This window comes from Papaver somniferum, chromosome 9 (assembly GCF_003573695.1).
Source record: "Papaver somniferum cultivar HN1 chromosome 9, ASM357369v1, whole genome shotgun sequence".
Taxonomy (NCBI): Eukaryota; Viridiplantae; Streptophyta; class Magnoliopsida; order Ranunculales; family Papaveraceae; genus Papaver; species Papaver somniferum.
Window position 1 is genome coordinate 62,494,327 of NC_039366.1, and position 72,089 is coordinate 62,566,415.

The 72,089-nt window shown below is 35.9% G+C and overlaps 2 protein-coding genes and 1 pseudogene across 4 annotated transcripts; all 3 read left to right on the forward strand.

Moving 5' to 3' along the window:
- The first annotated feature begins 4,753 nt into the window (after window positions 1-4,753).
- On the forward strand, window positions 4,754-7,382 carry LOC113309574 (S-adenosylmethionine synthase 3-like). The gene is made up of 2 exons (XM_026558014.1): window positions 4,754-4,902; window positions 5,803-7,382. The coding sequence occupies exon 2, from the start codon at window positions 5,803-5,805 to the stop codon at window positions 6,967-6,969; it is 1,167 nt and encodes a 388-aa protein (XP_026413799.1). The 5' UTR covers window positions 4,754-4,902; the 3' UTR covers window positions 6,970-7,382.
- A 1,208-nt stretch (window positions 7,383-8,590) lies between these two features.
- LOC113309186 lies at window positions 8,591-15,329 on the forward strand. Of its 3 annotated transcripts, none has more exons than XM_026557597.1 (5): window positions 8,591-8,796; window positions 11,412-11,522; window positions 11,626-11,817; window positions 12,324-12,464; window positions 12,606-15,329. In XM_026557597.1, exon 5 carries the CDS (start codon window positions 14,104-14,106, stop codon window positions 15,037-15,039), a length of 936 nt encoding a protein of 311 aa, XP_026413382.1. In that variant the 5' UTR covers window positions 8,591-8,796; window positions 11,412-11,522; window positions 11,626-11,817; window positions 12,324-12,464; window positions 12,606-14,103; the 3' UTR covers window positions 15,040-15,329. The 3 variants fall into 3 exon arrangements, with proteins under 3 accessions (XP_026413382.1, XP_026413384.1, XP_026413383.1); XM_026557599.1 differs by having other exon boundaries at window positions 12,611-15,329; XM_026557598.1 differs by having other exon boundaries at window positions 12,332-12,464.
- Window positions 15,330-17,285: 1,956 nt separating this feature from the next.
- LOC113312018 lies at window positions 17,286-54,617 on the forward strand (annotated as a pseudogene).
- The last annotated feature ends 17,472 nt before the right edge of the window (window positions 54,618-72,089 follow it).

Genomic DNA, 72,089 nt, shown 5'->3' on the forward strand with positions numbered 1-72,089 from the left:
AAATTTGCATCTACTCATGCTCCTTTTAAAAAACAGAAAATGGGCTATATAGCCATAATTGTGTGTTTCCTGGGCCATATGGACTTGTAAGCTTTCAGTCTGGGTCAAATGTCCAAAAGAATATTTTGTGTGAAATGGATACAATTACCCTTCCACGTCCACCGATACCTTGACACGTTCTTCTTCTTTCTTCAAAAAAACTAAAAAACGCCTTCATCTTCTCAAAAATTCCGCCACCCTCTACCAGAAACATCTCGTTCTCCATCTCCGCCATCACCAACGTGGAAAAATCAAAATCTCTCTTCAAAAAGATTTCATCACCACCACCAGCACCACCATCAATTATCTCCAAAACCCTTCTTCAACTGCTCTCCACCGAATCCATTGATTTCTTCCATCAATTTCACTGGGAAGTTTCTCGATCCTGATTGTTTTTCATGATTTTATTACCAGAACTCATCAATTTCTCGATCCCATTCTCCACCATTTCCATAACCATCCACAGTCAACGTCTCTCACCATCAACAATAAGAATTTTGGGTCTTCTCAAATCGATTTTTGTATCTTCTCATACCCACCATCAACGTCTCTCACCATCTACAGTGAAAATCAACACTATCAGAAATCGGTTTCTCCATCTTCTGCTAACCCTAATTGAACAACTCTTTGTTTTCAATCGGATTTGGGGCTTATTCTGAATTATTAAATCTTTGTAATTTAGGGTTTTGGTTTTCAATTTCCTAACTTGGGTTTTCAACAGAGAAACTGTGTATTGAGGTTACTTTAGCTGGAAAGATTGCTTACATCTCTGAGGAGCTGTGTATTGGATGTGGTATCTGTGTCAAGGTACCACCTTTTTTGCCTTTTTTTTGTTGTTCTGTTTCTTCCTTTCTTATTCAGTTGTCTAATTGGTAAATCAGTGAAAAAAGAAACTGGGTTTGATTTAAATGAAGCTAGTAGCAAAGTGATTTTGTTTGTTAGTGATGTGAAAAACAAGGGTGGAGCTACGATTCATCGTTTTAGATTTGAATTCCTACCTGGGTTTGTTGATTGGAACAAGCTTGACCATTGTAAGGTATAACACTTTTCTTCAATTCATATCATTTTGTACACTTTGCTGTCATTTTGGATGCAAAAATGAACATTTTTTTTTCTTGGAATTATTGTGCTTAGGATGTTAAGAATTGGGAACCAAAGAGAATTGGGGCATTGGTGTTGTATGTTTGTGTTGTAATCATTTCATTTCAAAGTGTGTATATGGCTTTTAAAGCTCCTCGGATAACTCAAATCAAGAAGGAGTTAACTGAGGCTTATATGGAGGCAGTAATCCCTGAGCCATCTCCAACTAATATCAAGAGGTCGGTGTAGAATTTCTCTTCAGTTCATGTCAATTGGGTCTTGAATATGATTCCATCCAGTTTTAAACTGAGATGAACTTAGTTTCATCCTGTTTTAATGTGTAAATTGATTGATTTTTTTCTTCTGGAAATGTGGATATACTCATTTTTCTTTTCCTTTTAGGTAAGAGTTCTTGTTCAATAACATGATAAAGCTGGTTTTATTTCTATGTAAACTAGAACGAAACTGGTTTCATTTTTTATAAATGTGAAGTGTATATGTCAATTTTCTTGTTAATGTATCGATCTGTAAACAAACTAATTTGCATTTTGTGAATTTGTTTACATAGTAATATAAAATATGATGCAATTGAGTTTCTGTTGAATATTTCTCATCTTAGTACACGTTCCGATGCATTTTCCGGTTCCAGCATCTGCTTCCACTGGATGATTCTGGTTTCATCATGTGTTGCCTTTGGATGAAACACGGTTTCATCTTGTGTTGCCCACTATTGACATGTCGTCGGAGCAGATTTGGTTTGATTGTTCTTGTTTTCATCTTGTGTTGCCTTTGGATGAAACATAAGCTAAGAGCAGTAACTTAATTTTCGTCTCATTGTTCTTGTTTGCCGTATAGATTATCGCTACTTCGAGTTTGATGGCAACCTTTTTACATGAAGAGGTAAAGAGACTGCAAAATCTTGTGTATAGCTAACAACAGAGATAGATGTAAAGAACCAAAGGATAGAATTTGGTTTCATCCTACTGTAAACAAGGATGAAACTAGGATGAAACTGGGTTTCATCCTATACTAAATTGGGTTGAATTTGGTTTCACCCATTTTAAACTAGGATGAAACTGGGTTTCATCCTATACTAAATTGGGTTGAATTTGGTTTCACCCATTTTAAACTAGGATGAAACTGGGTTTCATCCTATACTAAATTGGGTTGAATTTGGTTTCACCCATTTTAAACTAGGATGAAACCAGTTACATCATGTTTTAAATTTGGTTGAATTTGGTTTCATCGATATTTAGGCTGGTATGAAACCAGTTTCATCATGTTTTAAAATTTTTTGAATTTGTTTTCACCCATGTTTAAACTAGGATGAAACTAGTTACATCCTATTTTAAATTTAGTTAAATTTGGTTTCATCGATATTTAGGCTGGGATGAAACCAGTTTCATCATGTTTTATTGACTGACTTTCTATACTCTTATCTGCCTTAATACTTTATGGTTCGTTACAAGTCCTACTTTCTTAACGACAGTTTATGCGGATTATCCTACTACCACTAGGACAAGTGTTCATTGTCCTGACAGTACTGCCGCTACAAATGAGATTCACAATTTCAGTTTTTGTTGCATTCACTTACTGTAAAAATAACGCTTACCGCTTGCATATATATTTGTTAGTATATAATTTTGGTTTAGAGTTTAGACATACATATGTTACTGCTCTTAGCTTATGTTTGTCAGTGGTGGTTGCAGAGCTATTGCTGGTGTTGCTACCAGAGAAGCTACAACAATGGGGCAATGAGTTCTGGTGTGTGTGCTTTGACACTTGCAGAGAAAAGACCAAGCCTCTTAAAAGATTGTATCTACCTAATGTCATTGTTGTTGTTGTTGAGGTAAAGGTTCGTCAAACCCTAGCTATAACATTTAAAATCCAAAGTTTCGATTAAGCTTTTGAATTTAGAGGTATTTGACTCATTAAAAATTTGTTGTTATTGAAATTGATAAGGTTAAAATCGATGATAGGAGTTTCTGTCTTCAGTTAGGCTTATATTCCCCAACTAAATCCCACCCAAAGGAATCCAATAGATAACCTTCAGGGTTTTTTTATGTAAAGTTAATTTCTAGGTGTTTTTGATTTTCTCTTTTTCTTTAATATGCTCACCATTTTTCTTACAGACTATGCCTCTCGGAAATCTCTTATAGGGTCACTGATATATTCTTAACTTTTGCATATTTCTGTTGCAGGGAAATGAAGATGATCTTTGAAAAATCTGCACTTAAGCTGGGGATGTTCGCATTCCGTGTCCAACGTGATTCATATGTCCACTCCCAATTGATATGTGTTAGTATTTCTATATCTAATCTGTAGTGATCCCAGAGGCATTTGTGATTAGAGATGAAAATACTAACCCTATTTCAGTTAGAAAGACATAAACGAACAGGTGGTGTGCGGTGTTGTTCGCCGGTGATGCTCTTTTTTTCTTCCTTGCAGAGATTGATGTGGCTGAGTCATGCTCTTGAATCTCAGATTATGGTAGGTAGTTCCCATGTATGTGTGTTTTATCCTGACTAAGCATATATCAAATAAAAGAGGTGTACTCTGTTTTTTTGCTCTGTTTTTTTTCTTTTTCAATTTTTGTTCTTCCAGAGGAAGGAGTAGAAGAAACATAAGAAGTTGGAACTCTGTTTTTTTTTTTGTAGTACTCTGTTGTGGTGGTAGTACTCTGATTTTTGTACCACTCTGTTTTTTTTGTAGTACTCTGTTTTTGGTAGTAGTAGTACTCTGTTTTTTTTTTTCCAACCTTTACTAACCCAACGCTGTAAACATTTGTAGAAGATAGGGACATATTTGTCTCTTCAGGTTAATAAATAAAAAAGATTCTGGGTGAAATATCCATTTTGGCTAAATGAACAGTATTTTTCTGTTTTTTGGCTATATGAACAGTATCTAAACCTAAGAATATATTTCACCCAGGATTTGTTGCAATTGGTCTTTTTGACCAATTCTGTGTTTAAAAAACCTAGTTGACACCCAATTGACCCAAAGGTTCATATTTTTGTAGTGACGTATAATCTACATCTTCACCTGCAACCTAGACAATGGTCCAAGCAAGTGCGACGAACTCAACAGAACTTCTCCTCTCTATGTGTATCGGAGGTTTTGATGTCCTCGGAACGACAGCTCAACCGAACTTACTAGTTGGTACATCTCTACAAATAAAGTAAACACAAAAAATTGATACATGAACAGAACAGCTATACTTTTATGTGGACATTTACGACATCCAACACACATACCGACTACACCGATTTTCAATTTATTTCTTTTGATGCAAGATTACAACACCGATTTTATGCTAGCTTTTTCATGCTAGTGAAGTGACAACACTGAACTATATGGAGCCAACTGCAAGCATCGTAGTAGGTGGTGCAAATCATTTTATAATATCACACCATAACATGCAAAATACATACACCAACCGTTGGATTATTTATCACACACATCTCTAGAGAATCTCTTTGTTCAAGTAGGGCCCACACTTTTTTAAATAGGATATTCTGTTAGCCTCCACTGAATACACTACACACCTTACCGGGACTATAGCTGTATTCAACCAATGGTACTCTGCCATGTGTTCGATGAGCCGTATTTTACTGTTTTTATTACGGTTAAAGATACCGACAAAAGGGAACGAGTCCAAGATTAGATTTGCCCCTGTTTTATCCCTATTTAATAACAAACCATTTCCTTTGAATCATTCATCCATTTGTTTTCCAGATCTTCTCTCCCACTCTCAGATTTCTCTACCAATTATTTCCCGCAGAGGTAATCTTTTTCTTCTCTTCTTTTTTTATCAGAATTCAGATCTTAATTTAGTTTTCTGCCAATTTCATTTCTCATTGATTCAATTTACAGTATTTTGATGTCATTCAAATTTAACGTAAGATTTGATCTCTTTTAAGTGTTTCGATAGTTAACAAATAGGTTTTTCATTTCGATCTCTGTCCATCTGAGTGAGATCGATTTTCGTATCTACTGTATCGCATTGATTTGCCATCTGTTAATGTACAAGCAGAGATAAATTAGCTTATATTTCCGAAATGTATAGTTTCGGAAGATATGAGTTTCATTTCGATCTATGTTTCATGTGTACTTTTTTGTTTCACCATCTTCGGTGTAAATGTTTAGCAGATCTATACTGTTTGCAATGTGTACTGTACTTCTTAATTTTTGTCAGTTATATCGTATGTTTGTCCGTATCGTCAGATCCGATCTAATGTGGTAATGCGGGTTAGTGTCAGATCCGATATGTCTAATCCTGTATAATGTAATTGTCTAATCCTGTATAATGTAATTGTCTAATCCTGTATATTGTCTACAATATGGCTTACACATCCATTGAAAACAGTTAAAATTAGTTCTCAGTCACTGTCAGATTCATGACCTACTTATAGTGCAATTAGTATATGTCGGCGGTGTTCGTCAATTTAGGACGATGATGATTGAATTGGTGCATGGTTTAATCACAGATCCGGAGTAGTTTTTTCGCTGGATCTGTGTAACGAAAATGAATATCTAAGTTAGGTGATAAAGGGTGTAATGATTATGCGATTTGAAACTCATATCTTGTTTACATTTGATTTGGTAGGAGATGTGAGTAAACCTGTTGTATATGCTTGGATACTTTGACTGAATATCTTCTCAATTTCTGTTGTGATTTTGTAGATGGATACCTTCCTATTCACATCGGAATCTGTCAATGAAGGTCACCCAGACAAGCTCTGCGACCAAGTCTCAGATGCCATCCTTGATGCTTGTTTAGAGCAAGATCCCGAGAGCAAGGTTGCATGTGAGACCTGTACCAAGACAAACATGGTCATGGTCTTTGGTGAAATCACCACCAAGGCTAAGGTCGATTACGAGAAAATCGTAAGAGACACTTGCAGAGAAATCGGTTTCGTCTCAGCTGATGTCGGACTTGATTGTGACAGATGCAATGTCCTTGTTAACATCGAGCAACAAAGTCCCGACATTGCTCAGGGTGTCCACGGTCACCTTACAAAGAAGCCTGAGGAGATTGGAGCTGGTGATCAAGGTCACATGTTCGGATATGCCACTGACGAGACTCCTGAATTGATGCCCCTAACTCACGTCCTTGCCACCAAGCTCGGAGCCAAGCTCACTGAGGTGAGAAGGAATGGAACGTGTGCATGGTTGAGACCCGATGGAAAGACCCAAGTGACTGTTGAGTACAAGAATGACAACGGAGCTATGATCCCTATCAGGGTGCACACCGTTCTTATCTCTACCCAGCACGACGAAACCGTCACAAACGAGGAGATTGCCAAGGACTTGAAGGAACATGTTATCAAACCTGTTATCCCAGCAAAGTACCTTGACGATAACACCATCTTTCACTTGAACCCATCAGGTCGTTTTGTGATTGGTGGACCTCATGGAGATGCAGGACTCACTGGAAGGAAGATCATTATCGATACCTACGGTGGTTGGGGTGCCCATGGTGGAGGTGCATTCTCCGGCAAGGATCCAACAAAGGTGGACAGAAGTGGTGCTTACATTGTCAGGCAGGCTGCCAAGAGTATAGTGGCAGCAGGGTTAGCCAGACGTTGCATTGTTCAAGTGTCATATGCTATCGGTGTGCCTGAGCCACTATCCATCTTCGTGGACTCTTACAAAACAGGAACTATCCCTGACAAGGATATACTAGCTTTGGTAAAGGAGAACTTCGACTTCAGGCCAGGAATGATGTCAATCAACCTTGACCTCAAGAGAGGAGGAAACTACAGGTTCCAAAAGACTGCAGCTTACGGGCATTTTGGCCGTGATGATCCCGATTTCACATGGGAGATTGTCAAGCCCCTTAAGGCTTAAGTTTCTGGTCGCAGCCTTACTACTTCGCAAAGGGTGGCTTGGTTTGACTTTTGTTTTGTCATGCTAAGGTAATAGCCGCGTCTAAAATTTATGTGTAATCTGTATTATGGTCACAAACCATATATTTTTTCAAGGCTCCCATTAGAAAGCCGAGATACTGTAGCTAGAGCACCTTTGAGGTTCAAGTTGAGGGTAGAAGAAGTAGCGGATTATAGGGTGCCTAGCATTGAAGTTGTCTCAGTTTTCCGATCTTTATGTGTGTTTCTGTTTTCTTGTTTTTAGTAATTTCTTCCTCCATAGAGTTATCGGCGTGAGATTTATTTGTGTACCCATACAAACTTGTTTGATTTGGGGTTTCAATATATTTGGTGTTATTCATGAACTGGATATGCAATTTTAATTTCTTTCCTCCTGAAAGCAGTATCTTTTTTTTCTTCTTTTTTTCTGCATTTTTCCCTTACATTTTGCTGGGTTGCTGATAACTCTTGAACTCCGGTGTCTGCCACTGATTTCCTAGAAAAACACATTAACTATTGGTTCTAACCTAGTTGTATGGGACCCAAACTGAATGCGTAATTGCCTAATTGGTTAAAGGCTAGTATGGATTTGACGTAGGAGTCCGCAGCTGATTTCACAACTGATAACTGCTATGATATTTCATGATAAACGACTAGCGTCAATTTTGCATGATATTTCACCTATTAAATTCATTTGGGGAACTATGTTTCTTACGGCATATGAGATGTTGGAGTAAATTGAATTTTAAAAGTGCTTAAAACAAAAGTTGCTTTGTATAGAGGCGTTTTGGCTTCACACTGAAAATTCCAATTACCAGTTCAATGGTTAGAAAAAGAAAAACTCTGATTTCAGTTCAGACCTAATGCTGTTTGGTGCTGATGAAATCTTTAAAGGGGATAAATCCCCGGTTGTGTTTTCTATACAGTTGAACTCGGTGTTATAAGGTCGACATTGAAGCTTTATAGAGCTTCAATGGTTGCTTCATCAGTCTAGAGGCAGTAGGTTTTGAATTTTTTGATAAAGCTACATTTTTTTATTATCAGGAATTCTGATTTTGTTTGGTGTCAGTCTACAATTAGGACATTTGAAGAATTCAAAGCATTGGAGATACAAGAGTGGGTTTAGTTCTTTTGATTATAATCACAATGCTGGTTGATCTAAAAGAAAACGTTTGAAAGTTTAAGAAGAAGGTGCTGAAGCAATGACATAGCCTTCTCCAGCTGAATTCTAGTAATGATGGTTATTCTAATAATCTTTTGTGTTCTTGAACAGTCAAAATGAGTTCTTTTATTTCTTATCAGTAATTTTGAAGTTCATTTGGATTCTTAGTTTTAATGTAAAAAAGTTAAAATTTCGTCTAGCAATTCAGAAGAAGACTTGAATTCTTGTAACAATTTGGGATTTATACGATTGTTAAATAAATGGTAATTGCTGTTCAATTTGATGTTTGTTTCGTAATTATCATTTTTGGTAATAATTTTCATAATAACTTAGTTTTGGTAAATAAGTAAAACCAGTTATTTAGAATATAAAATGGAAAAAAAATATTTATGAGTAGAAAACCAATTATTAAGAAGCTTCATTATTAAAGTTTTTTTTTTGTTTTTTTTTTTTGTATTTACTGAGTGACAGCCAGCGAAAGAAAAGAGGGAACCCAGAAAACTGAAATCCGCTAGGACCGATCTTTCCATCTCTTCCTCTGATATCTCTCGAATCCCTAGAGATGATTTTCTTTTGATAAAATTATTAACTCAGCAGTCCATCTTCAAAACCTGGACTCAAAGTGGAAGGACTTAAAGTTAAAATCAGGTAATTTTTCCTGAGTTTTTAATTTTTCTTTTGGTAACTTAAATTAAGTTTGTTTCAGCAGTATGTAAGTTGGGTTGGAAGATTTTATATTTTTTATCTGTGAATGAAGGTTTATGTGAAAGTGCCCAACTGGTGTTTGTGTAATTGCTCAAGACTCAAGTGGTGTCATTTAGTGAAGCTGAAGCCAATGAATATTGGCATTTATTAGAATTTCAAAAATTAGTGAGGCTGCAACTAATTAGTTACCAAAATGAATGTAATTTGGCATAACTAAAATGAATGTGTTTTTGAGTCTTAGTCCAGGGAGACTGTGCCAAATGTGCTGGAACTGTAACATTATGCTATGCTATTGGTCTGTACCGTCTTGGTCGAAATGTCACAGTCATTTCAAATAATAAAGATGATGGAGTAACTTGGTCAAGTTATATATTTCTCTATAATTATTTTTAGCATGTACTTTTAAGAGCCATCTCGCTGTTCTATTGATTTTTACCATCTAGGTCGAAATGGCTTAGTTCGGATGATAAAGATGATGAAATAGATTCTAATTTCGTGTGTAGTGTTTGTTAGGTTTTGAAGATCTCATATTTATAATGTCGCTTGTCATCCTAGTCGAGATAGCTTAGGTTCCTCGGGTGAGCCATGTAAAGTGATGGGGGGAACAATGAAGCTCATCCCATTGGGAAGATCCACCTTACTAGTTATCCAGGGCTGTAAGTTTCAGTAGCATGTGAAGAGAAGTTGATGAGGAAGGGCAAAATGTTGAATCGTTAATAACTAACTTGTTTCTCCTAGGTCCTCATTTTGCATTAGTCATGCCTGAACATTAAGCAGTTATTTAAGTAATGACTTTTTTGTACTACTACGTGGAGGTTCCATAACAGTTTGATTTCATTGCCCTTTTTTCTTTTTTTGTTCTCTTGTTTGTATTCAGATTCTCAATGTTGTCATTCACTTGAAACTTGAATAGTCCTCAGTACTCACAGTTGCTTTTCCGATTTTCACATGTATGCAAAAAATAATGCAACTCTTGTTATTTCCCATGACTCCTACATTGGGAAGTCGATGAATTTATTTATATGGACTGTCTTTCCTAATTCTGCAAACTTTATTAGGTTTATATTCTTAGTTTGACTGTTCTGTAAATATTGAAGAGAAAGGAAGGCGTTCATCTTGGTAGTGAGTCAGGACTCAGGTATTTTCAACGATTTAGGTTGCGGTAGCAATTTTGATATCTGTGTGATAACCAAGGTATTTTCATTGATTCGAAGTTCTTGGGTTACACTATAAACACAAATATTTAATCATAACTTATACCAAACAAGGCCATAGGGTTGAGTTTTGATTAATTGTTTTTCTGTTAATGGGTATTCCATAAGGTGGATATTGACGAACGATTGATACTACATAACAGTGTAATATGAATTTCTAGTCTCGGCTGATAGAAATTGTTAAATGAGTGTGCTTAAGGTGGCCCATTGTCACTTGTCTTGTTTGTGATAGATTAACATGTGATAGTGGTGGGATTAGACGAGTTAAGAATGTGGATGTTGTTGATTATTTGTTTACTTGACCTCACGATTCAAGGTGGTGGTGTTTGGTATTCTTTGTTTAATTTTTTTGTTTTTGTTTTTCTATATGTATGTGTGGGTAGTCATTTTGTTGCGGTTTTAGATCCACATTGTAGGATATTGATAACATTGGACATTTATACATCCGTACCTGTTCCTTTTATCTAGGTGGCGGTCTTCATATTCTGGGTTAAAATATATGACACTGTATGTCATAAAACTCATGTTGGTCTTCCGTTGCATTCCTTATTCTCACAATTCTCGTACCTGACAATGCGAACTTGAACAGGTGAATCTCATGGTTAGAGATGTTCCACATGTTCTGGATCTTCTGTGGCCATGGGTATCATCTTCACATGATGATCATTCCAGCTTCAAGGAACCTAGTTTTTTTGTTTTGATAAACTTTGCCCGGTTGCTTTCCCCCCAAACTACGCTTCAAAACCGGACCTTCCATGGCCATATTATTGATTTGCATAGCTGCACGGTGTTTTGAGTGAAAGTTCAAAAACAGAAAGCATCTATTTAATTGTCTGGTTTAGATCTTTTGTATTCCTCCATAAACCTTGTCTTGTTTTCTAAAAGAACTGTATCTCTGTCTTTGAAACTTTAAGGTGGCTGTCTTTTTCTGTCTCAATCCTGTTTTCAGGCCTCATGGCGATCCTCACATGGTTCGCTTTGGTGCACATTTAGTTCTTGTTCTTAGATATCTGTTTGCTGGTGAAATGGGTTCTGGGTAATGATAGTAGCCAGTTTCTGTAGCCTTTTACAACAATTCTGCACTGTTGCTAATTTGCTAACGATTTGAACACCAAAATTCAATAATTAATGCGAGCCAATTTTGGAATAGAACTTCCTTTTGTTGCATATGGACTGCGGTTAGTATAATTTTTGAATTATTTAATAAAGGAAAAGCCTTTCTGGTGTCTTAAACCTTAGGCACATGGATAATATATATGAAATGCCTGCATATTTGGTCTGCTGGTGTCCTGTATGGATTCACAGGAACTAGTTTTCTTACTTGTTTCTTGTTGGCAAATACAGGTATGCCTGTAAACAGGGTCGATGTCAGATATTAAATCCTTCCTCTCAGCAGGGGAGTATTTTCTATTTTCTCCTGATAATATGAAGGAAGTTTGAAGAGATTATTGATAGGTGAGTTTATTTTGTTGCTATTTTTATTCTCTGGGCTTGAAAGAGCAAATTAGTTCATATTCAATACATTAGATCAATTCAGAATTTATATTTACTGCATCAGGGTTTTTTGAGATCTCGAGAAAGCAAACTTGGTAAATGCGATGATGACGCATCAGATGTTGCTGAGCAGCACAGGTTGCAGAGTCATCAGAAAGCCATGGCTATTCAATCGCCCTGTTTCATGCCCCCCACTAACCATCAGTAACGCTGAGGCTATTACAGGGAAACTCCTATTAAGGGCATTGATACATAGGTAAAGAATCTTACTCCTTGATGCCTGTCATTTGTGTATATGTGTATTGTATCTCCACTTACTAGCTCTATATCCAGCACTAATCCCGTTCATAGGTTGCAACTGAAAAGCTTCATTGAGGATGAATTATTTTATAAATGTTTTCACTACAAAGGAGCGTGTTGAATTTATTATACGCTTGTTCGCATTCCATATATAACAATGACTGTAACATGCCGTTTCGTTTTTTTTTGTCTTCGAGAATGCTAATTCTTTGGTACTTTTGTGGGAACATACTGTTCATGGAATTTGCTCTGATTTCCATGTGTTTGAGTTCCTAAGATGCTCATTGGAGTACACATGCTACTCAGCTTTCTTGCTGAACTTTTGAAACAGCCTACAGAGTACAGAGAATATTCATTTACTTGAGGACCATGTGCTTCTGAGAAGTTACTAGAGTTTGCTTTTCAAATTATCTTCAAATTTGACTCAGAGATACAAACAACCAATCAGTTTCTGTTGTTCAGTTGAACAGATTGCGTACAACTCCTGTTATGCAACATATAGGAATTGGCTTCAGTAGACTTGGAGAATGCTGAGATTCCTGCGAATAACCTTACCTTACTTCCGAAGAAAGAGATAGAGCAATTGCAGCGGCAAAAGCAATGGTATACTCATTATTAGCATTACTACTAAGCGAGATGAAGAGACTAGTCTCATTTTTATTTTCTTATGAGAAATTATGGAATTTCACATTAGTTTCTTAAGCTACACTTAATCATTGATTGTGTTTTATGTTTTCTGATTAGGAAAGGAACCATGATCGATTTCCTTTGAAGATCATGTAACTGAAACCGCCTCTTAACTAAAATATGATGCAAGATAGGAAATTACTACTAGTGGTCAACAAAAATGGAGTCCAGACAATACATGTTTTTTGCTGATGACATATCTTTATTCTGTAATGGTGAGAAAAGAAATGTGAGAAGACTGGCGGAGTGCTTAATGATTATCAAATATCTTTTGGCGAAGTGGTGAGTGTTGAAAAAAGCAAATGTTTTGTCGGCGGTACTTAAGCTAGGAAAACGCAAATTGCTGAAGAATGTCAAATGCATTTGGCTAGCTTCCCTGACAAATTCTTAGGGGTTATACTATTTCCTGGGAGTGTTAAATTATGTCATGTTTGGGGATGTGTGGAGATGCTTCAGAAGAAACTTGCAGGCTGGTAAGGTATAATCTACAATGTCTGTTTACAGAATCGCCCATAAGAGTTCTTAAGAAAAGTGAAAGAATGATAAGAAACTCTGTGGTTTGGTGAGTCGTGACCCATTACAGAAGAAGTTAGTGACATTGGAACGGGATCAAATTAGTGCTCCGTTTTAAGGAGGGTGGGGTTTGAGAAGATTAGAAGTTGTGAATTAAGCATTGCTGATGAAGATGCTTTGGAAAATACAATCAGGTACTGATGAATGGTAAAGTATTTCATGTCAAGAAGTGGAGAATGGATAACTCGCTACAAAAATCATCAATTTGGCCTGGTTTGAAGTGGTCGATGGAGGATGTGCAGAAAGGTACAAGATGGATTAAAGGTGAGTCTCTAAGATCACTTTTTCCAGATAATGCACATGTTATAGCATCAGGGTTTGAAAGTAGCTGATTTACTGAGAAATTTTTGTTTTGCTTTTTGGTTTCCACTCAACCTGATAAGAGTGATTTTGCGTCAAGGAATTAAGCATTTGCCAAAAACATTAGAAAAACAATCTCCAAATCAGCTCTGAGCTCTCTGTAAATTTTAATATGCTCGGTACTTCCCAATTGCACCAATTAGGCAAATAATTATAGGGACTTGCAAAGCTTCCAATCTTCAGATTCTTCACTCGTTCCCGAAATCAGCGTGAGCAAAAATTTAAAGATACATGGTTCGGCAATGCGTCCAAGCAAATGTATCTGTCACGATCACAAATATATGGTGCAGCATCTCACTCATTTCCCTCAACATAGTACCTTTACCTTTTACCTTACTTAGTAGCTCAGATACTTGAAGAACACTACTAATTAGTTGTAGATCACTCTCTTCTCATCTCTATACCGCAATTCAATTCGAAACTGCATCTATTTAAGACTTAAACCCACTCATCTCAACTACTGCCACTTCTAGTTCAACCTTAAGCATGAAGTAGTTCCTCATATGGCCATCCACCTCTTTTTAAGTTGTTGAAAAAGTAACTAAGAAGCTGCCTTGTAATTTCCTGTTGCCAACCCTAATCCACTACGTACAACTACAAATACTACTACTCTCACTCTCCTATGAACCTGTTTAAAATTGAATCAGTGAATTTCAGAACCAGTTCAACACGAAGAGTTTTTTTCTCCATAATCTTGACCTTCATACTCCCACTTTCAGTATTCCAACTTTTGTATGAAACTGATAATCTGTTCACTGATCAATCACCGAATATTCCACGCAGTATCATCTACCTTGGTTTCTTCTTTACCTTCTATCTCCTCTCTACCTCCGCTATTAGCTTCACCATAGCTTGTCTTTACGTCTCCAAACCCGTTTCTTTTCTTTCAGTTCTTCTCGCCATCCCTCGTATAGTTTTACGTGTTTTCATCACCTCCCTCTGCGCCATATTTCTCAAGACCGCAACCGACGTCGCCGGCTATTTCATTAGTGAATTTCTCATCCATACAGATAATACTATGCCCGCAGCTAAGGACGTTCTTCTTATGATTATCGAATCTAAGGAAGTTCTGTGGTGTCTTAAGGGTATCATCTTTTATTTCTTCTTCTTTATTGTCAATGGATATTTAACAGCATTATGGCATCTCGCAAGCGTAATTTCGGTTACTGAGCCGAATGTTTATGGTATATCAGCCTTGAAGAAGAGCAGAGAACTGCTGAGACAGAAAACTGGTACCACACTTGTTATTGTGTTCTGCTACTTCGCTTGTGTTTCGCTTATTGAACTTAATGTGTTTCTCATCATGGATTATCTTCCTATGAGTTGCTCGGTTCGGGTTCTGCTGATGTCGCTTTATCTAATCTTTTTGATGCATGGGAATTTCATTGGGCTATTTGTTCAGAACGCGTTGTATCATGGCTGTAAAAGCCATCACAACCAAGTCATTGATAAGAAGGTTTTGTATGATCATCTCCCTACCACTACTGAATTGGTTACAGAAAACGGCGTTGAAGACGACTTGGAATCTCAAGGATGGAAGTTAGTGGGAGCAGAATAGTCTGGGAATCCTTTATTACATGCAATTTGAACTTGTCCCATTAAAGTTCTCTAAGTTATATAATGAAAATAAGAATAATATGCTGTTTCTATATAACATCTTAGTTATCTTGGTTATAAGGAATATCTAGGTTTCTTAATCTTACTTGTCTTGGTTTTAGCACACAGATGTCTTGGCAGAAAGCAACGCTTTGCAAGGTTTTTCTAGGCCTTGTTCAGTTTCTTTGGGATTCAGTGGGATAGAGCAGATTAGAAAAACTTTGTAAAAAAAATAATTAACTGTCAAGTGGAATCATTACTAGTACATGAAAATATTTGAATTATTTTACAATTCTAACTCTTATCGCTGTTCTTATAATAATCTTTTGTCTAGTTGTTGACCAATATTGTTATCCTTGTTCTTCCTCTATTTTGCTTCCTTCACATTCCTCTTCAGGCGTTGAAGGACAGTGGGGGTATTTCTTTTTATAACTTTACGTTTTAGGAGAAATGGGATTGAAACAACATTACTTTTAGGAATGAGCATTAACTTTTACGAAAAACTTTTAAGAGTAGTTGGAGGTGATGGGAGCTGCTCTCAGCTCCAAAATCCCTACGTACTACCAGTTCTCCACATCCAGCATGGAAAAACATTGATAAGTGCATGCGAGATGCGACTCTCGAACTTGAAGTTAGAGATTCAAATGCTGCTCCTCACCTCAATGGTTTACACCTTTCAATAAATCAAAAACTATATATAGGAGCCCCTGCCAAGAAAGAAAAACCTTTTGGTTGTTTCAATCTGGCTGATCACTTAAATCACTTTCTTTACTATCAGATTAATTGCTAAACAAGCGCGCGACAAGATTTAATTTTGTTGCCATATGGTATTGCAATTATCCGACAACTATAAAACTGTAGTTGTTTGAATGTTTGGCAACTTCATAACAACCACCAAAATTAGTGGGTTTAATTAACTGCATTTAACTAGTCACATATTTGGCTACTACAACATCAGTTGCCAAAAGTACGCATAACAACTAGGTATTCATAATAGTTGCCTTTGCATTTCGAAACAACCCATACGGCAACTAAAGGTTGGCAACTACAACTAGTTGCCTTTCCCTTTGGCAACGAAATCTCATCTTGGGCAACTAAACTAGTGTGGTTGCCAATGCTCAGGTTTTTTGTAGTGGTATAATTAGTTGCTCCCATTTTCCCCTGGTTCTCTAATTTTGTTTATTCTCTTCTTGGTATCGACTTCTAAAGCCTTCAGAGAAACAAGAGTGTTGATGTGCGGGATTACCAGAATTACTTGAGAAGTTACCAAAGAAAACCGCATTGAAGATGACTTGGAAGCTCAAGGATTGAAGTCAGTGGGAACAGAATAGCCTGGGAATGCACTATTACAGAACTAGTTCCACCATAAGTTAAAGTTATATAATGAAAATAAGAATAATATGGTGTTGCTATCTAGGCATCTTAGTTTTCTTGGTTATAGGGCATATTTACGTTTCTTGGGACACATGTCTTGGCAGAAAGCAACATTTTGCAAGGCTTTTACAGGTCTGGTTCAGTTTCGTTGGAATTCAGTGAGATAGAGCAGATAAGAAAACTTCGTAAATTTTTTGACTGTGCTGTCAAGTGGAATCATTAGTACATAAAAGTATTTGAATTATTTTAAAAATTCTATTACTTCTATCAATATGTCCAATTGTTATCCTTGTTCCTCATTTCCTTTGCTTCCTTCATATTCCTCTTCAGGCGTTGAATGAGACTTTTTAATATTCATCTTTGGAAACTGGACTAAGGAGCCAAAATCCTTTCAGTTCAAGAAAGTTGGAACTTCAGGGAACAATAAAGGTAGACTTTTTCTCCTTCGATGCGCCAGAGTTTCTGTCAGTAGACTTAGTACAGTGGAGATGAGCAGAGTCACCCACAACTGATGTCACAGAAAGCTTCGGAATGAAATTTCTGGCACAGTGCACATTCTCGCATGGTCCCGTGGCACATGAAGAAATACGGCTTTATAACTAAAGATGGTAAACTTCAGATCTATGTTGTGTTAGGCGTCAGGCGAGGCGAGGTGAGGCGCCAAGCCCTTCGCCTAGCGCCTAAGGCGCCCGTGAAAAAAAAACACTGTACGCATCTTGGCGCCTAGGGCGCTTTAAAGAAATTTTATTAGAGATGTGAGTATACGTGTTGTTTATGGTTGATTACTTGACTAGTTGACTGAGTATATTCAAATGTCGTTGTGCTTTTACATATATGGATACTTTCCTATTCACATCCTAATCTGTCAATGAAGGTCACCCAGAACAAGCTCCGCGACCGAGTCTCAGATCCTTGACGCTTGCTTAGAGAAAGATCCCGAGAGCAAGGTTGCATGTGAGACCTGTACCAAGACAAACATGGTCATGGTCTTTGGTGAAATCACCACCAAGGCCAAGTCGAGTACGAGAAGATCTGTAAGAGACACTTGCATAGAAACGGTTTCGTGTCAGCTGATGTTGGATGCAATGCCTTGTTAACATCAAGCAACAAATTCCTGACAGTGCTCAGGGAGTCCATGACCACCTAAAAAGTAAATTCAGTTTTATTTTTTCCTTATTTAAGTTATTTATTTCTGTTTAATTAGTTGTAATTTTTCTAACCGAATGCCATTGGATCCGAACTGACTTGTCTAAGATTTCAGTGCTTTTCTTTTTCTTTTTGTAGATCTTGGGTTTTAAGTGCTGTAGTGTAGTGTAGCAGATGATGAAAATTGACACGTTTTATTCTTTTTTCATTTTAATGTCTTCTGATCGCGAAGACATGAGTTTGTGTTTTAGTAAAGTTATTTTAATCTAACGTATACAAATATATTTTGTTCGCCATGTAACAAAAATCTAAATTCGTACCAAACTCGGATTTGCATGAGTAAATAATCAGCAAATTTCATGACTGATCGATAACTGCTATTCACTTATCAGTTATCACTTACAAACGACTAGGGTCAATTTTGCATGATATTTCACCTATAAAGTTCATTATGTGAACTATGTATTTTATTTTGTTTTTGCAATGCTCACAAAAATGTTGATTTCTGCGATAAATCAAGTTAGCTACATATGAGATGTCCGAGTAAATTGAACTATAAGATATTTAAATTTAGATCAACTAATAATACTGGACTATATAATGACTAAAAGTTAAAATCTTTCAACAGTGCAAAGAATTTTCTTGAAGATCATAAATCTCCACTGACGACCAAAATGGAATATGAGATAAAATCATGTAAGTCTCTCATCCTATGGTGGAAATTATCTAATTAAGAAAGAATTGGAGAAAAAATTCGTAGTAACTGAAGCGCACATCACCAGAAGAAAAAAAACAATCACCTTTCAAGAAAACCGACACTTTTTCTTTCTTGTCCTGTATTTATGGCTCAATTATCAAGCATAGAGATTTCAGTATTAGACGCTTCTGATAATAGGGTTTCAACTAGGTTTTTGGTGATAATTCCAATTAATGAAGGTTCTAATATTCAATTTCATTCAACCTTTGTTTTGAATGGTACATTGGTCCTCAAGTGGCTGGAAAAAACACTCATTTCTTGGGTGTTCGACTTTTGTTCTTTTTTTAGCAGAGGAGACACTCAACGGTTGATTAAATATTTTAATGGGTTTTTATGCAAAAAAAAAAAAAAAAAGTGATTTTTTATTTTGTTCTTAGGCCGAGTCTAGTGGAGAGCGGGATATAAGTGACCAAATACTGTGGTCTAAACTCAAATCTTTATTCTCTCTCCTCGAAAGCAAGGGACGGTGGGGTGAATTTAGACAGGGGCGAGGAAAGATATTAAATAAAATATATCTTCAAAAATCTGATAAAGTGAATAAAATAATTTTGGGCAAGGATTTCTTTCCCTCCTTAACCACTACACTCAGACCATCCTCCTACCTAGTGTGGCGACACTATTAAACTCACCACTTTCCTCCTCCACTAGACTCGGCCTTAAAAGTAACATTACTAAAACACTGAAAGAATTGTTAGAAGACAGGGGATCACATCCATTATTGAGTTACAAGAAAGATCAAGCCTTGATTGAGAATCTAAGTTACAGGGGTGTATTGAATCAGGTGTTATATGAACAATTAAGATTCCCAAAATTTCCATGGTATTCAACTTTATGGATATTGGAATCCATAAAAATTCAAATCCAATTTAAAATTCAAATCCAATTTGTTTATACTTTTATGGATTGTTAAGGACCTCAAGACTTTCGCGGAATCTTGTGGATATTACAAGGAAAAATATTACATTATTTTCTTCAACAAATCTCAAACCAGATAAACAACAAGAGATATGATTAGGAAGACCCAAATTTGTATTCACACTTTCAAGATGAAACTTTCCTTGATCTCTCTACTAATAGAAATAAACTATGCCTATAGATAAGACGTGGGATTTAAAATTTTATATTCAAACTTTCAATGAAGTCAATGTTTTTTCTTTTTTTTTTCTCTGCCCTCATTAAGGATTTTTTTAGGCTTCTCTTAAATGTTGCTCATGGATTTATTAACCATAATTCATTAAAAATAAACGCTTAAGCTAACCAAACATACCTTTATAATCATTCCACATAGATACAAGATTATACAAAATTGTTATACATAGTCCAAAATAATAAGATAACCATTAAATCTCTAAATCAACAATAAAAAAGAATAAGTTAATTATCTAACTTTTATAATTAAATTTCTGTAAGATATTTGACATAATTGCTATGAAGTGATTATATAATGGATTTACACCACATTACTTTGTAACCACCACCACTAGTAGCAACAAATGCATGCCCTTTAACTCCATTATAAATGCTCGAGTATATCCCTATCAATAGAGAGCATTTCCTTTGTAATTGATACAACTAATGAGAATTCTCATTTTCTTTTCTCTCTACCTTCTTTGCCTCCTTTTAGATTCCGGAAAATGGGTCATTTGTCCAAATATTTTTAAAACATGGTTCTAATGGACGAGTAGAAATTATTACGGGTGAAATGGACAAAAAAAAGATAGCAAGGATGAAACTGGATTCATCCTGGCTTAAACTTAAAAAATAGCGAGGATGAAACTGGATGCATCCTGATGTAAATTAAAAATAAGAAAAGGTATTTGAAAATGGGTAGGATGAAACTGTTTACATCCTGGCTATTTTAATATTTTTGTCCATTTAAACAGTATCAAAACCTAAATGTCTTTTTCATCCAGGAATTGTTGATTTTGGTCTTTTTAACCAATTTTGTGTATAGATTCTAACAATAATTAATGTTTTCAAAAAATAATCAATACCTTAAACCAGTGTAATCCAAGGATGTTCCGAGGTGGATTTTATCTATCATCTTTTGTTTCGTGTACTTCGCTGTCAATGGATATTTAACAGCATTATGGCATCTCGCAAGCGTAATTTCGGTTACTGGGCCAAATGTTTATTGTATATCAGCCTTGAAGAAGAACAGAGAACTGCTGAGACAGAAAACTGGTACCGCACTTGTTATTGTATTCTGCTACTCCGTTTATGTTTCGATTATTGAACTTAATGTGTTTCTCATCATGATTTATCTTCCCATGAGTTGCGTGGTTCGTGTTCTGCTGATGTCGGTTTATCTATTCTTCTTGACGCATGGGAATTTCATTGCGCTATTTGTTCAGAATGCGTTGTATTATGGCTGTAAAAGCCATCACAACCAAGTCATTGATAAGAAGGTTTTGTATGATCATCTCCCTATCACTACTGAATTGGTTAAAGAAAACAGCGTTGAAGACGACTTGGAATCTCAAGGATGGAAGTTAGTGGGAGCAGAACAATCTGGCAGAATAGAGTGGATTATTACACGTAATTTGAACCCGTTCAACCATAAGTTCTCTAAGTTATACAGTGGAAATAAGATAATATATATATGTTTCTATTAGGCATCTTATTTATCTTGGTTATAGGGAAATGAAATATCTACGTTTTATTTGTCACAGAGGTCTTGGCACTTGGCAGAAAGCAACATTCTGCAAGGTTTTTAAGGTCTGTTCAAGTTTTGTCGGGATTGAGTGAGATAAAGCAGATTACAGAAACTTTGTAAAAACTTTAACTGAACTGTTAAGTGGAATCATTAGTACATGAAAATATTTGAATTATTTTACAATTGTATCACTTAAAATAATATTTCTTGTTGTCGACCAAATTTTATCATTGTTCCTCCTCTATTTTGCTTGCTTCATATTCCTCTTTAGACGTTGAGGAAGACTCTTTTATTGTTCATCATTCGAATCTGGACTAAAGAGCAAAAATCTCTTTAGTTCAAGAATATTGGAACTTCAGCGAACAATTAAGGCAGGCTTTTGCTCCTTCAATTGAATTTGCTGTCAGTACAGTGGATGTGAGCAGAATTTCTGGCTCCGGATCGTCTGTTGCTAAAAGCCTCTATTGCTCTATTGCGTCCACTTAATAGCTGACACGTGTCCCCTATTATAACTGCCGGTCTTTTACATTTTGAAAGTAATCTACTTGACAAATCTGAACAGATTTTCTAAGAGAAATATAAGGGAAGTTAGCATTCTTCCCTTGATCATCTCTTCCATCCATACTTCCACAGAATACTCCTTACCCAGCAGCATATATAGTCCAAACTCCGGCACTAGAACGCCCATGAGTTATTAGAACTAATCACACGCTAGCTTACTACTGTAATTGTTTTTCTGATGAAAAATTTGTCAATAAATTTTAAGGTGATGAATTAATTTACCGCATAGTGGATTCTAGGTTTTCTTATGCAATTATATATGCAACGCTCAGAAGTCTGATCAGAACTGATAATCACAAATATTATGATGTAGCTATGGGGGATGCATCTACGCTGTTACTGTTGCCATCTTTATCTTCCACGTGCTTTGATCTCTTAATGCATTGAAACCCCATTGAGTAACTTTGAGGCTTTTATTAAAGAATTTTTTTAAGGTTATTAGCAATGAAACTGAATTGGATTGACAAATTAATGAGTCGTCTCATCGTGATTGTAGCAATGCTCCATGAATAACAACGAAACGCAACTAATTAGTGTATTTTTTTTTTTTTTGAAGCATGAAACTAATTAGTGTCTGTAAAGAAGACGACGGACCAGATTAGGAAAATCGATTCTTCCCTTACTTTTCGCTAAGAAAATCTTTTCAAATTACTTAACTAGATTATTTCCAAAAATTGTAAAAGTGTGGCAGTTATAATAAGGTGCACGTGTAAGCTCTTGAGGGGATGGAACAGAGGAACTGATGTTTTTGGCAACAGGCGATCCGGAGCCGAGTTTTCTGGCGCAGTGCTTTTGCATGCAGCTAGTTCCATTCTCGCATGGTCCGACTCCCGTGACACATAAGAATACGGCTATATAACTAAAGATTGTAAACTTCAGATAGTAAAAGTGCAATGGTTAAAGAAGGTCGGAGATCATTTGCTTTTGTTACAATAGAAAATTATGCTTCATAAGAAACAATGATCAAAAAAAGACGGTCATTCTAAGGCTAGTAGTAATTTCAATTTTGGACGCAAAGATCATTTAGGTTAGGATGGCAATTTGCCCCACCCAAATCCATCCCCGTGGGGATCTGCCCCTATGGGTTAGGGTTTTATCCGTATAAACGAGGAACGGAGAGGTAGGGCTGTTCATGGTCGGTTTTGGTTCGGTTTCTAGCCAAACCAAAACCGAAACCAATATTATTGGTTTCTAAAAATCTAAACCAAACCAATCCATTAACCATTGGTTCGGTTTCCAAATGGCTCCAGTTGGTTTCGGTTTGTCCCAGTGGTTTTTGGTTAACCAATAATTATGTCAAACCAAAAAAAAATACACAAATTTACAGATAAAAAAATCGTAGTTGCCGATAGTATTGGTTTACACAAATATACAGACAAAAAAAAAATCAAGAATAGTTAAAGCTTACTCTAATTCTAGAGATCAAAAGAAGATATATAATATATCTTAATTTAGTTATTGACAAATAAAAAAGAAGGAAGACGGGAAGAAAAAAATCGAGTAGCAGCAGCTGTTGTTGGGGGTGGAGAAGGGAGGCGACTGAGAGAAGAAGAAAGAGAAAGAGGGAGAGTATCATAATGAAATATTAGATTTAGGGTTTCTATTTATCCTCTAAATCAATGGGTAGAATTTAATACTTTTAAATCGACGGTAGAAACTAAGTTTAAAAATTAATCGGTTCCCCAATGGTTTTTGGTTCGGTTTTCAGGTCAAACCAAAACCAAACCAGTAATGTCGGTTTTTCAACTTTTTTTGCCAAACCAATTCAAATCTAAATGGTTTGGTTCGGTTTCTTGCTTATTGGTCTGGTTTGGTCGGTTTCCAACGGTTAACCGACACCATGTTCATCCCTACGGAGAGGGGTACGGGGAATCCCCGGAAGTAATGATGCGGGGATGGGATTCAAGGTCCCCACCCCATACCCACCCCATACCATAATCCATTATATCTGATCGAGGAACATTTTTGGAAGATAACGAAGAAGATCATGATGAGATGGTTAACATGGAGGAAGATGGTTAATAATGAGGAACTAAGAAGTAAAAGGAACCATAATACTTAATTGTGGATCAATTGTTTCCTTTATTTTTCAGTTTTAGTTGATTATTATAAAACTTAAAATTTTAAAATGCACTGCTTAGGTTAGTATCATTGTTTGAACCATTATAATTATTTTTAAATCATTATTATTTACAAAATTTTAAATATTTATTGTAATGTTATGGTAACCCATGAGAAACTCATTCCCTACGGGGATTCTCCATACCCGTCCCCTCCCCGTTCTTATGGGGAACGGGTAGGGATGGTTTTTCGTTTTTTGAACGGGGTAGGGGATGGGATTCAAGGTCCCCGTCCCATTGCCATCCCTAATTTAGGCACTCCTCCACTTGATTTGTTTTCTCACCCGTTTTTCAGAGAAAACAAGTTTTTTCTGTTAGAGCACCCATATTCTGATAGGGGCTACCACTTTCCAGTAGCATCCTCGCACCTGTTATCAGTAGGGGTGTGCAACGGACGGACGGATGCAGATTAGGGATCACCCACATCCAAACCGTCAAAATTACGGATTTGGAAAATCCAACCGTGTCCGGCCCAATCACTCGCGGATTTGACATCAGCGGATCAACGAGTGATACGGATCGGATGCGGATTAACCGCGGATTTAGTCCAAAAAAAAATTACATTTTGTATAATGCCTTCAAAAGATTTCAGCTATACAACAACTTCAGGATGGTGATCGTATACTGTATACACCATCAAATGGTCTTAAATGTATGAAATGAAAACTGTATATAAAGTTGGATAATCAAGTTGAAGTTGATATTGTAAATTGATTATCTTGAATCCAACAACCATCTGAAGGTATAAAGATCAATATTTCCCACTATTTGTTGAACCTTAAGGTGATCGTAGTTAGCTAGAATAGAGCTGTCAAACGGGCCAAGTTAGGGTCAATCCGTCCCTAGCTTGCCAACCCGTACTAGGGTTAGGGTCAACCCTAGACCTAGTACTATTCACGAACAAGCTCAAAACCCCAACCCTAATCCTAGACGGGTCAACCTTGACGGGTTGGCGGGTCGGCTTGTTAATGTTATCAATTTAAAAATTAAATTTAAAATTTAGGATTGTTTAGGATTATTCATTTAGTAAAGGTCGAACCTAGGTCAATTTGGTGTTTAACTAGAAGCCCCACCACTGAGTTGTAAAGTGGACGTTTTTATTGCCACTTAATCAACGATATAGCCGGTTACGGCGCTTTAGTTTTCTTAGGCAGAGAACCCTAACATCAACTAAGCATTTTACTTTTTTTTTTTTTTTTATCATTTTATAAGTTTAAATTAATGTGAGTAAGACTAACTCACTGTTTAAATTATGTTAGTCTTTTTTATCAATTTACGACATCCTGAATAAATATGTGATTGATGAATCTAAGTTGTAATTTAATTTATTGATTGATTATTTAAAATCTAAAAATTGTTATATTTGTTTGGGTAGATCCAAAATTAGCTTTATTTATTGATTTAAAATTAACTAATTCTAATATATGTTTGCAAATCATGAATTTTAAAGAGTTGGTGGGATTGAGGGATATATTTATTAATTTTGACGGGTAACCCGCGGATTGGCCCTAGCCCGGCTTGTTTTCTAGTAGGGTTGTATATGCCAACCCTAACCCGGCCCGTTTAGACAACAAGCCAAGCCGGGCCGGGTTGAAACAAGCCGGATTAGGACCAACCCGCAAGCCGGGTTATAAATTGACAGCTCTAAGCTAGAAATATGATAGTCAATTAGAATAACATAACTTTACTTACTACTCACTGTACGTGTGCCTATCAACGGTAGGTAAATGGAATTCCCACTGTGTTCATTCATTCATGTCCGAATTGAAATGGAAACCTGAATTATTCAACCAAGTTATCATTTTCACATACATATTCTATTAATTTTCCTTACTATTCTACGGTGCGGATGAATCCGCGGATTTCAAAATCCAACCGCAACCAAACCGCTAAAAGTGCGGATTTGAGAATCCCATCCGTATCCGGCCCATAGATCTTAGGGATTGGATTTCACCCGCAATTTTACGGACGGATACGGATGAAATCCGCGGTTACTGATTTTTTGCTCACCCCTAGCTATCAGTACACACACCCAAAACGCTCCCAACTGTGTAGCCCATTACTTTCCAAGCCCATTTGACACCGTAATTCATACATACCCCAGTTATGCTTGTCAAAGGATTGCCAATGCTGCCGGAAATCTGCCGGCAGTTAACCTTTCCTAATCTCTTTAGAAACAGGAGATAAAGCGTGCCCATAAATAAGCTGTGGGATTGTATTCAAACTTTCAACAGAGTGAATCTCCTCTTTCTTTTCTCTGCTGCGCGCCGTAGTCTTTAAGACTAGGGATATTTTTTTTACACATTTTGTATACCTGTTTTGGGTGTCTTATAGTAATCGTCTGGATGGAGGATCTTCCTGAGGATATTAAGCTACGAATCTTTTCTCGCCTTCGTACCGCTGATTCCTTAAGGTGCAAACTTGTTTGCAAAGCTTGGGAAACTCTTTTATCGCGCGAAAAAGTGGGTCTTCTATTCTTGATAGCATCAGCATGGGAAAGAAACGCTCAACTTTTTTATGGAGATTACGATGAAATTCGCATGAATAGTACTAATGCCGGTTCTGATAATTTTTCCTACAAAAGACTTCCAAAGATGAACCATCCTCTCATGAATAAGCGAGAGTTCAGGAGACCCTTGGTTGGTTCTTGTAACGGTTTAGTTTGTTTCGCTGTGCCTCATCGCGGAGTTATGGATCCTGTTTACATATGTAACCCTGTCTCTGGAGAATACTTCAATCTTCCAAGAATAAAGAGCAAAAGCGGTCTCATTGTCAGCGGATTTGGTTACCATCATTCCACAAACAAGTACAAAGTTGTTAGAATCCATTACCCAAACAGATTTCTGTATAGCGACCCTCCATCCGTAGGATTGGTCGATATATATACCCTGGGGGATGATAGTACTGGGTGGAGAAGCATCGGAGAAACTAACTTTATAGTGCCTTATGAGGGTATTCTTATGAATGGATGCCTTCATTGGATGGATAGAATTGAACACAAGATTGTGACTTTTGATTTGGCAGATGAAAAGTTTCGTCTGCTCCCAACAGCGCCGCCGTGTTTCGATCATGATGAGCCGTCATTTTATCAACTCAAGATGTTGGGAGGGTACTTGTGCGTTTGTCATGAATGGCGATGTAAACGCATGGATATATGGTTATATAAAATCAACGAGCACAATAAGAATTGTGGTGCCAGCGAAGAAGTAGGATGTAAATTTTGGAGCTGGAGTCTGGAGTTTAGTATACCATGCCTAACGACCAGCCAATCTGATTTCTACGAGCCATTCCTTCTGACCAACAACAATGAAGTTCTGTTGTCGTACAAAGGAACAACTCTTTACCGTTACAACGGGAAGACTAACACTTTAAACAAAATTGCAAGTGTAGATGAGCGTTTGGTAAATTTTGATGTAATTCCACACACCAACAGTCTTGTTTCGCTGAAAGCTTTAGGAGTCGATTCCAAGAAAAGAATAAACAGAATGAGAGACCAAGGAAAAAAAATTGAGTCAGCCAGAGAAAGTGATTCAAGTCAGCCAGATTGACAGAACCAATGGGCACATTAGTTTTTGATTTAAGTAAACACCATCTTCCGAAGATTCTTGTGGGATGGAATCGTTTGCTGGCAGAGTCCTTTTGAGAAAACATGTTCTGAGCAGCATGCTTGTTTTCTGGACCTCTTGCTTTGTCCTCCCCAAGAAGACCATAGACGAGCTAAACACCATCTTCGGAAGATTCTTAATCGACCTTAGTTACAAGCAACCATCTGTCAAATGGACGAAAGTTTGTCATCCAACTTCTGAAGGAGGATTGGGGATTAGGTGTATCGCGACCACCAATACTGCAGCAAACCTCAGGCACCTATGGGATATAGTTAGTAACAAGGATACTCTCTGGGTTAGATGGGTTCAAGTCAATTTGATCAAATCTCAAGACCTTTGGCACATGAAAGCCCCAGCAGACGCTTCATGGTGCTGGAGACGCATTCTGGATCATAGACATAATGCCACCAAGTTTGTTCTTCATCTTATAGGTAACGGCGACAACACAAAGTTGAGTGTTGAGTGTTTTTCCCTCCCATTTACAACATGACTTTGAGCACCATATTGAAGCTAAAGTGAGCAGCTGTTTGGTCGAAGGGGTTTGGAATCTGTCCACAAACCTGAGGAATGCACTAGGCAACGCTGTTGTGGATATAGAAGGTGTTCAAACTGATCAGTTGATTCAAGACAGAGTGGTTTGGACAGCAGGTAACTCTGGGGAGTTTGTTCTCAAGGATACTTACAATGCCCTGAGACATAAGGAAAACCGAAAAAAAAAAGTGGCGTAAACTGATTTGGTTTCCAAACTGTATTCCTCGACATTGTTTCATTGCTTGGGTACTGCTACAACGTGGGTTGAAAACTAAATCTAAGCTTCTTTCTTGGGGTTTGGATGTCGATCCAGTGTGCATCTTATGTAACATATTGCTTGAGGATGACTACCACCTGTTCTTTGGCTGCCGCTACTCATCCTACATGTGAGTACCAATAATTCTATGAGCACGTGTCACGATATTTGTGATCGTGTGTCGAATAACGAAATAGCCCAGCGATACACGTGATCTTGAGAAGCAGTGGATCCCTTCTCAATCTGCTTTACCTTATCTCGAGGAAACATACCTCAACGGTGAAGATAAAGAGCTATATCCTAGCCTAATGAGGTGGCATCTTTCGCAGTGACAAAGACAGCTAACATATTTAATCAACATTAAATACAATAAAGCAAACTTGACGTGTATTCTCAAGAGTATGGATAAGGATGAGGTTGGCATTGTCTGACTGGCGAAGACTCGCGGTGAACAAAGGTACAATCTTTATTAATTAAGGGAGAGAAATTATCAAGGGCACATGAGTAAGCTGAGGTGGCCCGATCCAATTGGAGAAGACATGCGGCCAACGAAGGTACAACCTGTACGGAAGGCACATTATATCTCGGTGGGCTTACAATCAAAGATTTAATGATAATTGGTGAGTAAATATTGAAAAACGAGGGTGGTGCACATAAGATGTAAAAGATTATCCTGAATAATCAATTGATCGGGTGGTGGTGCAAATCTGGTATTCAAATATCTTTCCAAACATAAATTTTATTTTCATCACCTACTTCCCAACAATAATAATGTCTCACATTACCTAGACCTCCGCAGATTCCTCTTCGTACTTGTGGCCTTTTTTTTAATCATCACCATAATGTCATCAGCTAGTAAGGCATATTCATGGTCTCAGTTTTCTCTACTTAGCCCACCTATAACTTTTGGTTTTGCAATAATATCCCATTTAAACACACTAAACCCTCTTTTGGTTTTGCAATAGTATCCCATTTAAACACATTAAACCCTTTACCGTGATTTTTATTGTTACACCAACTTCTTTTGATTCCATCTATTTTATCTGTAATCACTTTTGGCATTGGGAAAACAAATAGACGGTGAGAAGCTAAAGAACCCAGCACATGTTGAGTGAGCATAGTTACCTTTCAGAAATACTAGATTGTTCGTGGACCTATCCATTAAAAGTTTCCATCTTGGTTCTCTGAATGAACAAAGGCACCCAAAGATGCTTATCTTGCAAAGCCATTCTCCTAATATCAAGGATGCCTACGATCTGGTTCTTAATAGTATCATCACTTTTTTGGGCTCATAGCAAGCCCAGATTTTTCACATTTTATGAATTGTGAGGTTTACTAAACAACCTAATGATTTTATCAAGATTTTTTTCATCAACAACAGTTGCTCTTGTAAGAAATAGACAATCGTCAGCAAAAAAAACAAGTGGTTAACCGATGAGCTATTTTTTGTGACTTTTATACCCTGATATCCTCATTACACTCAACATGAATTAACAATATAAAGAAAGATTTCATACAAATGAGGAGCATATAGGGTGACAAAGGGTTTCCCTGTCTAAGACCCTTTATAGGAAAAATCACCTCCCATGGATATCCATTAATCGAAATAGATGCAGAAACAGTTAAAATATGTCATATCCTTATTGGTAGCTACCATCTTAAATATGAGTGCGCTTATTATTAGTTAGTGATTGTATTCATGTGTATGGCATATGCCTTTGAGTTGTGCCCTAATTAGGAGAGAGTGTAATTTCCTTTCCCTTTATCGAATCTATTATTTGGTTTTCTCTTAGTGAGTGTTCTTTGTTCTGCAGAGTAGATCATGTAGTTTGGATTTGTTATCTCGCATTTATATTGTAGATCACTACAAGTGTTACCGGAACGGCCTTTCCTAGGGAAAATTATGATTGATGGTACATGTTTGAAGTAATTGGATGAGCTGACGAAGAATTAAGTATTATACTTAAGGAATTGCGCGATGAGATGAAAAATCTGAAATGAGTTAAGCAAATATAAAGTCTATGAAGAAAGAAATGAATAACCAGTTCAAAAAATTTCATGGGGATCAGAAAGCATATCTGAAAAGGAGAGGGTACCAAGTACACCACCAACTTTTTCGTTCGACAAACTGTTCTAGACAAAACCTAATACAATTGCAAGTAGACGAACTTAATGATTCTTGACAATATCTATATAGATTTTATATCTCTATCTCCTCACAATCCGAAAGTGAAGACAAAAAAGTCCTTGAACCTGATTGTTTAGAAGAGTACTTCGACGATATCAAAAATCAATATCAATGTAGTTGTATCCAATTAAATGAATCCGAATCCTGCCAAGTATGAAACTTGTTATCTATCTTTCAAGATACGAATTCTACAAGAACGAGTCTCGTAATCGATCACAATTAATATGGACTTATCTACTTGAATTGATTACGTACTACTCGTGATATTGCTATTATAAAGATAAAACAATATAATGCGGAAAAGTAAAACGCACAAGACACCAGAATTTTTGTTAACGAGGAAAATTGCACCTGCAGAAAAGCCACGAGACCTCGTCCAGATTTGAACATCGAGTTTTAGTTGAGACCAAATCATCCCTCCAAGAAATTCAGATGCAGTCGTGTTCCTTACGTCTCAAACCTTGCCAGGTTCTACGTAATTGATTCCGTTAGTTGACGTCCTTTTGCAACCTAAATGAAGACTTTTGATACCAAATATGCCTCTAATAAATAATCTTATTTGATTTCTCTTTAGATAAAATAGATCAAGGCTTGGAAATCTATTTGCAATAGACAAAGCTGTCAACACTTACACTTAGTTAGCTGAGAATCCTGGATTATTAACCACCTCTCAAGAACAACCTTAAACTGATCAATTAAGAAGAGTTTTCATATATCTATCTTGAGGAATCACAAAGTCTGAGCCGAAGAGAACTTTGTGGTTTCTATCTATCTCGTTCCTGAAAGAGATTACTAAAACTTAGATAACGAAATGAACAAGATCAGGATACACGAACTATCAAGGTAAAGATAGTCGGACCTGGCTTCAGGAATCCCTAATTGAAGTATTTAATTCATAAAATTAATTATGTTTCTCAGAGGAAACTTATGTTCATAAAGGACGACTCTAACAAACAACTAGGAAATAGAAGCGACAGTGATTGAATTTTGCAGTTGACCGTGTCTCTTATTATAGAATTTCAAGATTGAGTGTTGCTTAATTAGCTAAGATAACTTGAGATTTAATCAAACACTTTCTTTGTTTAGATAAAACTCTTGTTAGGAATTCATGTAAGCATGTGAGAAGTTTGTCTTGAAATTACATAGACTATACACTATGGTCCGGGTATCGAAACCGTGTATAATGACAGTTCTTGGTAAATATGCCTTTCGAACTTATAAGCAATATTGTATTCATATAAACACTTAAGACTTGAATCATGACCCACAACACAAATATATTTGGTGATCAATGATTTCTTAGAAGGTTTTTGAGAGTCATAGAAATGTTAAACATGTTCAATAAAATAGTCTATAAGTATCTGCTTGATTCGTACTAGGTAGGTATGTGAAATGGTACGCGTACCTATGATCAGTATGTGAATTCAAGGACCGACAATACTCTTAATAGTTATGCATAGTGCAACCATTCATGAATCCATAACCTTATTGGTACGCGTACTTACCTATATTCCAAAACCTCGGATATCTATGGTATGCGTACTAGGTACGTGTACCTACCCTGAGTCCAGATTTCTGTAAGTTCTTGAAACTCTTTTTTGATGTTTTGAAATATTCTTAAATGCCATAGATATAAAATATCATTGCTTGGGAAATTTTCCATTGATCCATGTGACACAAAAATAGTTCTTGAATGATAAATTGCTTTGAACTAAGGTTGCTAAGAATCTATGAACATCCATTGCTTGAATAATATTTCGAAATGTTTAACAAGACAACCTTGACTCGAAATTTCTTATTTTTAATATTAAATATACTAGAAGTCATATGACATAGTCTCATCTAGATAGAATGGTAATTCGTGTGAGTAAATAGAATGGTTCAGTCTTCATATACCTCTTTGTTGATGAAGTTCTCCAGATGGCTCGTTGATCTTCAACCTTGAATCTTTGAGGGTTATTCAATGATGTCTAATACTCAACTACCAAGTTCTAAACCTAGTTCGGGAATTGACTTTAGTAGACTAGAAATCAAGATATGGTTTTCATGCATCTAACATTAACAACAAGCTTAAGATAGCAAAACTTGTGAGTTCGACCGAGCCGTGCTCTAACAATATCAAACATCCACAGACGAAAGAATCAATATTCTGGTGAAAAATACTCAATTAATTTTAGCTAATTTAGTTTCCTCTTCTACACTAACTCTCAAAAAAATAAGGTTAGGGAGATTTATAGAGGAGAATGAAAACGCAGGGATACCAAATATACCCAACTTTTTCGTTCGGCAACACGTATAGAAAAAAATAAATACAATAGCAAGTAGACCAACTGAATTATCATTGGCATATAGAGTTTATATCTCAACCTCTACTCAACCAGTATGTGTATAGACACAGAGTCCGTGAACCTGATTGTTAAGCAAAGTACTTGGACGATCTCAAAAATCAATATCCCAGATCAATCTAGTCGTATCCAAATAATCCAATCGGAATTCTTCCAAGTGATTAAACTTATTATCTATCTTTTAATATACGAATTTTATAAGAAATAATTCTCGTAATCGATTACAATAAACGGACGTATCTACTTAGATTGAATACGTACAAACCTGTGTATATCCAGTTATAAAGATAAACAGTACAATGTGGAAAAGGATAAATATAAGACACCCGAAATTTTGTCAACGAGGAAACCGCTATAGCAGAAAAACCCCGGGACCTCGTCTCTATTTGAACACCAAACTGTATTAAGTCGCTACAGATATTAACCTACTATAAGACTTCGGACTGGAATGTAGTTGAGATCGAACCCACCCTCGAAGAGATTCAGTTACAGTCGCTCTCCTTACGTCTCTTGAACCTCGCAAGGCTCTACACAATTGATTACCTTAGTTGACGTCCTTTACATCCTAAGAGTTGCTTCCGCCGAAGTGAATACTTTTGATACCAATATGCCTATAACAAATAAGCTTATTTGATTTCCGTTTAGATCAAAGTTCGAGGTGAGGAAATATGTTTGCAACAGACAAAGATATCAAAGCTCGCAATTCGGAACACTTACACTCACTTAGATGAGAAGCCTGGATCTTTTTACCACCTCTTAAGAACAATATTCGAAAGATCAACTAATATTAATTTTCAGATATTTATCTCAAGGAATCACTAATTTTGAGACGAAGAGAACTTTAAGATTACTATCTATCTTTCTTGAAAGAGATTACGAAAACCTCGATAACAGAAAAGCAAGATCAAGATACACGAACTATCAAGATAAATATAGTCGTACCTAGCTTCACGAATCCCCAAAGTGAAGTATTTTATTTGTAGACCTAATTATGTTTTTCAGAGGAAACCCAGGTCAATAGAGGACGAATCTAGAATCAACTAGGAAACTGAGTGTCAGGGATCGATTAAATTTCCCAGTTGAAAGAGCATCTCTATTTATAGTTTTTCCAAGACCAGGGGTTGCTTCAAGCTAATATAATTTGATAATCTAACAAACTCTATTCTTGAAAAATACGATAGAAGAATATAGACTTTGGTTTGGTTCGGAAAGAACTAAAAATAATTTGATATTCATTTAAACACCTAAGAGTTTAATCATGATGCACTCACATAAGTGTTTACTAGTATCTTATAAATATAGATTTATCGCATATAATATAACCTGCAATATGCGACTAGCAATATTTGGATACCATATATATTTGACCGCTAGCTTCATTAGCCAGAGACCTACGCGGTAACTCTTATTCTATATAATTATAGGTTGTGATACTCAATTGTTAGATCATAGCTAGGTTGAACCCACCAAGCGTTGGTATGTCAAGTTTGGTTGTGGTATTTTAGTATCAAAACTCATCTAGAGTCGCTTGATTAAATACTGGAGATAACTTCGCTTAGGTTAGACTAGTAAGTCTAAGAATGTAAAGACATATAAGTATATTTACTTTGAAGACCTGAAGAAAGTGAAGAAGTAACGACTGCAACGACGACATCATCCTTCCTCTTGAGGTTAGTAATATTGACTTGATCTTGTTTCCATTCCTAACGTATCTTTCAAGTCGTTTTAGATTGAAAACATAACACGCGAAGATATATACATATGAAACTCTAGTGTTAGACTAGTATGATCTAACACTAGTCTGTTGTATTACGAAGTATAACGCTTATCTTTTGAACTTCGTAAATACGACATCGACATAATCTGTTGTATATAGTTACTTGATTATGTGCGCATTATATAGGTGCGATTTTATCCTAGAAAACTATGTATTGTTACATTAATTAAATGAAGTAGATGTATGGACTTGTTTCATAATCGAAAGGTAAATCATGACGTGTTGATCTGGTTCTTCATTGAATAATTTAATTGATCAATACAAGATGAACCAATCTTAACTTTGGTTGAGAGTTGTGGTATAACCGGTCATATCCTATAATGTATAGCTAGTTGTAATCGATCACAAGTTACTTTGGAAATCATGGTGTAACCGATGACAACTTATATTGGCATGCAAGTTGTAACCGGTCACAAGTTACTTTGGAATCCAAGGTATAACCGGTCACAAGATGAATTGGGAAGTTAATTGTAATCGGTCACAAGCTACCTTTGGGAAGCAAGGTGTAACCGGTCACAAGCTACTTTGTGGAGCAAGGTATAACCGATTACAACCTATCTTGGGAATCATGTTATATCCGGTCACAACATATTTTGGAGTGATGGTATAATCGGTTCCATGAGAAAAATCAAGTTTCCATGGTTCACATATTTCTTCATTATGTGTGTGAATTAGGGTTTGGGGTTTGCTAAGATGAGAAGCTTCTAGATGTCGATATTATTTGAACATGTACATAACTCAAATTCATTAATTTTTCAAATATATTTCTTGATACTCAAGGTGATCCCATACCGAAAAATTGAAAAAGCATTTAATTATGATTTTCATCATATATGTTTTAATTACCAGTAATTAAAGCATATCTTCTGAAAAAATATTATTAGTTAATGTGATAGACTAATAATAGAAGTTTTCCATGAGAGTTTTTGGAAATATGGTTTGGCATTTAAGTGGAAATAGGAAAACCGAAATTAGGTAGTTTAATGGGAATATCTTGAGAATATTTTCGGTTTTGGAATTTCCTTGTTGTCCAAAAAACCTTGGTCTATGAATAGTTGAGTTTGCATTTCTTGCAAACTATCCTAAGAGACAAGCAAACTTCATTCATGTAGTTTCTGGTGGAGCCGTCTATTCGGACAGGAAAGTACCCTAATTAGGCGAAATATCTTACGACTGCTCGTTTAAAGACTTCTTTGGATCAAGAATCTCTACGAGTACCGTTGGTGGGAAACTAGATAATTGCATTGTTATTTTAGTTTTTGATTATTGATATGATTTACTAAGTGTTGTTGTAACTTTGATTGCACCTAGTTTGATTATTCTTGAGAGCCTTATCTTCTGACATAAGGGTCACTCAAACTAGATCAAAGTATCGACGAGATCTTTATAATCATTTTCGGATCTAAAGACATCTTGTGATAATCCATTGTTAACAGACTCCGTTCTGTGTGTGATTGATCACAAGAGTATTCAAGTTGTGTTGTGCAGGTTTTGAAAGGCAATAGAAGATTTGAATACGAAGAAGAATTCTTATTAGTTTTCGTATCTTGTGGATTTAATGCACAAATATTGATCGGCTAGGATCCAACTAGAATCGTGTTTATCTTTGATATACTTGATTGACTAGTTGTGTGAGATCGGCATCACCTTATAGTTTCTCTTTGAGATCTTTATTAATTGATTGCAAATCTAGAATTTGATTATTTCGGTAATCAAAGTTTAGATTGATCTAACCAGACAAAGGATTTTATTAGTATAAATGGAAGAGCCTCTGTCAACAACTCACATATCTTTATAGGAAAGATTGATTAGAGTGGTTACCAAACAGATTCTTCCTTTGGTGTTTGGAATATGATCCAAAGGACTTGTTATTCATGTGCGTGACTCTCGAAGTAGAAGACACAGGGATACCGAGGAAACTAAGTAGCTAGGGGTAGTCTACTTGGTCTCAACTATACGAAGCTAATATTAGATTTTGTATAACGTCTTAATTCTGAGAGTATCCAAAACTGGACTAGGTCCCGGAGTTTTTCCGCATTCATGGTTTCCTCGTTAACAAAATATTTATGTGTCATTTACTTTGTTTTTCACATTATAATAGTTAGTATAATTAAGTAAATTACACACGTACGTTAACTCCATATCACTTAAAACCTATAGAGTTTCGGTTTAATACCGTACCTATTATCAAGTGAACACTTCGTTGTCGTATCGTCTCGATCTTGAATCTATAGTCAATCACAGAAGTGATCTCTTGTTGTTGTATTATCTCGATCTCGTATCCATAGACGGTGCACACTTCGAGTTGTTGTAAATGTCTCAACTCTGTCCATAGAAGATCACACTTGGTAAAGGACTTATAGGTTGATAAACGAAAGATTGTGGTTTATTTGGGTACACTTGTCTTTTCATCAACTAACATATGTGCCTTACACGGGAAGCCTTATTTTCATGCAAACCTTGCTTGTCATATGCAACATACCACATATATTGTAGCATAAATGACTTTGCATATATCACTTATCATATACACGATACTTTTATGACTTTTATCATATATAATTTATTATATGCGGCTGATGAATGTCTTACTTCATGTGGCTATCACGCACTGCATATGCTTAACCACTTCATTACTCATATAATTTCTTTTCTATTCCTTCATGATCATTCATGACCTCGCGTTGATGTCATGGACCATAGTGCTTATCACACTCAACACCAACAATGACATAACTTATTCACAAAGGAATATAAATACTGATTGATACATCTGAGCTCTCGCTGCTCATTTGAGTTTCTCATAGACTTGGCATAAGGTATAAATAAATACCTTATTTTAGTCTACCTATTATCTATAATTCTCACGAGTCCCATCAGACTCATCAGTCATGTCAAGTCAGACATGAAAAGTCAATTGATTAAGTAAGTCACACCAATTTAACAATAATAGTATTTGACTGTACTAAAATTACACGAGACACCAAATACGTCACAAATATGGAGATATTCACAAGGATATTGATATGGAGGTATACGACATGCAATGTAGAAAATCACTCATTACGAAAAAGTGACTGGAATATATGAACGACTGACATGTTGATGAATAGTGGGTGTGTAACCGTCATATCTTCCCTGACAAGAGGGATACGGTTTCTTTACATTCTTCATGATCTCAACTTCACTACTATTTCAGAACTTTCACTTTCTACGAGGTCATAGTGTACACTTATTACTATATAAATAAATTATTCAACTTATACAAATCATAACACCTCTTCAGAACAAGTTTAAGCCTGATTTTACTAAAGCCTTCTCGAGAAATATTCATATACAATAATACACATCAATCAAACCAATATAATCTTACACTCTGATCTCAACACTCTCGTTTCTTTCCTCCCTAAACCAATCTTTTATCCTATTTGTGACCGAAGTAATAGAAGAACGTTTGTTTCTTGTTTTAGGCCAGTCTTGTAAGAATTTGATCTTTCGTTCACACACAAGCATCAGCTTACCCCCACTTTTTACGGGTTTTTTTAACCCTAAAATAATATGTTAAACAAAATTACCAACAACATCCCACATGTTTCGATAAAACCTAGTGGATATCCATCCAAGGGCAGTACATGGTTGCATTTGAAAAAGAACCTTTTTAATTTCATCATCAGATGGATTTTGGATAAGAATAACATTCTCTGGATCATTGATACACAGACTAATATTATGCAAAAAAAAAAGTTTATCATGGTTACCAAGGTTTATAGTTATAGTAATCTTAGTGAATGCTCCTTAAGATTACTAGCTATACTATCCCTATCAGTGAGCCAGACTCCCATCATACTCTGATATAAAGTATATATCTGAGTTCTTCTCTTCCTGAATTTGACCTTGTATGAAAATACTCACAGTGATCTTATTATGAAGCTTTAAGATGTTCTTTTTGCTCTTTGCATATAGAAATCTTGTTGAAACTCATACCAATATTTGAGTTTATTTTCTAATTCTATAAAAGCATTCAAATTAGAGTCTCCAGAATTATTTTGTTGCAAATGAGCAAGTTGATCCTGCACCATCTTTATTTGAGTATGTATATTACCAAAAATATTCATATTCCGGAGATCTAAAACAGTTTTGACATCCTTCAAAGATTTAATCAATCTAAAAGCATGAGACCCCCTGTTGTCAGTGTTCCGGTTTGCAGTGATAATGTATTCCAAAAAACTATCAAGTAACCAACATTTGAATTGAATCTATAAGTCTTTTTGGTAGTATTTTCATCTCTAGAGCTGACCAGCAAAATGTGAACATGATTATTACTCAGTGCAACAAGATTGAAAAAGCGGGGGTCTAACAACCTCACCCAATATTTCGTTTATGCAATCTGTATGGACGAACTCCAATGTAATTTCAAGAGAATTAACTAGACAGTCAGACTCAATCAATGGTAATATATCCAAAAGGTGTATCTCTATTTCACAATGTAATCAGCAAATCAAACAGATAGAAATCCGCGAGCCTGATTATTATGTGAAACAACTTGAACGGTACCAAAGATCAATGTTCAAATGTCAATCAATTTATATCAACAACCAAAGGTTGGATTATCTAATCGATTGAATACGCACAACCTGTGATATTTCACACTGTATTAAGCCGCTACAGACACTAGCCTACTCCAAGTTAACTTCAGACTGGAATGTAGTTGAGACCTAACCAATCTCACACTGATCAAGGTACAATCGCGTTCCTTACGTTTCTGAATCCCAGCAGGACTATGCACACTTGATTCCCTTAGCTGATCTCACCCACAACTAAGAGTTGTTACGACCAAAAGTCGAAGACTTGATAAACCAATATGTCTCACACAGAAAAGTCATAGATAAATCTGTCTCCCACAGAAATACCTATGAGTTTTGTTCAGTCTTTTGATAAATCAAGGTGAATAGGAACCAATTGATACACGGTCTTATATTCCCGAAGAACAACCTAGTAATATCAATCACCTTACAATAATCTTAATCGTATGGTAACAAAACAAGATATTGTGGAATCACAAACGATGAGACGAAGATGTTTGTGACTACTTTTTATCTTTCCTATCGAAGATTAAAGCTCGAGAAAATCTTATAGAAGATAGTACTCAATACGATATAAAACAACAAGATCAGAACACGCAAATAGTTGGGTCTGGCTTCACAATCCCAATGAAGTCTTCAAGTCGTTAACCTACAGGGTTTTGGAAAAACCTAAGGTTAAAGGAGAATCGACTCTAGTCGCAACTAATATCACACAGGAGGTGTGGGGATTAGGTTTCCTAGTTGCTAGATTTCTCCCTTACATAGTCTTCAAATCAGGGTTTGCAATTAATGCTGCCTTGGTAACAAAGCATTCAATATTCATCGTCAGTTGAAAACCTGATTAGACTCAAGCTAATATCTTTCTACCGTTAGATCGAACTTAGCTTGTTACACACAAATGAAAAGTGACTTCATTTAGATATGAGTAACCATACCCAAACGTGTGCACCTTGTCGGCTCAATAATAGTTAACCGAAGTTAGCCATATGAACACTTTCATATCAACCTTATTCATCTTAACCATAACTAGTTCAAATGACTCAAATGAAACTAGTTCTAGAGTTGTTCAATTGTTTATATTCTCATTGAAGTATACAAGATACAATTGAAGCAAAATCGATTTTCATTCACTCGAATCAATTCATGAACATTATAGCCACGGTTTGCAAAAGATTGCATTCCTTAATATATAAATGTATTAGTTCATGAACAAAACGATTTTAGAACATAACCTACTCAAGTATGCAAACGGGTACGCATACCTAAGTGGCCGGACTAAGTTTGGGTTCGCCAGTATGCGAACGGGTACGCATACCTCCAAACTCAGTTGAATTTCCGGACATGAACTTTACGCCAGTACGCATACGGGTATGCATACTAAGTTCCCGGACTTTCATTAACCAACCAGTACGCATACGGGTATGCATACTATGGTTCCCGGACTTTGAATAACTTGCAAAAGTTTAGCATACAAGTACGCATACTGTGTTATGTCCAATCATGGTTAATTGTTCTAAACTCCCGTTTCAATGATTGAAACATTCTTAGAAGACGACAATAGCTATCTCACACAAACTATTAGCTTCAAAACAATTTTCAAGTGATTGAATGATCAATACGAAACATTCCGAGTCTACATCAAATGACTATCTCACACAAATCATGCAAGATGTTATCATGCGATTTTCACATGATCATCTTTTGACTTTCGTCAAGAATATAAGATGAATTTGGTTAAAGCGAAAGATTACCAACACATATTTCGAGAAATATGTAAGCGAGTTAAACTCAGCTCGAAATATCAAATGTGTATAATCGAAGTCTATATAGCTATACGAATTTTGTCTCAAATAGGAGATAAAGTAGATAGACTTTTGAGTGATAGATGAGTTCAAGTCTCCACATACCTTTCGTTGATGAAATTCCATAAGCTCCCCTTAGTAGTTCTTCGTCTTCAATCGATGAACGCCGTGAAGTCTAATGCTCAAATACACTTACTATCCTAATCCGAGACTTAGCTATAAGTACACTAGAAATCAAGACTTATAGTTTTGACAACTAAACTTGACAAACAAGCTTGAGATAGCAACGCTTGCGCATTTGACCGAGCAGTGCTCTAACAAAGATGATAAACCATGGCAATAGAGAAAAAATTGAACCACTCAACACAAGCCTTTCCAAAATAAGGCTTTCCACATTCGTTCTATTAGTCCAAGTTTAAGGATTCCTTGACAAATTAACATCACTAACCCCTGAACCATCTATATGAACATTACCACCAAGTTTATCACTCTGACTAGCTATAAAGTTTCGGTCATCTATAATCACCAACGAATATAGGAATCTTTCATCTAGGTCATGCAAGTAAGGCCATTGTGCACCATGATGCACACTAAAAGGGTTTTCTCTTTTCTAGCATTAAAACTGGCCAAACTAACCAATAATTCCTATTCCTACCAATAATCTCAAATTCAAACCCTTATTTGCATATCATCAGACACACCAACTGGAATAAGAAAAAAACATTAATTTGAAAAAACAAATTAGCACTTAGTTAGTGTAAGGGGAGATCGAACCCTTGACCTACCACATCACGGGATTAAAAGTCACGCGCCCTACCTCTACCACGGAGCTAAGTCGGCTCGTTTGTGTTTGTTCTTTATAAAAGAAAAAACTGTTAAGTTAACGTTAATTACAAAAATCAAAAAAACATCACCCGCCCTCAGCAAGAAAAACCCAGATAACTTTTTTTGTTCTTCATCATGACTACCTTGTCAGCAATAGAGATTAAAGCATCACAACCTTCACCTCGAAGGGTTTCCACCAATTTTTCCTTGAAGATTCCGATCAATGCCAAGTCCAAAGTAGAGTTTGAAGTTACTTTAGTTACTAATGGTAGCTTAGTAACCGATTGGCTGAAGAAAAGATCGTTTCTTGAAAGCTCAATAGTTGTTCATCCAGTTCCATTCTTAGCAGAAGAGAGAGTGAATGGAGGATTAAACATCTTGATTGGGTTTATGTTCGACAAGGATGCAATTTTGTATTCTGTTCTTGAAACGGAAATACCCAAATCACTAAAAGCTTTGTTGGAAGATCGGGCTTCACCAGAGTTATTGAATTTCAGGGGAGACGAGACAGCCCTTAGGAATTTGAGGGATGGACATAATCTGAGTTTATCGTTCTTCAAGGGGGACATGAAATTGAATAAGGAACTTCAGCAAGAATTTACTCAAATTCAAAATTTAATTACAGAAACTGAAGCGATGGTGAGAAGAGATGACGGGGTAATGGATGCCAATAAAGTTCAAATATTTGATTCAGAGCAGTTATGCATCATTAGAGGTACTTTGAAACTTTATAGATCTTCCATGGTTTCTTCTTCAGTTTAAGAGCATCAGGCTTTCCCATACTCCTCTTTTCCCTTCCCTTCTCCATTCTGAAAAAAAGAAAAAATCGTTTCTTGATTTGTTTTTATCGTTTTTGTCCTACTGATTTTTCCGGATCTACCACATGAACATCATCGCCAACTTCAAATCTTGATACATGAAATTTTTTAGTAATTCTACAATAGTATTCTAGGGTTTTCGTTTTCTTTTTTCCTTCCAGTTTTTCGAGCAAGATTTGTTCTTTCTTTTTCTTAGAAATTGTCTGCAACTTAGAATTCTTCGTTTCGTATTATTATTCAGAATTCTACAATTGCGAACTCAACTCTTCAGAATTCTTCAATTGCAAACTCAATTCTTCATTCTTCATTTTTTACATTTCTTCAATTGCACATTCGTCGTCGTACATTCTTTATCCTTTGTGAACTGGTGCTGCTATTGGATATGAGCTCCTGTGGTTAGTAGACAGTATTCTACTACTTTGAGAACTGCTGCTTGGTTGGGCCTTGAGAGGGAGATGGTATAGGAAGAACAGATTCAGCTCAAAAGGTGATAGTAGTCTACTGTTGTTTATGCTGATTTTGCAAGAATTTCTGCTGCTGCGCAGCTTGTTATCATGTTTTTCAGCTTCCATTAGAGATGAACCGAATAGAAAAATTGTAAAACTTCAACTGAGCAATGACGCAGAATCAATAATACGTAATAACATTAGACGTTTTCTTATACAATTTTATAGGTTCTACTATGGCTGTCTTTACACCAATCGCTCTGCTTTGTTTCCTTCATGCCCCTCTTCAAAGGTTGAATAAGACGCTTTCCTATTTTTTATTTTTTTTGCTGGCTTTTTCCTATATATCTGGTGCGCCAGAACTTGCTATCAGTACACACGAGCAGAGTCTATGGCAGCTGATGTCATAGAAAGCTTCAGAATGAAATCTCTGGCGCAGTGCTTGAACAGCAAGTTCTATTCTTTCATGGCCAGCTTCATATTAACTAAAGAAATAAATGAATAAGGGCGAGGAGAATTCTGGGATTTTAGTTAATGATGGCTGCCCTGTTAGGGAGAATTTTTTTCGAAATTTGAAAGTTAGCCAGCTGATAACGAAACAGGACATAAATGGTGTGAATGATTTCATATACCAAGGGTGAGTGTCCCTGATATATCAGTTATTTTCTTCAGTGTACTTGTTTATTTAGAAAGTAACTCTTAACCATCGTGTTGTTATTGTGTGGCATAACGGTGCTAAAGGCGACTGGTTAAGCTGTCAAGATTTTAAAAGATTACTCGACAACGATGGGATTTTAGTAGGGGTGTTCATGGTCGGTTTTGGTTCGGTTTCTAGCCAAACCAAAACCGAAACCAATACTATTGGTTTCTAAAAATCTAAACCAAACCAATCCATTAACCATTGGTTCGTTTCCAAATAGTTCCAGTTGGTTTCGGTTTGTCCCAGTGGTTTTTGGTTAATCAATAATAATGTCAAACCAAAAAAAAAATACACAAATTTACAGACAAAAAAATCGTAGTTGCCGATAGTATTGGTTTACACAAGTTTACAGACAAAAAAAATAAAATAAAAAAAATATCAAGAATAGTTAAAGCTTACTCTAATTCTAGAGATCAAAAGAAGATATATAATATATCTTAATTTAGTTATTGACAAAAAAGTCGAGAAGGAAGACGGAAAGAAAAAAGTCGAGTAGCAGCAGCTGTAGTTGGGGGTGGAGAAGGGAGGCGACTGAGAAAAGGAGAAAGAGAAAGAGGGAGAGTATCATAATGAAATATTAGATTTAGGGTTTCTATTTATCCTCTAAATCAATGGGTAGAATCTAATACTTGTAAATCGACGGCAGAAACTAAATTTAAAAATTAATCGGTTATCCAATGGTTTTTGATTCGGTTTTAGAGGTCAAACCAAACCAAAACCAACACTATCGGTTTTTTACTTTCTACACTGTAACCAATCCATTAGTAAATGGTTCGGTTTGGTTTCTTCCTAATTGGTCTGGTTTGGTCCGGTTCCAGCGGAAAACCGAAACCATGTTCGGCCCTAGATTTTAGGGATGGATGTATGTTAAGTTGAATTAAACTACAACATTGATATCAGATTTTTACTCTATGATGATAACAGTTTTAGTTTTTGTGGGGGTTCAACTTATTTCTTTTGGGTTTCCATACAACATATCAACATCATTATGCTGCGCCTCATGCGTGAATCAAATCTTGGCATCCGTGGCGGATGGAACACTATAGACACTCATTTTGAAGTATGTTACGTAAGATACTGAGATTATTTTTAATTGTTAGAGTAATACATTGTTTTAACTAACCTTTGATTTTGTTCCGCAGCCTTATGTGAATGGGAAGCCTTCGCCGAACACCGCTAAATCGAAAGAATATGAAAAAGGGATATTTCCACTTGGTGGGGCTAAACCGTGGCAAAGAGTCTCGATGTTGTATGGTGTGGTGCATATCGTCAAAAAAAACACTGGGTGGCGGTACATATCGACTTAAAACATCATAACATTCATATATATAATTCCATGAGACCGCCACGTAATTCTAAATCAGACGGAGTTTATCCTGAAATCACGCGTATAGCAGAGTATTTGGGGAACTACATTGATACGGACTGGTTTCCCAAGTTTGTTGAGGGTTTCCCTCAACAGCCCGACATGTAACTACTTTTTTCCTGACACCCGACTTCTATTTCATCCCAATTTATTTTGAGATGTTGGTTGTTTTGTAAGTTAAGTAAATAATGATATACATTTCTGAAGCCAACTCGGTTTCTGCATATATTAGAACCTCATGCGGGGTATATGCCTTGAAGTTCGTCGAGCATCTAATCAGGGGGATTGATTTGAAAGATATTGATAAAAGTCAAATTCTGCGATATCATCGGGAAATAGCTGTTCAAATCTACAAGAAACGGTTCCTTGAGGTAATATCCCAAGTGGTGAATTGACAGGATGTAAATATATATTCAAGTGTGGCCTCTATCATCCTAAGTAACCCATTTATCTGTTTGTTTGTGCAGCTCTGACCTGAAAGAGAGTATATGCATTTTGGATATGCAAGTATTATGTCGATGAACTCAACTCTGGTTTTGCTCATGTTGGTTTGCCATGTATTTTTTTTTGTTAAATACAACCACACCTTTTGTGGAAGAAGAAAATCGTTGTCGAAATTCTATTGATCGTGTTCTGGTCATTTAAAAATGCAAAAATTATGTTAAACAAAAATTCAAGATTGCTTGATTGGCTGCTTGGTTGGGATTTTAGTTTTTTTCTTGGGCTTCCTTCCCGTATTCCTTGGTTATCAAAATTCACCTAATTTGATATGATTCCTCAAATTCTTTCATAATTGTACAACCTAGCTTCGCAGGATTCGAAGTATCTAGCAATTAGTCGCATTTGCTACAAAGATAACGAAAACACCAATAAAGTTGCAGCAAATATGGAATGAGACCACGAAATAAAATAGGCAAGACTCTTAATCAAATGTTTGCTAACAGTGAAGGAACGATATATAACTAATACCCCACAATATGTTACCGCGATACAAAAAATCAAGCAAACTAAAGATCAAACTCCACTTAATTGGTATCATTGAATGCCATGGATCACTTCCATATATCCATTCCAATGGACCTAAATTTATCCAACAGTCTGCTTAGATGTTCCTGCCTATCCACTTTAGACTTCAGCGCAGTAATTTCTGATTTCAAAGCAATAAGCCGAGTTTTCGATGACTCCTTCTCTTTGTCTAATTCAGAAATGCGAGATTGAATGACTCCTAGTTGAACCATCTCATCAGCGTTTATGGCATCCAATTCGTTCTCCAATTCTCGATCTTCTTTAGCAAGTTCTACTAATGAATCAATTCTTTTTCTTAATTTCTTAACATCATACCCCATTTCTACCAGATTCACCAGTTGTCCTCTAATATTATCTTCATCTTCATGAGATAGAATTTCAACTAAATTCTGAATTTGTTGAGTTATTTTCACAAAAATTACATCGGATCCTTCCTCCATTTCTTCTTGTTATATTTTTGGTTGAATTAATATGATGATTTAGGAAGGATTTGATAATGGATAAGAGGAAAACTAGAATCTGTAAACAGGATTGTTCACATGAACAAAACTGACAGCATTTCCGAATGCTAACAAATTTGGCTATCTGAACAAACTTGTTCACAAACACATTTTCAGCACATTACTCAACACTTCTCTAACCCTTGGACAGTACTTGGAAAATGGGCTGAAATCAGGATTATAGTGAAGCACACAAAAACAAATCTAGAGCAAATCTTAGTAATTTATAGTGAAACAAATGCTTCAAAAGTGAGTGAAAGTTTGGTGATACAACCAAGAATGAGTGAATAAACAAATGCTTCAAAAAAAACAAAAATGAGTGAATCCGAATGAAAATGATACACTCAAACCTGTGCAGGAAATATCCGCAACTAGAAACCAGGGAATATCTACAACTATAAGGCTATTATTCTCTTTCCAAAGCACCGTGGATAACAGCTGCACGCTAAGAATGTTTTTAAATAAGAGTGTTCACATGTTTTGTCCCCAACAACATATTTTGATGTAGCCATTTTTCTTCACGTGAACAATCTTGTTTACAAATGCCAGTTTCCGCGTGTGTCATTCACATGCGTGACAGATGTTATTTGTCGCTAAACCACCAAACCAATCTATCAGACTGATTAGATGGTCAAAGATTTTCAACATGCTTCTTGCTTCTGAACCGTCTCAGCATTAGTTTCCATAATCACTCTATTTCCTTGGAAATTGGTGCTAATAAACCTTGTGATACTCTGTTTCCCTTTTTTTTGGTGACCCGATTAGAGATAGTAAACTCAATCTTTAAGCTTGTTATTTTGAACTTTAAATGGATATTGTAGTGATCTCTATTTCTAGATGGTTCATGGTTGTTGATTTTCAAATGTTTGTTTCTGATGAATTAGATTATTGAGTTAGGATCAATAGATAATTGTTTCGAAGATTTATATCGAGTAGGAGCGATATGGTAAGATTTTTGTTGTGGATATTTCCTGCACAGATTTTAGGGACCATAATAAGTTGTAGATATTTCCTGCACAACATATTATTCTTGTTGCGGATAGTAGCTGCACACTAGAAGAACACCGTGGATAATAGCTGCACACAAATGGAACATATTATTATGTCAGTTTGACTTATCTTGTTGATAAGCCTTGGACAAGCAAGATGACCTTTAGTTTGCTTGCTCTTCCAATATAACGATATAGATAAATTTTCCAGGACGCTGAATTTTAAAACATAGTTAACACTGATAAAGTTCATTGCCTTATAAGGCTTAACAACTTACATAACCAGAAGAGTTTTACTTTGTAAGGGTACTTGAAGACTAAAGCGCATGACAGTGTTTTGGTTCAAAATAAAAACATACATTCTAAAAATGAGAGTCGGAGATCATTCAGAAAGTTCTGATCTATGCTTTGGATGGGGCTGGCGCTGTTGTAGTTGGCTGATTGACAATCGCACCAACATTAGGTACCTGCAATCCAACTAACACTGCGGCTGCAAGCCTGCAATCCAACCCTCCCATCAGCTCTGTTCGAAAGAAATCCACTAAATGGGTTATAGGGAGATCTCTAGCCTTCAAAAGTAGGTATTCCAACTCTCACAGATGTTTGTTGTCATGAGAGTATAACGGGCTCTCTTGGCTTTCACCCTAGTCCAATGCCTTGGATGAAGTTCCTGCACATATGAAAAAACTGCCTTATCCTTTTTGACTTCTAACATAGCCCTCCGATAACAATCCATAGTGTACGCTTGCGCAGATCTCATAAATGCCTTAGCAGCGGCGAAGTTGTGGTACCACCTGATGATATTCCCTGCATTGTGAAAAAATGACAACTGAATATGCCCTCAATATTATACTAAACTACATCGGCAAAGATAAGTAGGAGCTGTCCCGCGCTACATAGCTCAAGGGTTAAACTTTAAAGGAGATGAGTTTCTAACAAATGTAGCACAACTATAAAGTGTTGTTGTTAGATACCTTTAATATGGTACGCGCAATATACATGGAATGCTTCAGGAAACCCTTCCGCAATCGCTGATTCGAAGCCTGCCGATCTGTCTGAACACACAACTAGATCCTTTCTCATCGAATACTCGTGACCAAGCGCATCGAATAACTTTTGCATGAACCATAAACATGAATCACCGTTCTCAGAATCAACGATGGCAAACGCAATAGGGTACATTTTTCCATTGGCATCATACCCAATTGCCGAAAGTAGAGTTCCTCTGCGTTCCCCACTTAGATGCATACCATACACAGCAAATGCGGGTCTACACCAAGACTTGAATCCTGGTAAAGATACGCCCAGCGCAAAAAGAATAATACAAAAAACCACCATTTGTATCGGGTTCAATTGTTGTTTGCGTTCCTGGGTTGTGTTCTACAAGCATGTTACTGTGACTGACCAGGTGCTGGTATGACTGTTCAGGAGAACCTCTAACCGCTTCAATTCCCCATTTACAACCAGTGAGACCCTGCTTGTCAGTGATGATGTTACCTAGTCCTCTCTTCATGTCTTCACACAGTTATTGCTTATCACCCTAAAATGAACAAATAAGAATCACCATGTCAGTTTGTTGCCAAGACCAGAGAGTTATGTATACAAAAAGAAATTGATAAGTGTGATGTATCCTAGAGTATTCTAGGTTGTAGTGCTAGTCAAAGACGGTTGTAATGAGTGACTGACAAAAGAAAACTCTAGACAAAACTAGAGAGTCCATTGTAGCCTATAAATAGGAATTTCTATCATCAGTTGTAATCTGAGCAAGAAAATTAATAACAATGATTTTATAGTTTAAGAGAGTCTTTCTTCACCAACACTACTAGAGAGACAGGAGCTCTGTATGAGCAACCCTAAACCATCTCATACATCTCCAGAAATTGTTCTATCAAAAATGAGTGTTCATCGAACACCAAAAATTCAACATAGTATCATCAAAATATTAAAATTCAACATAGTTACACAGTATGAGAGAAGTACCCTAGTATGTACAAACATGCTAGTTTGTTATTGATATGTACAGCCATATCAGATGTTTTCTTAAATTCCTCTTTAAAATCCGAACAACCAAAATCAAACAGTGGCATAACTTTGTAATCAAAATTCAAATCTAACACTAAGAAATTGCCTATTAAACCCATGAAATCAAAATCAAAATTTTTATCTAGTTTAACATTATCATCAAAGATGAAATTGAACGCAAAAAGAAAACATCAAAGATGCATAAACATATAAATACCCTAACAACCAAAATCAAACAGTGTCATAATTTCGTAATCAAAGTTTTAATCTGACAATAAGAAACTGCCTATTAAACCCTCTTTCAAACCTGTTTCATGAAATCAAAATCAAAATTTCTATCCAGTTTAACGTTATCATCAAAGATGAAATTGAACCCAAAAAGAAAACATAAAAGATGCTTAAACATATAAAACATCAAAACCCTATCCTAATTTTCAATCTATATCCAGACGTGGAAGTGAAAATGAGGAAAAAGATTAGAAATCAAATTTCTAGGGTTTACATCAAGATTTTAGGAAGACGGATTTTTCATACCTGAGATTACAGATCAGTGGAACTTATAATGAAATGAACTTATAGATGAGTTTAGACTTCGATTTCCTTGCGTTTTGGCTCTCTTGTTCATCCTTAGAAAAAAAACTCTGGTATTTCTATTGAAGACACTGTATGATGATTGAAACTGACAAGAGGACAAGATGAACGTGACCAGAAAAGGAAATAACAAGAACCAGAAAAAGAACATGAATAGGAACAGGAAGAAGAAGAAGATGAGTGTGGTGTATGTTCTGTGGAACAAGATAAATGAGCTCTTTGGAGAGCTGAAGTTGAAGAAATGGAAATGAAGAGTAAGAAGAGAAATAAAAGATTTGAGTAACAACATCTAGACTTCGAGGCCGATTAATGATTGTATAATTTTTTGATAATCACGTTTAGTAAACATATAATGAGATCCAAATATGCAGTGTCGGGACTCCACAAAAGTTGATGTCGGGACTCTGATAGCTATCCCTTATGCCTATCTTCCCGACATTTATACGGTGTCTGGATGTGCTATCCCAACACCCACGTAATCCACAGTCAAATAATAACCGGTAACTGTAAATAAAAAAAAAAAAAATCAGATGTTAGGTACGGACAGGGAAAAACACGTCATAAAATAAAAAGGTAAGAGCAGAAACATCCAAATATCAAAATACATTTAGTTTTGGTCACGTTCGCCAACAGAAGATAGATTTCACCCTATTATTGAAATCAAGCATAGTTTCCGTCAAACACCCGATTAAATCTCACGGGGACACCGAGACTTTTAGATGGTGTATAACAGTTTCCTCCATCATCTCAATTTGAATTATTCAATTTTTACTTGATTGATATTTCTTCTTTAAAACATGAGTTTTCACTATTTTGGATAGAATAGAATGAAACGCTTTTACCATTTTGGATCCATATGATACTTTCTCGTACAAAGGTGCCTGACTTTGATCAATAAATGTACATGTTTTCAAAACCAAGTTCTAACTCTTTGTGGTTTTTAATGAAATTTTCCTTTCAGCCTTAAACTCCTGATATTTTTCAACAACACTTAGTACTACTTACATGTCATATGAACTATCAATATTAGTGCTATTTCTAAGAAGAAAAAAAGAAAAATCAACAACACTTAGTACTATTATGAGTGCTATTATTTCTTAGGCTAGTGCTTTTGTTGGTGCTTGTGTATAGCTTAAAATGGCTTAAATTCTGTTAAGCAAATGGTACCTTAGTATATATCACTAAGCAAAATTCTTCTTCAAATTAAAGAAGTCAAGTGTGTTATCCATATATGTTTAATCTGGCTCCAAAAAATATTGTCTAGTCATTCTTGTATGTTTTCTTGGGTTGGTTTGGTAGATTATAAGTTACAGTATATAGATTTTGAGTCACTAAAGACTAAACAGATCCGAGACTGTAAGTCAAATTTGTCTCGTAACAAATTTTGGTCCATGTGACACATTTTGGATCTCAAATCAAATTTTGAAAGTAATTAATATGGGTCACGTGGTAGCTAAAGTTGCAGTCTAGAGCATATAATGACACATTTTGACACACCGTGATAACAAATTGGCTCACAGCAAGGAATAAAAAAAGTCATAATCTTCAAATCTTCACTCATTCCGATTATAAATACCAAGCCAAGCGCAATCCAACATAGTTTGTGTCTAAGAGTTACAAAGTTGAGTAATGCGTCCAAGCAAATAAATATCTGCCACGATCATAAATAAATGTACCAATTTAAGACGCTACTTAGTTGTTACCTCACTCTCTTCTAATCTGTGTACGCAGTTTAAAACAGCATCTATTAAAGACTTAAACCCGCTCATCTCAACTACTGCACTTGCTATAAGTGCCACTTTTAGTTCAACCTTAAGCATGAAGTAGTTCCTCATATGGTCATCCACCTCTTTTAAGTTATTGAAAAAGTAGCTAGGAAACCGCCTTGTAATTTCCTGTTGCCAACCCTAATCTACAAATACTACTCTCACTCTCCCATTTCTCTCATCACTATTCAAACTGTGAAACTAAGTGAATTAGCAAAATGAAGCTGTTTAAAATTGAATCAGTGAATCTCAGAGCCAATTCATCACGAAGAATTTTTTTCTTCATAGCCTTGATCTTCATACTCCCACTTTCAGTATTCCAACTTTTGTATGAAACGGATAATCTGTTCACTGATCAATCACCCAGTATCATCTACCTTGGTTTCTTCTTCACCTTCTATCTCCTCTCTACCTCCGCTATCAGCTTCACCATAGCTTGTCTTTACGTCTCCAAACCCGTTTCTTTTCTGTCCGTTCTTCTCGCCATCCCTCGTATAGTTTTACGTGTTTTCATCACCTCCCTCTGCGCCATATTTCTTAAGACTGTAAACTACGTCGCCAGCTATTTCATTAGTAAATGTATCATTCATACAGATGATACCGTCCCCACAGCTACGGACGTTCTTCTTATGATTATTGATCTGAAAGAGTCAAAGGATGTTCTGAGGTGGATTTTATCTATCATCTTTTGTTTCGTGTACTTTGCTGTCAATGGATATTTAACGGCATTATGGCATCTAGCAAGCGTAATTTCGGTTACTGAAGCGAATGTTTATGGTATATCAGCCTTGAAGAAGAGCAGAGAACTGCTGAGACAGAAAACTGGTACCGCACTTGTTATTGTATTCTGCTACTTCGCTGATGTTTCGATTATTGAACTTAATGTGTTTCTCATCATGGTTTATCTTCCTATGTGTCGCGTGGTTTGGGTTCTGCTGATATTGGTTTATCTAATCTTGTTGACGGGTGGGAATTTCATTGCGCTATTTGTTCAGAATGCGTTCTATTATGGCTGTAAAAGCCATCACAACCAAGTTACTGATAAAAAGGTTTTGTCTGATCATCTCCCTACCACTACTACAGAAAACGGCGTTCAAGACGACTTGGAATCTCAAGGATGGAAGTTAGTGGGAGCAGAATAGTCTGGGAATACTTCATTACATGCAATTTGAACTTGTCCCATCTAAGTTCTCTAAGTTATAGGAGTATAATGAAAACAAGGATAATATGTTGTTTCTATGTTGGCATCTTAGTTGTCTTGGTTAGTGGGCATATCTAGGTTTCTTACTTGTCATGGTTTTAGCGCACAGAGATCTTGGCAGAAGACAACGCTTTGCAAGGTTTTTCCAGGTCTTGTTCAGTTTCTTTGGGATTCGATCAGTGGGATAGAGCAGATTAGGAAAACTTGGCAAAAAATTTAATTGTGCTGTCAAGTGAAATCATTAGTACATGAAAATATTGTAATTATTTTACAATTCTATTGCTTCTAGCAATATGGCTGTTCTTATATAATCTTTTATCTAGTTGTTGTCCAGTTGTTATCCTTGTTCGTCCTCTATTTTGCCTTCTTCATATTTCCTCTTCAGGCGTTGAAGGACAGTGGGGGTATAATTTTATAACTTTACGTTTAGGAGAAATGGGATGAAACAACGTTACTTTTAGGAATAAACATTAACTTTTACGAAAAACTTTTTAAGAGTAGTTGATGGAGGTGATGGGAGCTGCCCTCAGCTCCAAAATCCCTACGTACCAGTTCTCCATCCATCATGGAAAAACATTGATAGGCGCATTCGAGATGCGACTCTCACACTTGAAGTTAGAGATTTCAAATGCTGCTCCTCACCTGAATAGTTTGCATCGCCTTTCAATAAATCAAAAACTACAGGAGCCCCTGCGGAGAAAGAAAAACCTTTTGGTTGTTTCAATCTGGCTGATCACTTAATTCGCTTTCTTTAGTTGACTCCCTTTTTTCCCTGGTTCTCTAGTTTTGGCTATTCTTTTCTTGGAATCAACTCCTAAAGCCTTCAGCGAAACAAGACTGTTGATGTGTGGAATTACTTGAAAAGTTACCAAACGCTCATCTACACTTGCAACTTTGTTTAAAGTGTCAGTCTTTGCGTCGTAACGATAAAGAGTTGTCCCTTTGTACGAAAACAAAATTTCTTTGTTGTTTGTGAGGAGGAATGGCTCATACAAATCAAACGGGCTGGTGGTTGGGCATGGTATACTAAACTCTAAACTCCAGGCGTTGAAGGAGATTTTTTAATATTCATCCAGGCGTTGAAGGAGATATTTTAATATTCATCTTTCGAACCTGGAATAAGGACCCAAAATCCTTTCAGTTCAACAATTAAGGCTGACTTTTGCTCCTTCGACGCACCAGGGTTTATGTCAGTACAGTGGAAATTTCAGATAATGAAAGTGCAATGGTTAAAGAAATTTGATTAGAGATGTGAGTATACTTGTTGTTTATGGTTGAATACTTAGACTGAATATATTCAAATATCGTTGTGCTTTTACAGATATGGTCAGTGTCACCTTACAAAGAAGCCATATGAGATTGGAGCTGGTGATCAAGGTCACATGTTCGGATATGCCACTGACGAGACTCCTGAATTGATGCCCAAGCTCGGAGCCAAGCTCACTGAGGTGAGAAAGAATGGAACATGTGCATGGTTGAGACCCGATGGAAAGACCCAAATGACTGTTGAGTACAAGAATGATAACGGAGCTATGATTCCTATCAGGGTCCAGACCGTTCTTATCTCTACCTCATACAAACTTGTTTGATTTGGGGTTTTATATACATTGGTTCATGAACTGGATAGGCAATTTTAATTTCTCCCCTCCAAAGATCTGGTTTGTCTTTTTCCTTTGAGATTTGCTGGGTTGCTGATCACTATGGTTTCTGCACACTGATTTCCGAGAAAAACATTAATTAAAAAGAGCTTCTTTTAAAAACTTAAATCCGAAACCAATGCCTAATCCAATGGTTAAGTAGTAAGTACCCTACTTAGTTCTTTTACCTTACTTGTGCGGACGTTGTTAGAATGCGACAAGATTATCTAACACGTTGTTAGAATGCGACAAGATTATCTAACAGTTCATGACCCAAGTGGAAGACTTTTAGTTAGAGTCTCACGCTCACAGAATAGATTCTACAAGATAAGTCTCATGATTGGAAGGCCATTGTGTCTGAATATGAGACTGGAAGATCAGACATGGAAGTGGCATGCAAGATTAGGACACATAAGTTTCAGAACCTTAAAAACTATGTCTCAGAACAAGATGGTTCGAGGGCTACCACAACAAAACGGAGTGGTGGAGAGGAGAAACAGGACTCTAATGGAGATGACAAGAAGTTCTTTAAAGGCTATGCAGGTACCTAATTATCTATGGGGAGAAGCTGTACGACACTCCACATACCTAATAAACAGGATACCTACGAAAGCTCTGAAAGACATGACTCCATATGAAAGTTTGCGAAAGAGAAAACCAAACATAGATCATTTAAGAGTGTTTGGTTGCAAGGCATACGCAAAAGTTGATTCTGCAACTCTTAAGAAACTGGATGATCGATCTCAGACTCTTGTGAATCTAGGAATTGAGCCTGGATCCAAAGCTTACAGATTATTCAATCCAACAACGAAAAGAGTGATAGTGAGTCGAGATGTGGTGTTTGATGAGACAGCACATTGGAACTGGAAACAACCAATGAATCGAGAAGGGATCCAGGTATGTTTCACATGATATGGGGTCAAGTAATTGATGAAGGAGAAGGACCCATAACCATCAACACTGAAGAGAATCACTATGATAATCAAGAAGAAGAAGAGAATATTGAAAACACTGAGAATAACGTAGAAGAAGAAGAAGAAAAACAAGAAGCTTATGCAAGGAAAATTCTGAAAGAAGCAGGACTTGAAACTTGTAATCCAACTAAGATACCAATGCAGTTTGGACTAAAAGTTTCAAAGGAACAAGAAGAAGCAGAGATTGATTCAATGAGTTATAGAAGAAATGTTGGATGCCTTAGATACTTGTTACACACAAGACCAGATCTGGCTTTCTCTGTGGGAGTAGCAAGCCGTTATATGCAGAGTCCACGCAAGTCTCATGGTGATGTAATAAAGCAGATATTGAGATATCTAAGAGGAGCAATCAGCTATGGATTGAAGTATTGTCGAGGAGGATCAAAAGGAATTGTTGGGTATAGTGACAACAGTCATAATATTGACCAAGATGATGGAAAAGGTACAACTGGTCATATATTTTATCTAGGTGAAGCACCTATTACATGGTGTTCACAGAAGCAAGACACTGTATCCCTCTCATCCTGTGAAGCTGAGTTCATGGCCGCAACAGAAGCAGCTAAACAATCAATATGGCTTCAAGAACTGTTGGGTGAAATCAAAGGAAGAGAACTTGAAAAAGTTCTCATCAAGATTGATAATAAGTCTGCAATTGCACTCACTAAAAATCCAGTGTTTCATGGGAAGACGAAACACATTCACAAAAGGTATCATTTCATACGAGAATGTATCGAGAAGGAGATCACCAACGTTGAACACATACCAGGAACTGAGCATAAAGCAGATATATTGACAAAGGCATTAGCTCGGATCAAGTTTGAAGAAATGAGACAATTGATTGGAGTACAAGATATGTCACGGGTAAGGTTGAAGATTAACGGGGAGAATGTTGGTTAAACTTCAACATAGAAGTCACTAACAAGCTGGTTAGGACAAGATTAGGAAATTGATGTAATCCTAAGGGAATTAGAAGTCATCTAGTTCTAAGAAAAGGAAAGACATGTAACAAGGTAATAGGACTAGGAAAAGGAATTCATAGTTCTATATATATATATGATCACCAAAGTTGTGGTTGATCATATGAGCAAGATTAGAGCTTGTGTTTAGTTTTGAGAGATTTTCTAAACATCAATAAAGAGAGTTGTCTTTATATAAGCTAAGTTTCATCTTGCAGTTGCCATTAGGTTCTGTTTTGGTTACATGAGTAAATTTAGTTGGATCTTGTTAACTTGTATATACCATTATACAAGATAGGAATCCGTAAACTCTTAATTTAATGCATTCAATTTGCTGTTTTGCATTGCGACTGCTGTAACTCGTTTATGATTAAGGGAAACAATTTATTCCCCCTATTACCCTCAATGGTTTATTGGGAGATGCATTTAATTATTATTATAGTGGGTCCAATTGTATAGCTAATAGAAACTTTCATCTTTCGTGGGACCTGGTCGTATTATTTACAAAACACTTTAATTAAATCTTAACAACGTCCGCACAATGCCTAATCCAATGGTTAAGTAGTAAGTACCCTACTTAGTTCTTTTAATCTTCCTAATATTCACCATATATATTTTTTTAAGTTTTAAACGTCTTTTTCTCAATTGTTTTCCATATATTTACGCTTCAGATTAGGATACTAGCATAAAACAAGGGAAACTTAAACTCAACGTGGGGCCAACTTCTCGGTTAATTTTCTTAAAAGAAAATCACCCAAATAAATTTCTTCCGTTTGTTACCTAATCGGACAAATATTTTAAATGATAATAATTAATTAAATCTATTTGTACAGATAATAAAGTTGAAATTATATACTGATAAGGGTAAAGATGGGATTAATGTTTTGTGAAAAACGTGAAAACCTTAATCCAAGATAATTATAATTCCAATATAATTAACCATATTCCAGGACAAAAAGTAGTTATTAATGAATCCTTAGTCTGTATATGGGTATACAAGTTAAGAAGACCCAATTTAGTTTTATTCTCTCCTTGTTTAGGTTATTTATTTCTGTCTAATTGGTTTGCGATTTTTTTTTTCCTTTTCGAAGCAATATGGATTTGTGATGTAGGAGTGCACAGCTAGATTTCAGTGTTTTTTTATTCTGTTTGTAATTCTTGGAATTTAAATGATGCACGTTTTAGATTTTTATTTTATTTTAATTTCAATGTTCTTCTGATTGTGGGAGAAGTGAGTTTGCATTTTAGTAAAGTTATGTTAGTCCTGTTGGATAAACTTCAACATTAATCCTAAGATAATCTCTAACAAGTTGGTTAGGATAAGAAAAGGCAATTGATGTAATCCTAAGGGAATTAGAATTCATCTAGTTCTAAGAAAAGGAAAGACATGTAATAAGGTAATAGGACTAGGAAAAGGAATTCATAGTTTTATATATATATACGATCACCAAAGTTGTGGTTGATCATATGAGCAAGATTAGAGCTTGTGTTTAGTTTTGAGAGATTTTCTAAACATCAATAAAGAGAGTTGTCTTTATATAAGCTAACTTTCATCTTGCAGTTGCCATTAATTGGTATCAGAGCTTGTTTCTGAGCCATGGAAAACGAAACCACCATTGTGGGTGCAAAACAGTTCAAGCCACCATCAATACAAGTTCCAATCCTCAACGCCACAAACTACACAGTATGGGCCATGAGAATGAAGGTACTGATGAAAATCTACAAAGTTTGGGAAACAATTGATCCTGGTACATTGGACCCATACAAAAACAATGTTGCCATTGGATTACTCTTTCAAGCAATACCAGAATGTCTTGTTCTACAAGTTGGTGAACAGGAAACTTCAAAGAAGATTTGGGATGCAATAAAGGCACGTAATCTCGGAGCTGATCGAGTTAAAGAAGCCCGTCTGCAAACCTTAATGTCTGAATTTGAAAGAGTGAAGATGAAAGACACTGATACTATTGATAGCTTTGCAGGAAAACTATCATAGATAGCCTCAAAAGCTGCGTCACTTGGACAATCCATTGATGAAGATAAACTGGTAAAGAAGTTTCTCAATAGTTTACCAAGATCCAAGTATATTCATATCATAGCTTCTCTCGAACAAGTCTTAGATTTAAAGAAGACTAGCTATGAAGATATAATTGGAAGATTGAAAGCATATGAAGAAAGAATCCTTGATGAAGAAAACAATGGAGAAACTCAAGGAAAACTCTTGAACACAAACTCTTACCAACAAAACTCTGCGACAAAAGGAAGAGGTCGTGGAAGAGGTGGTAGGGGAAACAGAGGCCGAGGAAGGGGATGAAGGTTTAACTCACAAGATAGAACAACAAGTCAGAATGATCAAAACTAAGGGAAAGAAAATAATGATAGATCAAACATTATTTTTTACAGATGTGATAAACTATGACACTTCTCCTCTGTATGCCCTGAAAGAATACAAAAGATGGAAGAAACAAACAAGAATGATACAAGGGAAGCAGATACAACTCTTTTCATGCACGAAGTTGTATTCTTAAACGAAGGGAAACTAATACCAAAGAACTACGAATCAAAGGATGGATAAGAAGGAATCTGGTATTTAGATAATGGAGTCATCAATCACATGACTGGTAAGAGACACTACTTTTCTGAACTCAATGAGAAAATCAAAGGACAAGTGAAGTTTGGGGATGGATCTTCTGTAGAAATTGAAGGGAAAGGATCAATTCTATTTCAGAGCAAAACCGGAGAACAAAAGCTTGTCACAAACATCTACTTCATCCCAAACTTACAAAGCAACATTCTAAGTTTAGGACAAGCTACAGAAGTTGGATATGATGTTAGAATGCGACAAGATTATCTAACAGTTCATGACCCAAGTGGAAGACTTTTAGTTAGAGTCCCACGTTCACAGAATAGACTCTACCAGATAAGTCTCATGATTGGAAGGCCATTGTGTCTAAATATGAGACTGGAAGATCAGACATGGAAGTGGCATGCAAGATTAGGACACATAAGCTTTAGAACTTTAAAGGAAATGTCTCAGAACAAGATGGTTCGAGGGCTACCACAGATAAACGATGAATCAAGGATCTGTGAATCATGTTTAGTTGGGAAACAAACGCGTCATGGTTTTCCAAAAGCAACAACATTCAGAGCCTCAAAGCCTTTAGAGCTTAATCATGCTGATTTATGTGGTCCTATTACACCACAAACCCTTGCAAATAACAAATACATATTTGTTATTATAGATGACTTCTCAAGATATATGTGGTCTATTCTTATGAAAGAAAAGAGTGAAGCATTTGACAGATTCAAAGCTTTCAGAAATCTGATAGAAAAAGAGTTAAAAGAGGAAGTCAAAATGCTTAGAACTGATAGAGGAGGAGAGTTCACTTCCTTAGAGTTCAGCAAGTTCTGTGAGTCAAATGGAATCCAAAGGCAACTCACAGCACCATATACACCACAACAAAACGGAGTGGTGGAGAGGAGAAACAGGACTCTAATGGAGATGACAAGAAGTTCTTTAAAGGTTATGCAGGTACCTAATTATCTATGGGGAGAAGCTGTACGACACTCCACATACCTAATAAACAGGATACCTAGGAAAGATCTGAAAGACATGACTCCATATGAAAGTTTGCGAAAGAGAAAACCAAACATAGATCATTTAAGAGTGTTTGGTTGCAAAGCATACGCAAAAGTTGATTCTGCAACTCTTAAGAAACTGGATGATCGATCTCAGACTCTTGTGCATCTAGGAATTGAGCCTGGATCCAAAGCTTACAGATTATTCAATCCAACAACGAAAAGAGTAATAGTGAGTCGAGATGTGGTATTCGATGAAAAAGCAAACTGGAACTGGAAAGAAACTAATGATGGACCAAGTAGGGATCCAGGAATGTTTCACATGAGATGGGGTCAAGTAATTGATGAAGTCGAAGGACCAATAATCATCAATACCAATGGAAACAATGATGTTAATCAAGAAGAAGAAGAGAATAATGAACACACTGAGAATAACGAAGAAGTAGAAGAAGAAGAAGAAGAAGAGATCGATGAAATAACTCAACCCATTCCACTGCGAAAATCAACAAGACAGATACAAAAGCCACAATATCTGGAGGATTATGTTCTTCAAGCTGCAGAAGAATGTGAGATAATGCTACTTTCTATTAATGATGAACCAAGGAATTTTCAGGAAGCAAAGGTCTCGACTAAATGGACACAAGCATGTAGAGAAGAAATTATCTCAATCAACAGAAACAAGACTTGGTTTCTAGTTGATAAGCCAGGTGGGGTAAAAGTGATTGGTCTTAAGTGGATCTTCAAAATAAAATGGAATGCTGATGGTACTGTCAACAAATATAAGGCAAGACTTGTAGCTAAGGGATACGTTCAAGAATCAGGCATATACTTTGATGAAGTTTTCGCACCAGTTGCTAGACTAGAGACAATTCGTCTCTTAATAGAAGAAGCAGCATCAAACTCATGGGAAATTCACCACTTAGACGTTAAGACAGCATTCTTACATGGTGAATTGTGAGAAGATGTGTATGTTGAACAACCAGAAGGTTTTGAAGTAAAAGGACAAGAGCATAAGGTTTATAAGTTATCAAAATCTCTATATGGTCTAAGACAAGCTCCTCGACCCTGGAATACAAAGTTAGATCAAATCTTAAGAGAAATCAGATTTTTTAAGTGCTCTAAAGAAACATCAATATACAGAAGAGAAGAAAAGGGAACGCTTCTAGTGATTGCAGTCTATGTAGATGATCTATTTTTGACTGGCAACTCCCTTAAGGTGATCAATGAGTTCAAGAGAGAAATGTCATCAAAGTTTGAGATGTCAGACCTCGGAAAACTCACTTATTACCTTGGCATAGAAGTCCATCAAGGAGTAGATGGGATTCAGATTAAACAAGAAGCTTATGCAAGGAGAATTCAGAAAGAAGCAGGACTTGAAACTTGTAATCCAGATAAGATACCAATGGAGTTTGGACTTAAAGTTTTAAAGGCACAAGAAGAAGCTGAGATTGATCCAACGAGTTATAGAAGAAATGTTGGATGCCTTAGATACTTGTTACACACAAGACCAGACTTGGCTTTCTCTATGGGAGTAGCAAGCCGTTATATGCAGAGTCCACGCAAGTCTCATGGTGATGTAATAAAGCAGATATTGAGATATCTAAGAGGAACAATCAGCTGTGGATTGAAGTATGGTCGAGGAAGATCAAAAGGAATTGTTGGGTATAGTGACAGCAGTCATAATATTGACCAAGATGATGGAAAAGGTACAACTGGTCATATATTTTATCTAGGTGAAGCACCTATTACATGGTGTTCACAGAAGCAAGACAATGTATCCCTCTCATCCTGTGAAGCTGAGTTCATGGCCGCAACAGAAGCAACTAAACAATCAATATGGCTTCAAGAATTATTGGGTGAAATCAAAGGAAGAGAACCTGAAAAAGTTGTCATCAAGATTGATAAAAAGTTTGCAATTGCACTCACTAAAAATCCAGTGTTTCATGGGAAGACGAAACACATTCACAAAAGGTATCATTTCATACGAGAATGCATCGAGAAGGAGGTCATTAACGTAGAACACATACCCGGAACTGAGCAGAAGGCAGATATATTGACAAAGGCATTGGCTCGGATCAAGTTTGAAGAGATGAGACAATTGATTGGAGTACAAGATTTTTCACAAGCACAGTTGAAGCTTAAGGGGGAGAATGTTGGATAAACTTCACCATTAATCCTAAGATAATCTCTAACAAGTTGGTTAGGATAAGAAAAGGCAATTGATGTAATCCTAAGGGAATTAGAAGTCATCTAGTTCTAAGAAAAGGAAAGACATGTAATAAGGTAATAGGACTAGGAAAAGGAATTCATAATTCTGTATATATATATACGATCACCAAAGTTGTGGTTGATCATATGAGCAAGATTAGAGCTTGTGTTTAGTTTTGAGAGATTTTCTAAACATCAATAAAGAGAGTTGTCTTTATATAAGCTAAGTTTCATCTTGCAGTTTCCATTAAGTCCAACGTACACAAATATTTGGAATCAATCTTCGCTAAAAGAGTTGACTATGAATGGTTGTTCTTTCTAAATCACATTTTATTCGCCATGTAACAAAAATTTGTAACCATAAGAAACTTGGATTTGCATGAGTAATCAGCAAATTTCTCAACTGATCAATAATTGTTCACTTATCAGTATCACCCGCAAACAATTAGGGACAATTTTACATGATACTTCACTTATAAGGTTCATCTGTCGGGCTATGTATTTTATTTTGTTTTGTTTTTGCAGTGCTTTCAAAAATGTTAGATTCGACGATAAATCAAGTTAATTAGCATATGAGACGTTAGAGTAAACTGAAATATAAGACGTCGGCATAAAAAGAAAACATTTCAAAAATACAAAAGATTTTCTCGAAGATCATAAATCTCCACGAATGACCGGAATGGAATATGAGAGAGAATTATGTAAGTCTCTCATCTTATAATGGAAATTATCAGACTAAGAAAGAATTGGATAAAAAAAATTGTAGCACCTGAAGCGTACATTACTTGAACAAAGAAAACGATCACCCTTCGAGAAAGCCAACACTTTTTCTTTCTTGTTCAGTTATTATGGCTCAGTTATCAAGCATAGATATTTCAGTATTAGACACTTCAGATAATAAGGTTTTAACTAGGTTTTAGGTGATAATTCCAATGAGTGATGGTTCTAAGGTCATACAACCTTTGTTTTTAATGGTAGATTGGTCATCGAGTGGCTGAAAAAACAATCGTTTCTTGGGGGTTTGACTTTTTTTGCTAAGATCTTGGGGGTTTGACTCCCACTCCTTTTTTTGCAAAGGAGATTCCATGGTTGATTAAATATTTTAATGGGTTTTATGCAAGACAGAGAAGTAATTCTCTATTTTGTTCTTGAAAGTAACATACTTAAAACATTGGAAAATTTGTTAGAAGACAGGGGCCACCGCCATTATTAAGTTACAAGGGAGATCAAACCTTGATTGAGAGTCTAAGTACATGGTGTGCTGAATCAAGAATTATTTGGATAAATAAGATTTCCAAAATTTATATGATATTCAATTTAGATTTATCTTGATTCCTTAAGTTTCCAAGATATTCATATTAGACTTTGTAAAATCCAAAATATCCAATTTGTTTAGACTTTTACGGATGCTTATGGACCCAAAATTTTGCCGAGTCTTGTGGACAAGGCAAAATATATATATATATAAATTTTTTTCTACAAATCTTAAACCAGATAAATAAGGAGAAACATGACTACGGAGATTCCATTACACGTGGGTTGCTACTTAATCCTTTATTCATATCCTTTCTCTAAAAAAAATCTCTTTGAACTCCTAATAGCCGTCGTCATCATCTTTAGGACCAGATCTGAGCAAGGATAATCGTTTTTCTCTGTTTTAGTATATATATTCTAATTAAATAAGATGTGTTTTTTTTTTCTTTTTGGTGTCTCTTGACACATTTCTTCACCATTTTGGAGATTTTATCTTCACTTTTTGGGTGATTCTTTCTTCGTTTAAAGAGCGATTATTTCTTCACTTCCATGGTGATTTGTTTAATCTTTGTGGTCATTTCATGACTTGTTATTCTAGATTCGAGGACATCGATGATTTAACACGACATCGCTTTGAGTTCATCTTCAAAAAAAAAAAGTATTTAGGGCATTCAGGTTTTTCTTTCATATATACAACATTAAGGGCTAAACACTCCTTTCTTTTTGGAGGATCTCTTATGAAAGAAGACAAACATTCAAAATGGTCGGAATTGATTCCGGATTATATAATCTTTTCTCTCTACTTCTCATACAAAAATTGGGTACCTCTACGGATTTTGCTATTTCTCTTCGCGATCTACATGTAATTGGTATCTTTATTTGTATTTTGATTTTAGTTTACTGTATTTTGATGTTATTTTTTTTGTTAACAATCATGTAATTACCTTTTTGGATTGAATGAAATGTAGTCTGATTGTTCATATAAAAAAATAATAAATAAATAAATAAAAATGAGGAAGAAGAAAAGGACTACGGAAGACTCAAACTTGTTTTCACACTTTCAAAATGAACCTTTCCTTGATATCTTTAGAAACAGAAATAAACGGTACCTTCAGATAAGCTGTGGGATTTACAAAATTATATTCAAATTTTCACAAAGTTAACTATAATCCGTTAAAAATAAGTGTTTAACCTAACCAAACAGACCTTTATAATTATTCCACGTAGCCCACAAAATTATAAAAAAATCTAGAATACATAACACTGTTTAGCTAAGTATGCATATGTAAGTGGTGGTCAAGATTTACTCTCTGAAAGATAAATCGACGGCTATGGATGCTCCCACAAAAAATAAACTTACACCATTAAATTATTGAAGGCCCATCTAAAGGTGGCCGAAAGTTAATTAATATGCTTCATTTTACTAAGAAGATATTTCGTTTGAGTTCCTGCAAGAAGAATGTTTTCACTTTCAGCCTCTGTATCATTACCTAACTATTCTGGTAAGTAATCGGGGATCAATATTTTCAATTAGTAAGCTAAAAATATCTATTTCAATTAAGTTCACTAAATTTTGACTCAGTTTTTTTGTTATATTTGATTCAATCATATACTTTTGTATTCATCATCTTTTTGATGGACTCACATTTTTCTAAACACCATAAAAAAGTTTGTATAATGTTGAGAAATGGAGGTATCATCTATTTTTAGTTTCTCGATATATTGTTGTTTTACATTTTCCCTTTTACATGACCACTTTTAAAATCATTATGTAGGTTCAAGATCGTTTGGATAACTAGGGAAATTCAACTTCTCACCGACTCACAAGCCTTTTTTTTTTTTGCTTTGAATCCCAATTATAAATTATTGTAATCAGTCAAAAGGAAAACCATTGAATAAGAGATACATAGGGGGTATCTTAACCCAATAAAACCAACCAAAATAAAGAAAAGGATACTGAATTAAAAACCGATCACCCAAATAAAAAAGAAAAAGATAGCCGAGAGCAATATATAAAGAAAGAAAAAAATGACTGCACATGTATGCTTTCTCAAAGAGGATGATAGAAATACGAATCCCATAGACATTCTACCATATTAGCCTTTAAACCTAGCATATTAGTATTTGAATACGCCCAAAAGAAAGTTTGAATCTTGATATCTCTAATTATAGTTGCTAGATTTTTCTTGTTGTTGTCGAAGATCCTTAGAAATTTTTTCTTCCAATCACACCACCATATTGCGATCGGAAGATTGTTCCATATCCACTTATCACCCAATCATGGCGTCAAGTTTGAATAGTTGCGGCGATATGGAAATTATAGCTCCAACTAAAATTGCACCCTTCAACAAAATATATCCAAATTCTTTTATTTCTCCAACACTGGTTATAAAACAAGTGAGAACTTGCTTCATCTTCTTTTTCACAAAGCTGACACAATCTAGCTACTTTCATACCTCTTCGAAGAAGTTCGTTGGTGGTCATCAACATTTCATGGGAAAGAAGCCGTAAAAAGAAACTACTATATAAGAATAGAAACGACTCCAAATAATATCTCTTCGAAAATTTTCAACGCCCAATCCACTAAGAAAACTAAATTCATTCTTTGCCGAATGTGCTTCCAGCTTATTAATATCCTCAACCATCCACAATCTAAAATCTAGAATTCATTATTGGATATTTACCAATTCTAGCGACGCATTTATGAAAGCAACCTCCATTTGTATAGCTTGAGAGTATCTATCACAGGAAAAAAACTTCCATTTGAGACTGTCGCTTGAGATTTCATACAACTGAGCCACTATACACCCTTTGGTTCTTGAAGCTTCATATGATAATGGGAAACTATTACATAACACACCGTCATCATTCTAAAAGTCTTTCCAAAATATAGTTTTCCCTTACCCCACCAATCTTCAACGCTACATGTTTATTAAAGTCTTCAAGCTCATTATGAATGTTATGCCACAAGCTACGACCCTTTGGCTATTTGGGTTGAAGAATTTCCCAACCCGTGGAGATTTCACTAATTTTTTCACGACTATTTTTTCCTCCAATGAGCATCCTAAGGAGACCCTATTTACACTTAATTCCCCTCTTACAAGAATTTGCATTCCCATAGCGAAATCTTGCACATGGGTTGTGGTATCCTTAACCCCTCTCATTTTTATAGAAAAAGAACGAAAAAAAATACCCAAATCATCTCTTAGATCTCTACAAAGAAAGTTTGATACACCCACCAGTTCCAATTGACACCACCGCTAAGGAAATAAATTTTAAGTGGAAGCAAAGCTTCAAATATTCACCCATTCTAATTTCAAACTAGAAAATTAAATTCTAAACCAAGCCCAGTCCAACATACTTTTTGTGTAAGACTAAGAGTAAGAGATGCAAAGTTGAATACCCAAAAGGGTTGGTTATCTCAAAGGTAGCTTATTTAGTAACTCAAAAATGCTATAACTAGTTAGAACACTAATTACAAACTGCATATATTAAATACTCAAATCCCGCCGATCTCAACTACTGCTACTAGATATAAGTGTCAATTCTAGTTCAATTCTAAGCATGAAGTAGTTCCTCGTATCATATGGCCATCCACCTCTTCTTAAGTTATTGAAAAAGTAATTAAGAAATTTTCATGTAATTTCCATTTTCCAATCCTAATCCACTATATACAAATATGATTCTTCAATTTCTCTCATTACTATTAAACTGCGAAATTAGGCGAATTAGAAATATGAAGTTGCTTAAAATTGAATCAGTGAGTTTCAAAGCCAATTCATCTCGAAGAATTATTTTCTCCACAGACTTGACCCCTCATACTCCCATCAGTGTTCCAATTTTTGTATGAAACTAATAATCTGATGAATTTCTTTAATGATCAATTACAAAATATCTCACGAAGATTCATCTACCTTGGTTTCTCCTTTGCTTTTTGATCTCCTCTCTACCTCCGCTAGCAGCTTTACCAAATCTTGCCTTTACCTATTGAAACCCGTATTTTTTTAATACCATTTCGCTACCCATCATGTGATTATACGTGTTTTTATAACCTCCATCTACGTCAAATTTCTCAAAAATGCAAACGACGCCGCCAGTTGTTTCATTCGTGATTTTTCATTTATTCATATTGTTAGAGCACTCCTCGGTCGAACACGCCAGCGTTGCTATCTCAAGCTTGTTTGTCAAGTTTAGTTGTCAAAACTATAAGTATTGATTTTTTGTCTACTTATAGCTAAGTCTCGAATTAGAATAGTAAGTGTAGTTGAACATTAGACTTCACGAAGTTCATCGATTGAAGACGAAGAACTACTAAGGGGATCTTGTGGAACTTCATCAACAAAAGGAATGTGGAGACTTGAACTCATCTATCACTCAAAAGTCTATCTACTTTATCTCCTATTTGAGACAAAAGTCGTATAGCTATATAAACTTCGATTATACAAATTTAATATTTGGAGCTGAGTTTAACTCGCTTACATAATTCTCGAAATATGTGTTGGTAAGCTTTCTCTTTAACCAAGTTCATCTTATATTCTTGACGAAAGTCAAAATATGATCATGTGAAAATGGCCTTGTAACATCTTACATGATTTGTGTGAGACAGTCATTTGATGTAGACTCGGAATGTTTCGTATTGATCATTCGATCACTTGAAAATTGCTTTGAAGCTAATAGTTTGTGTGAGACAACTATTGTCGTCTTCTAAGAATGTTTCAATGATTGAAATGGGAGTTTAGAACAATTAACCATGATTGGATATCGCATAGTATGCGTACTTGTATGCTAACTGTTGCAACTTATTTCAAGTCGTCCGGGAACCATAGTATGTATACCCGTACGCGTACTGGTTGGTTAATGAAAGTCCGGGAACTTAGTATGCATACCAGTATGCGTACTGGCGTGAGTTTCAAGTTCCGGAAATTCAACTGAGTTTGGAAAGTATGCGTACCCGTTCGCATACTGGAAAACCAAAACTTAGTCCGACCAATTAGGTATGCGTACCCTTTGCATACTTGAGTAGGTTATGTTATAAAATCAGTTTGTTCATGAACTAATACATTTATATAATAAGGAATGCAATCTTTTGCAAGTCGTGGCTACAATGTTCATGAATTGATTCGAATGAATCAAAATCGATTTTGCTTCAATTGTGTCTTGTATACTTCTATGAGAATATAAACAACTGAACAACTCTAGAACTAGTTTCATTTGAGTCATTTGAACTAGTTATGGTTAAGATGAATATGGTTGATATGAAAGTGTTCATATGTCTAACTTCGCTTAACTATTGTTGATCCAACAAGGTGTACACGTTTAGGTACGGTTACTCATAATCTAAATGAAGTCACTTTTCATTTGTGTATAACAATTTAAATTCGATATAACGGTTGAAAGATATTAGCTTGAGTCTAATCAGGTTTTCATCTAACGGTGAATATTGAATGCTTTGTTACTAAGGTAGCATTGATTGAAAACCCTGATTTGAAGACTATATAAGGAAGAACTCTAGCAACTGGAAACCTAATCCTCACGCCTCCTGTGTGATACTAGTTGCGACTAGAGTCGATTCTCCTTTAACTTAGGTTTTTCCAAAACCCAGTAGGTTAACGACTTGAAGACTTCATTGGGATTGTGAAACCAGACCCAACTATTTTCTATGTAGTTGTGTGTTCTGATCTTGCTGTTTTCCATCATGATTAAGTATTATCTTCTCTAAGATTTGCTCGAGATTTAATCTCCGATAGGCAAGATAAAAAGTAGTCAAAAACATCTTCGTCTCATCGTTTGTGATTCCACAATATCTTGTTTCGCTACCATACGATTAAGATTATTGTGAGGTGATTGATATTACTAGGTTGTTCTTCTGGAATATAAGTCCGGTGTATCAATTGGTTCATGTTCCCTTTGGTTTATCAAAAGACGGAACAAAACTCATAGGTATATCTGTGGGAGACAGATTTATCTATTCAATAGACTTTTGTATGTAAGACAGATTGGTTTATCAAGTCCTCGACTTTGGGTCGTAGCAACTCTTAGTTGTGGGTGATATCATCTAAGGGAATCAAGTGCGCAAGATTCGGCGCGGTTCTAGAGGCGTAAGGAACGCGACTGTACCTTGATCAGGTGAGATTGGTTAGGGCTCAACTACATTCCATTCTGAAGTTAACTTAGAGTAGGCTAGTGTCTGTAGCGGCTTAATATAGTGTGGTGTTCAAATATGGACTAGGTCCCGGGATTTTTCTGCATTTGCGGTTTCCTCGTTAACAAAATTTCTGGTGTCTGTGTTATTTCTTTTCCGCATTATATTTGTTTATATAGTTGAAATATCACAGGTTGTGCGTAAGTTCAATCAATTGTGTATCCAACCTTTGATTGTTGATTAAATTGATTGACACTTGGATATTGGTTTTTGCTACAGTCCAAGTTATTTCTTATATTCAATCAGGCTCGCAAATTCCTATTTGTTTGATTGCGGATTTAATTGATAAATAGAGATATAACTCTTGGATTTACTTTTCTTAAGATTGAGTCTGACTTTCTAGTTGATTCACTTGAAAATGTATTGGAGTTTGTTTATACAGATTTCTAAGCGAAATATTGGGTGTTAGACCCCCGCTTTTTCAATTATCAGAGGAGGCAAACACGTTTAAGACCTCATAAGTCTGTGTTTGTAGCGATCTGACTCTATGGACAGAAGTGATATCTCTATAAACGTACCGTCAATCTTTGATGGCTTGAATTACTTATGGTGGAAAATTGTTTTGCGTGCCTTTCTTCAAGCGCGTGATTTTTCAATCATGAGTTTATGTTGTTAATGTCTATAATCCTCTGGTTGTTACAGAAGGCAATGTAAATTTTCTGATATCGGTGATTATGATGTTGTCAAGATTCTTGCTGCAAAGCAAAATTCTGACGGATTGAATGCAATCATCCATGCCATTACCCCAGATCCTCAGCGCCATGTGACTATGTGCACTCGATCTAAAGATGCGTGGGATATTTTAGAAACCGTTTTTGAAGGGAATACCTGTGAAAAAGAAGTTAGGCTTCAAAATCTAAATTCTAATTGGGAAAACCTTCGTATGGCAGATGAAGATTAATTTGATGAGTTTAATCACAAAATGTCTGAAATTGCTAATGCATCCTTTGCGTTGGGTAAGACTATTCCTGAAAAGGACATTGTGATGAAAATTCTCAGATCATTGCCATCTAAATACGATTCTAAGAAACATGCCATAGTTGAAGGAAATAACCTTGAAATTCTTTCCAGAAATACTCTTGTAGGGAAGTTAAAGATCTTTGATCATGAGCATGTATCCAAATATAGAAAGGATATTGCTTTCAAAGCACAAAAGAACACTAAATTACTTGATAAAAGTAAAAGTGTTGGCATCTCTGAAGATAATCCTTCTGAGACTGATTCATCAAGATGAAGATCTTGACAAGTCAGTCTCTTTGATCACAAGACAGTTTAGAGATCTTATTTAGAAGAGAAGTAAATGGTTCACTAGAGATAAACCTAAGTCATCAGTTAAACCTCATAATTGTGTTCCTCCTAAAAACAGGGATACTGACGATACTGATGACGAGGATATGCCACAGTGCTTTAAGTGTAAAGGTTTTGGTCATTTTGCAAATGAGTGTCTGAATCGTAGAAAATACACTGGAAACAAAGGTCTTGCTGCAACTCTTGATGAAGATCACTATGATTTAATGAAGACGAAAAATCAAGTGTTGCACTGCTCTGTGAAAATATTGATTTTGATAATTGTAGCAATACGTACATCAACCTCGATATTCTTCCAGGAGAAACTTCAACCACTTTGGGGGATAAAATGGATTTCTCTTTATCTACTGGAAATTTTATTTCTAATTTTTCAGGTTCTACCGTTTGTCTAGTAGCTTGCACAGCTATGGCGTTTGAACCATCCTCTATATTGACATATTCTTATTGTACTCTTAAGGGTCATGGACTCTCTAGTTTTTTCAGGTACAATCATAAAGTAAGATATATCAACAAACTTCAACAGAGAGCAAATCGATTAGAAAACAAGCTCAAACTTGTTCATAAGTCGTCTGAGGTATGTAAACTTATCTCTTCTCCAAAGAAGTTATTTCCCAAAGATAAGAGTAGACATTTAGAGAAAAGAATACGTTTTAAACAGTCTGTTAAACAGGGTTTTAAGAATTCTGTTCAAGGAGGTTATGGTGGACAGATTATTGTTCACCCCAGCACAGCTTAATTGTGTTGTTGGTGTATCTTGTCTCAAGTGCCTGGTTCAAAAGAGACAAGAAATTGCACACTTCAGGCTTTAGGAAAAGAAAAAAAAATTCTTTGTTTTTTCTTTTTGGTTTCATTTTTCGTCTATTGTAATTTTTCCATATTTTCATATCTAATTGATATTGAAAAGAGTTTCCATATTTGATTATTAAAAAGAGGGTGAAAATCGACT

Bases quoted from the DNA above. Each gene is read 5' to 3' on its own strand.
- LOC113309574 (XM_026558014.1), top strand. From the start codon at position 5,803: ATGGATACCTTCCTATTCACATCGGAATCTGTCAATGAAGGTCACCCA.
- LOC113309186 (XM_026557597.1), top strand. From the start codon at position 14,104: ATGAACCTGTTTAAAATTGAATCAGTGAATTTCAGAACCAGTTCAACA.